Source organism: Lissotriton vulgaris, unplaced genomic scaffold (genome assembly GCF_964263255.1).
Source record: "Lissotriton vulgaris unplaced genomic scaffold, aLisVul1.2 SCAFFOLD_289, whole genome shotgun sequence".
Classification (NCBI taxonomy): Eukaryota; Metazoa; Chordata; class Amphibia; order Caudata; family Salamandridae; genus Lissotriton; species Lissotriton vulgaris.
The window spans coordinates 1,103,414-1,175,502 of NW_028246260.1; positions in this window are offsets into that span (position 1 = coordinate 1,103,414).

Here is a 72,089-nt window from a genome sequence, read left to right on the forward strand (position 1 = left end):
TTTGGATGCATTTAATGTTCAAGCAAAAACGGCTGATTTTCGACAAAAGAGATAACACCCCCCCCCATTACGTCATGCTTCAGAAATGTGGAAAATGGTCCGTTTTCAAATGTTTTATTTTTGAACGTCAGTTCACATTTGTAGGTTGATCATCAGTGTTAGAGCTAAAATTAGCATGTTTAAAGTGATTTTCATGCTTCCAGGGGCTCGGGAAGTGAATTAAATACTATTTGGAGGCATTTAATGTTCAAGCAAAAACGGCTGATTTTTGACAAAAGAGATAACACCCCCCCATTACATCATGCTTCAGAAATGTGGAAAATGGTCCGTTTTCAAATGTTTTATTTTTGAACGTCAGTTCACATTTGTAGGTTGATCATCAGTGTTAGAGCTAAAATTAGCATGTTTAAAGTGAGTTTCATGCTTCCAGTGGCCCTAAACACAAGATTTATGGAATGGTTAAAAGTGCATGGAAATGGCCAATTTACTCACTCTGAGTTCTCAAAAAGGTTTTCTTCACCCCGGGAAGTTAATTAAATACCATTTGGAGGCATTTAATGTTCAAGCAAAAACGGCTGATTTTCGACAAAAGAGATAACACCCCCCCCATTACGTCATGCTTCAGAAATGTGGAAAATTGCCCGTTTTCAAATGTTTTATTTTTGAACGTCAGTTCACATTTGTAGGTTGATCATCAGTGTTAGAGCTAAAATTAGCCTGTTTAAAGTGATTTTCATGCTTCCAGGGGCTCGGGAAGTGAATTAAATACTATTTGGAGGCATTTAATGTTCAAGCAAAAACAGGTGATTGTTGACAAAAGAGATAACACCCCCCCATTATGTCATGCTTCAGAAATGTGGAACATGGTCCGTTTTCAAATGTTTTATTTTTGAACGTCAGTTCACATTTGTAGGTGGATCATCAGTGTTAGAGCTAAAATTAGCATGTTTAAAGTGATTTTCATGCTTCCAGGGGCCCTAGCACACAAGATTTATGGAATGGTTAAAAGTGCATGAAAATGGCCAATTTACTCACTCTGTGTTCTCAAAAAGGGTTTCTTCACCCCGGGAAGTTAATTAAATACCATTTGGATGCATTTAATGTTCAAGCAAAAACGGCTGATTTTCGACAAAAGAGATAACACCCCCCCATTACGTCATGCTTCAGAAATGTGGAAAATGGTCCGTTTTCGAATGTTTTATTTTTGAACGTCAGTTCACATTTGTAGGTGGATCATCAGTGTTAGAGCTAAAATTAGCATGTTTAAAGTGATTTTCATGCTTCCAGGGGCTCGGAAGTGAATTAAATACTATTTGGAGGCATTTAATGTTCAAGCAAAAACAGCTGATTTTCGACAAAAGAGATAACACCCCCCCATTACGTCATGCTTCAGAAATGTGGAAAATGGTCCGTTTTCAAATGTTTTATTTTTGAACGTCAGTTCACATTTGTAGGTTGATCATCAGTGTTAGAGCTAAAATTAGCCTGTTTAAAGTGATTTTCATGCTTCCAGGGGCTCGGGAAGTGAATTAAATACTATTTGGAGGCATTTAATATTCAAGCAAAAACAGGTGATTGTTGACAAAAGAGATAACACCCCCCCATTATGTCATGCTTCAGAAATGTGGAACATGGTCCGTTTTCAAATGTTTTATTTTTGAACGTCAGTTCACATTTGTAGGTGGATCATCAGTGTTAGAGCTAAAATTAGCATGTTTAAAGTGATTTTCATGCTTCCAGGGGCCCTAGCACACAAGATTTATGGAATGGTTAAAAGTGCATGAAAATGGCCAATTTACTCACTCTGTGTTCTCAAAAAGGGTTTCTTCACCCCGGGAAGTTAATTAAATACCATTTGGATGCATTTAATGTTCAAGCAAAAACGGCTGATTTTCGACAAAAGAGATAACACCCCCCCATTACGTCATGCTTCAGAAATGTGGAAAATGGTCCGTTTTCGAATGTTTTATTTTTGAACGTCAGTTCACATTTGTAGGTGGATCATCAGTGTTAGAGCTAAAATTAGCATGTTTAAAGTTATTTTCATGCTTCCAGGGGCTCGGGAAGTGAATTAAATACTATTTGGAGGCATTTAATGTTCGAGCAAAAACAGCTGATTTTCGACAAAAGAGATAACACCCCCCCATTACGTCATGCTTCAGAAATGTGGAAAATGGTCCGTTTTCAAATGTTTTATTTTTGAACGTCAGTTCACATTTGTAGGTTGATCATCAGTGTTAGAGCTAAAATTAGCATGTTTAAAGTGATTTTCATGCTTCCAGGGGCTCGGGAAGTGAATTAAATACTATTTGGAGGCATTTAATGTTCAAGCAAAAATGGCTGATTTTTGACAAAAGAGATAACACCCCCCCATTACATCATGCTTCAGAAATGTGGAAAATGGTCCGTTTTCAAATGTTTTATTTTTGAACGTCAGTTCACATTTGTAGGTTGATCATCAGTGTTAGAGCTAAAATTAGCATGTTTAAAGTGAGTTTCATGCTTCCAGTGGCCCTAAACACAAGATTTATGGAATGGTTAAAAGTGCATGAAAATGGCCAATTTACTCACTCTGAGTTCTCAAAAAGGGTTTCTTCACCCCGGGAAGTTAATTAAATACCATTTGGAGGCATTTAATGTTCAAGCAAAAACGGCTGATTTTCGACAAAAGAGATAACACCCCCCATTACGTCATGCTTCAGAAATGTGGAAAATGGTCTGTTTTCAAATGTTTTATTTTTGAAAGTCAGTTCACATTTGTAGGTGGATCATCAGTGTTAGAGCTAAAATTAGCATGTTTAAAGTGATTTTCATGCTTCCAGGGGCTCGGGAAGTGAATTAAATACTATTTGGAGGCATTTAATGTTCAAGCAAAAACGGCTGATTTTTGACAAAAGAGATAACACCCCCCCATTACGTCATGCTTCAGAAATGTGGAGAATGGTCCGTTTTCAAATGTTTTATTTTTGAACGTCAGTTCACATTTGTAGGTTGATCATCAGTGTTAGAGCTAAAATTAGCTTGTTTAAAGTTATTTGCATGCTTCCAGGGGCTCGGGAAGTGAATTAAATACTATTTGGAGGCATTTCATGTTCAAGCAAAAACGGCTGATTTTTGACAAAAGAGATAACACCCCCCCATTACGTCATGCTTCAGAAATGTGGAAAATGGTCCGTTTTCAAATGTTTTATTTTTGAACGTCAGTTCACATTTGTAGGTTGATCATCAGTGTTAGAGCTAAAATTAGCATGTTTAAAGTGAGTTTCATGCTTCCAGGGGCCCTAAACACAAGATTTATGGAATGGTTAAAAGTGCATGAAAATGGCCAATTTACTCACTCTGAGTTCTCAAAAAGGGTTTCTTCACCCCGGGAAGTTAATTAAATACCATTTGGAGGCATTTAATGTTCAAGCAAAAACGGCTGATTTTCGACAAAAGAGATAACACCCCCCATTACGTCATGCTTCAGAAATGTGGAGAATGGTCCGTTTTCAAATGTTTTATTTTTGAACGTCAGTTCACATTTGTAGGTTGATCATCAGTGTTAGAGCTAAAATTAGCTTGTTTAAAGTTATTTGCATGCTTCCAGGGGCTCGGGAAGTGAATTAAATACTATTTGGAGGCATTTAATGTTCAAGCAAAAACGGCTGATTTTTGACAAAAGAGATAACACCCCCCCATTACGTCATGCTTCAGAAATGTGGAAAATGGTCCGTTTTCAAATGTTTTATTTTTGAAGGTCAGTTCACATTTGTAGGTTGATCATCAGTATTAGAGCTAAAATTAGCATGTTTAAAGTGATTTTCATGCTTCCAGGGGCCCTAAACACAAGATTTATGGAATGGTTAAAAGTGCATGAAAATGGCCAATTTATTCACTCTGAGTTCTCAAAAAGGGTTTCTTCACCCCGGGAAGTTAATTAAATACCATTTGGAGGCATTTAATGTTCAAGCAAAAACGGCAGATTTTCGACAAAAGAGATAACACCCCCCCATTACGTCATGCTTCAGAAATGTGGAAAATGGTCTGTTTTCAAATGTTTTATTTTTGAACGTCAGTTCACATTTGTAGGTGGATCATCAGTGTTAGAGCTAAAATTAGCATGTTTAAAGTGATTTTCATGCTTCCAGGGGCCCTAAACACAAGATTTATGGAATGGTTAAAAGTGCATTAAAATGGCCAATTTACTCACTCTAAGTTCTCAAAAAGGGTTTCTTCACCCCGGGAAGTTAATTAAATACCATTTGGAGGCATTTAACCACATCGCTGCTGCACATTTTCCCCTCCGGTGCTGAAGGTTTCAGATTTACATCATTTCATGACGAGCTCAGCTCGTCATCAGCACAGCTCCACTGTGCCTCATGACGAGCTGAGCTCGTCATGAGCATGGAAAGGGTTAATGTTCAAGCAAAAACGGCTGATTTTCGACAAAAGAGATAACACCCCCCCATTACGTCATGACTCAGAAATGTGGAAAATGGTGAGTTTTAAAATGTTTTATTTTTGAACGTCAGTTCACATTTGTAGGTGGATTATCAGTGTTAGAGCTAAAATTAGCATGTTTAAAGTGATTTTCATGCTTCCAGGGGCTCGGGAAGTGAATTAAATACTATTTGGAGGCATTTAATGTTCAAGCAAAAACGGCTGATTTTTGACAAAAGAGATAACACCCCCCATTACGTCATGCTTCAGAAATGTGGAAAATGGTCCGTTTTCAAATGTTTTATTTTTGAACGTCAGTTCACATTTGTAGGTTGATCATCAGTGTTAGAGCTAAAATTAGCATGTTTAAAGTGATTTTCATGCTTCCAGGGGCCCTAAACACAAGATTTATGGAATGGTTAAAAGTGCATGAAAATGGCCAATTTACTCACTCTGAGTTCTCAAAAAGGGTTTCTTCACCCCGGGAAGTTAATTAAATACCATTTGGAGGCATTTAATGTTCAAGCAAAAACGGCTGATTTTCGACAAAAGAGATAACACCCCCCCCATTACGTCATGCTTCAGAAATGTGGAAAATGGCCCGTTTTCAAATGTTTTATTTTTGAACGTCAGTTCACATTTGTAGGTTGATCATCAGTGTTAGAGCTAAAATTAGCCTGTTTAAAGTGATTTTCATGCTTCCAGGGGCTCGGGAAGTGAATTAAATACTATTTGGAGGCATTTAATGTTCAAGCAAAAACAGGTGATTGTTGGCAAAAGAGATAACACCCCCCCCATTACGTCATGCTTCAGAAATGTGGAACATGGTCCGTTTTCAAATGTTTTATTTTTGAACGTCAGTTCACATTTGTAGGTGCATCATCAGTGTTAGAGCTAAAATTAGCATGTTTAAAGTGATTTTCATGCTTCCAGGGGCCCTAAACACAAGATTTATGGAATGGTTAAAAGTGCATGAAAATGGCCAATTTACTCACTCTGAGTTCTCAAAAAGGGTTTCTTCACCCCGGGAAGTTAATTAAATACCATTTGGAGGCATTTAATGTTCAAGCAAAAACGGCTGATTTTCGACAAAAGAGATAACACCCCCCATTACGTCATGCTTCAGAAATGTGGAGAATGGTCCATTTTCAAATGTTTTATTTTTGAACGTCAGTTCACATTTGTAGGTTGATCATCAGTGTTAGAGCTAAAATTAGCTTGTTTAAAGTTATTTTCATGCTTCCAGGGGCTCGGGAAGTGAATTAAATACTATTTGGAGGCATTTAATGTTCAAGCAAAAACGACAGATTTTTGACAAAAGAGATAACACCCCCCCATTACGTCATGCTTCAGAAATGTGGAAAATTGTCAGTTTTCAAATGTTTTATTTTTGAACGTCAGTTCACATTTGTAGGTTGATCATCAGTGTTAGAGCTAAAATTAGCATGTTTAAAGTGAGTTTCATGCTTCCAGGGGCCCTAAACACAAGATTTATGGAATGGTTAAAAGTGCATGAAAATGGCCAATTTACTCACTCTGAGTTCTCAAAAAGGGTTTCTTCACCCCGGGAAGTTAATTAAATACCATTTCGAGGCATTTAATGTTCAAGCAAAAACGGCTGATTTTCGACAAAAGAGATAACACCACCCCATTACGTCATGCTTCAGAAATGTGGAAAATGATCCGTTTTCAAATGTTTTATTTTTGACCGTCAGTTCACATTTGTAGGTGGATCATCAGTGTTAGAGCTAAAATTAGCATGTTTAAAGTGATTTTCATGCTTCCAGGGGCTCGGGAAGTGAATTAAATACTATTTGGAGGCATTTAATGTTCAAGCAAAAACAGGTGATTGTTGACAAAAGAGATAACACCCCCCCATTATGTCATGCTTCAGAAATGTGGAACATGGTCCGTTTTCAAATGTTTTATTTTTGAACGTCAGTTCACATTTGTAGGTGGATCATCAGTGTTAGAGCTAAAATTAGCATGTTTAAAGTGATTTTCATGCTTCCAGGGGCCCTAGCACACAAGATTTATGGAATGGTTAAAAGTGCATGAAAATGGCCAATTTACTCACTCTGTGTTCTCAAAAAGGGTTTCTTCACCCCGGGAAGTTAATTAAATACCATTTGGATGCATTTAATGTTCAAGCAAAAACGGCTGATTTTCGACAAAAGAGATAACACCCCCCCATTACGTCATGCTTCAGAAATGTGGAAAATGGTCCGTTTTCGAATGTTTTATTTTTGAACGTCAGTTCACATTTGTAGGTGGATCATCAGTGTTAGAGCTAAAATTAGCATGTTTAAAGTGATTTTCATGCTTCCAGGGGCTCGGAAGTGAATTAAATACTATTTGGAGGCATTTAATGTTCAAGCAAAAACAGCTGATTTTCGACAAAAGAGATAACACCCCCCCATTACGTCATGCTTCAGAAATGTGGAAAATGGTCCGTTTTCAAATGTTTTATTTTTGAACGTCAGTTCACATTTGTAGGTTGATCATCAGTGTTAGAGCTAAAATTAGCCTGTTTAAAGTGATTTTCATGCTTCCAGGGGCTCGGGAAGTGAATTAAATACTATTTGGAGGCATTTAATATTCAAGCAAAAACAGGTGATTGTTGACAAAAGAGATAACACCCCCCCATTACGTCATGCTTCAGAAATGTGGAAAATGGTCCGTTTTCAAATGTTTTATTTTTGAACGTCAGTTCACATTTGTAGGTTGATCATCAGTGTTAGAGCTAAAATTAGCCTGTTTAAAGTGATTTTCATGCTTCCAGGGGCTCGGGAAGTGAATTAAATACTATTTGGAGGCATTTAATGTTCAAGCAAAAACGACAGATTTTTGACAAAAGAGATAACACCCCCCCATTACGTCATGCTTCAGAAATGTGGAAAATTGTCAGTTTTCAAATGTTTTATTTTTGAACGTCAGTTCACATTTGTAGGTTGATCATCAGTGTTAGAGCTAAAATTAGCATGTTTAAAGTGAGTTTCATGCTTCCAGGGGCCCTAAACACAAGATTTATGGAATGGTTAAAAGTGCATGAAAATGGCCAATTTACTCACTCTGAGTTCTCAAAAAGGGTTTCTTCACCCCGGGAAGTTAATTAAATACCATTTCGAGGCATTTAATGTTCAAGCAAAAACGGCTGATTTTCGACAAAAGAGATAACACCACCCCATTACGTCATGCTTCAGAAATGTGGAAAATGATCCGTTTTCAAATGTTTTATTTTTGACCGTCAGTTCACATTTGTAGGTGGATCATCAGTGTTAGAGCTAAAATTAGCATGTTTAAAGTGATTTTCATGCTTCCAGGGGCTCGGGAAGTGAATTAAATACTATTTGGAGGCATTTAATGTTCAAGCAAAAACGGCTGATTTTTGACAAAAGAGATAACACCCCCCCATTACGTCATGCTTCAGAAATGTGGAGACTGGTCCGTTTTCAAATGTTTTATTTTTGAACGTCAGTTCACATTTGTAGGTTGATCATCAGTGTTAGAGCTAAAATTAGCATGTTTAAAGTGATTTTCATGCTTCCAGGGGCTCGGGAAGTGAATTAAATACTATTTGGAGGCATTTAATGTTCAAGCAAAAATGGCAGATTTTTGACAAAAGAGATAACACCCCCCCATTACGTCATGCTTCAGAAATGTGGAACATGGTCCGTTTTCAAATGTTTTATTTTTGAATGTCAGTTCACATTTGTAGGTTGATCATCAGTGTTAGAGCTAAAATTAGCATGTTTACAGTGAGTTTCATGCTTCCAGGGGCCCTAAACACAAGATTTATGGAATGGTTAAAAGTGCATGAAAATGGCCAATTTACTCACTCTGAGTTCTCAAAAAGGGTTTCTTCACCCCGGGAAGTTAATTAAATACCATTTGGAGGCATTTAATGTTCAAGCAAAAACGGCTGATTTTCGACAAAAGAGATAACACCCCCCCCATTACGTCATGCTTCAGAAATGTGGAAAATTGCCCGTTTTCAAATGTTTTATTTTTGAACGTCAGTTCACATTTGTAGGTTGATCATCAGTGTTAGAGCTAAAATTAGCCTGTTTAAAGTGATTTTCATGCTTCCAGGGGCTCGGGAAGTGAATTAAATACTATTTGGAGGCATTTAATGTTCAAGCAAAAACAGGTGATTGTTGACAAAAGAGATAACACCCCCCCATTATGTCATGCTTCAGAAATGTGGAACATGGTCCGTTTTCAAATGTTTTATTTTTGAACGTCAGTTCACATTTGTAGGTGGATCATCAGTGTTAGAGCTAAAATTAGCATGTTTAAAGTGATTTTCATGCTTCCAGGGGCCCTAGCACACAAGATTTATGGAATGGTTAAAAGTGCATGAAAATGGCCAATTTACTCACTCTGTGTTCTCAAAAAGGGTTTCTTCACCCCGGGAAGTTAATTAAATACCATTTGGATGCATTTAATGTTCAAGCAAAAACGGCTGATTTTCGACAAAAGAGATAACACCCCCCCATTACGTCATGCTTCAGAAATGTGGAAAATGGTCCGTTTTCGAATGTTTTATTTTTGAACGTCAGTTCACATTTGTAGGTGGATCATCAGTGTTAGAGCTAAAATTAGCATGTTTAAAGTGATTTTCATGCTTCCAGGGGCTCGGAAGTGAATTAAATACTATTTGGAGGCATTTAATGTTCAAGCAAAAACAGCTGATTTTCGACAAAAGAGATAACACCCCCCCATTACGTCATGCTTCAGAAATGTGGAAAATGGTCCGTTTTCAAATGTTTTATTTTTGAACGTCAGTTCACATTTGTAGGTTGATCATCAGTGTTAGAGCTAAAATTAGCCTGTTTAAAGTGATTTTCATGCTTCCAGGGGCTCGGGAAGTGAATTAAATACTATTTGGAGGCATTTAATATTCAAGCAAAAACAGGTGATTGTTGACAAAAGAGATAACACCCCCCCATTATGTCATGCTTCAGAAATGTGGAACATGGTCCGTTTTCAAATGTTTTATTTTTGAACGTCAGTTCACATTTGTAGGTGGATCATCAGTGTTAGAGCTAAAATTAGCATGTTTAAAGTGATTTTCATGCTTCCAGGGGCCCTAGCACACAAGATTTATGGAATGGTTAAAAGTGCATGAAAATGGCCAATTTACTCACTCTGTGTTCTCAAAAAGGGTTTCTTCACCCCGGGAAGTTAATTAAATACCATTTGGATGCATTTAATGTTCAAGCAAAAACGGCTGATTTTCGACAAAAGAGATAACACCCCCCCATTACGTCATGCTTCAGAAATGTGGAAAATGGTCCGTTTTCGAATGTTTTATTTTTGAACGTCAGTTCACATTTGTAGGTGGATCATCAGTGTTAGAGCTAAAATTAGCATGTTTAAAGTTATTTTCATGCTTCCAGGGGCTCGGGAAGTGAATTAAATACTATTTGGAGGCATTTAATGTTCGAGCAAAAACAGCTGATTTTCGACAAAAGAGATAACACCCCCCCATTACGTCATGCTTCAGAAATGTGGAAAATGGTCCGTTTTCAAATGTTTTATTTTTGAACGTCAGTTCACATTTGTAGGTTGATCATCAGTGTTAGAGCTAAAATTAGCATGTTTAAAGTGATTTTCATGCTTCCAGGGGCTCGGGAAGTGAATTAAATACTATTTGGAGGCATTTAATGTTCAAGCAAAAATGGCTGATTTTTGACAAAAGAGATAACACCCCCCCATTACATCATGCTTCAGAAATGTGGAAAATGGTCCGTTTTCAAATGTTTTATTTTTGAACGTCAGTTCACATTTGTAGGTTGATCATCAGTGTTAGAGCTAAAATTAGCATGTTTAAAGTGAGTTTCATGCTTCCAGTGGCCCTAAACACAAGATTTATGGAATGGTTAAAAGTGCATGAAAATGGCCAATTTACTCACTCTGAGTTCTCAAAAAGGGTTTCTTCACCCCGGGAAGTTAATTAAATACCATTTGGAGGCATTTAATGTTCAAGCAAAAACGGCTGATTTTCGACAAAAGAGATAACACCCCCCATTACGTCATGCTTCAGAAATGTGGAAAATGGTCTGTTTTCAAATGTTTTATTTTTGAAAGTCAGTTCACATTTGTAGGTGGATCATCAGTGTTAGAGCTAAAATTAGCATGTTTAAAGTGATTTTCATGCTTCCAGGGGCTCGGGAAGTGAATTAAATACTATTTGGAGGCATTTAATGTTCAAGCAAAAACGGCTGATTTTTGACAAAAGAGATAACACCCCCCCATTACGTCATGCTTCAGAAATGTGGAGAATGGTCCGTTTTCAAATGTTTTATTTTTGAACGTCAGTTCACATTTGTAGGTTGATCATCAGTGTTAGAGCTAAAATTAGCTTGTTTAAAGTTATTTGCATGCTTCCAGGGGCTCGGGAAGTGAATTAAATACTATTTGGAGGCATTTCATGTTCAAGCAAAAACGGCTGATTTTTGACAAAAGAGATAACACCCCCCCATTACGTCATGCTTCAGAAATGTGGAAAATGGTCCGTTTTCAAATGTTTTATTTTTGAACGTCAGTTCACATTTGTAGGTTGATCATCAGTGTTAGAGCTAAAATTAGCATGTTTAAAGTGAGTTTCATGCTTCCAGGGGCCCTAAACACAAGATTTATGGAATGGTTAAAAGTGCATGAAAATGGCCAATTTACTCACTCTGAGTTCTCAAAAAGGGTTTCTTCACCCCGGGAAGTTAATTAAATACCATTTGGAGGCATTTAATGTTCAAGCAAAAACGGCTGATTTTCGACAAAAGAGATAACACCCCCCATTACGTCATGCTTCAGAAATGTGGAGAATGGTCCGTTTTCAAATGTTTTATTTTTGAACGTCAGTTCACATTTGTAGGTTGATCATCAGTGTTAGAGCTAAAATTAGCTTGTTTAAAGTTATTTGCATGCTTCCAGGGGCTCGGGAAGTGAATTAAATACTATTTGGAGGCATTTAATGTTCAAGCAAAAACGGCTGATTTTTGACAAAAGAGATAACACCCCCCCATTACGTCATGCTTCAGAAATGTGGAAAATGGTCCGTTTTCAAATGTTTTATTTTTGAAGGTCAGTTCACATTTGTAGGTTGATCATCAGTATTAGAGCTAAAATTAGCATGTTTAAAGTGATTTTCATGCTTCCAGGGGCCCTAAACACAAGATTTATGGAATGGTTAAAAGTGCATGAAAATGGCCAATTTATTCACTCTGAGTTCTCAAAAAGGGTTTCTTCACCCCGGGAAGTTAATTAAATACCATTTGGAGGCATTTAATGTTCAAGCAAAAACGGCAGATTTTCGACAAAAGAGATAACACCCCCCCATTACGTCATGCTTCAGAAATGTGGAAAATGGTCTGTTTTCAAATGTTTTATTTTTGAACGTCAGTTCACATTTGTAGGTGGATCATCAGTGTTAGAGCTAAAATTAGCATGTTTAAAGTGATTTTCATGCTTCCAGGGGCCCTAAACACAAGATTTATGGAATGGTTAAAAGTGCATTAAAATGGCCAATTTACTCACTCTAAGTTCTCAAAAAGGGTTTCTTCACCCCGGGAAGTTAATTAAATACCATTTGGAGGCATTTAACCACATCGCTGCTGCACATTTTCCCCTCCGGTGCTGAAGGTTTCAGATTTACATCATTTCATGACGAGCTCAGCTCGTCATCAGCACAGCTCCACTGTGCCTCATGACGAGCTGAGCTCGTCATGAGCATGGAAAGGGTTAATGTTCAAGCAAAAACGGCTGATTTTCGACAAAAGAGATAACACCCCCCCATTACGTCATGACTCAGAAATGTGGAAAATGGTGAGTTTTAAAATGTTTTATTTTTGAACGTCAGTTCACATTTGTAGGTGGATTATCAGTGTTAGAGCTAAAATTAGCATGTTTAAAGTGATTTTCATGCTTCCAGGGGCTCGGGAAGTGAATTAAATACTATTTGGAGGCATTTAATGTTCAAGCAAAAACGGCTGATTTTTGACAAAAGAGATAACACCCCCCATTACGTCATGCTTCAGAAATGTGGAAAATGGTCCGTTTTCAAATGTTTTATTTTTGAACGTCAGTTCACATTTGTAGGTTGATCATCAGTGTTAGAGCTAAAATTAGCATGTTTAAAGTGATTTTCATGCTTCCAGGGGCCCTAAACACAAGATTTATGGAATGGTTAAAAGTGCATGAAAATGGCCAATTTACTCACTCTGAGTTCTCAAAAAGGGTTTCTTCACCCCGGGAAGTTAATTAAATACCATTTGGAGGCATTTAATGTTCAAGCAAAAACGGCTGATTTTCGACAAAAGAGATAACACCCCCCCCATTACGTCATGCTTCAGAAATGTGGAAAATGGCCCGTTTTCAAATGTTTTATTTTTGAACGTCAGTTCACATTTGTAGGTTGATCATCAGTGTTAGAGCTAAAATTAGCCTGTTTAAAGTGATTTTCATGCTTCCAGGGGCTCGGGAAGTGAATTAAATACTATTTGGAGGCATTTAATGTTCAAGCAAAAACAGGTGATTGTTGGCAAAAGAGATAACACCCCCCCCATTACGTCATGCTTCAGAAATGTGGAACATGGTCCGTTTTCAAATGTTTTATTTTTGAACGTCAGTTCACATTTGTAGGTGCATCATCAGTGTTAGAGCTAAAATTAGCATGTTTAAAGTGATTTTCATGCTTCCAGGGGCCCTAAACACAAGATTTATGGAATGGTTAAAAGTGCATGAAAATGGCCAATTTACTCACTCTGAGTTCTCAAAAAGGGTTTCTTCACCCCGGGAAGTTAATTAAATACCATTTGGAGGCATTTAATGTTCAAGCAAAAACGGCTGATTTTCGACAAAAGAGATAACACCCCCCATTACGTCATGCTTCAGAAATGTGGAGAATGGTCCATTTTCAAATGTTTTATTTTTGAACGTCAGTTCACATTTGTAGGTTGATCATCAGTGTTAGAGCTAAAATTAGCTTGTTTAAAGTTATTTTCATGCTTCCAGGGGCTCGGGAAGTGAATTAAATACTATTTGGAGGCATTTAATGTTCAAGCAAAAACGACAGATTTTTGACAAAAGAGATAACACCCCCCCATTACGTCATGCTTCAGAAATGTGGAAAATTGTCAGTTTTCAAATGTTTTATTTTTGAACGTCAGTTCACATTTGTAGGTTGATCATCAGTGTTAGAGCTAAAATTAGCATGTTTAAAGTGAGTTTCATGCTTCCAGGGGCCCTAAACACAAGATTTATGGAATGGTTAAAAGTGCATGAAAATGGCCAATTTACTCACTCTGAGTTCTCAAAAAGGGTTTCTTCACCCCGGGAAGTTAATTAAATACCATTTCGAGGCATTTAATGTTCAAGCAAAAACGGCTGATTTTCGACAAAAGAGATAACACCACCCCATTACGTCATGCTTCAGAAATGTGGAAAATGATCCGTTTTCAAATGTTTTATTTTTGACCGTCAGTTCACATTTGTAGGTGGATCATCAGTGTTAGAGCTAAAATTAGCATGTTTAAAGTGATTTTCATGCTTCCAGGGGCTCGGGAAGTGAATTAAATACTATTTGGAGGCATTTAATGTTCAAGCAAAAACAGGTGATTGTTGACAAAAGAGATAACACCCCCCCATTATGTCATGCTTCAGAAATGTGGAACATGGTCCGTTTTCAAATGTTTTATTTTTGAACGTCAGTTCACATTTGTAGGTGGATCATCAGTGTTAGAGCTAAAATTAGCATGTTTAAAGTGATTTTCATGCTTCCAGGGGCCCTAGCACACAAGATTTATGGAATGGTTAAAAGTGCATGAAAATGGCCAATTTACTCACTCTGTGTTCTCAAAAAGGGTTTCTTCACCCCGGGAAGTTAATTAAATACCATTTGGATGCATTTAATGTTCAAGCAAAAACGGCTGATTTTCGACAAAAGAGATAACACCCCCCCATTACGTCATGCTTCAGAAATGTGGAAAATGGTCCGTTTTCGAATGTTTTATTTTTGAACGTCAGTTCACATTTGTAGGTGGATCATCAGTGTTAGAGCTAAAATTAGCATGTTTAAAGTGATTTTCATGCTTCCAGGGGCTCGGAAGTGAATTAAATACTATTTGGAGGCATTTAATGTTCAAGCAAAAACAGCTGATTTTCGACAAAAGAGATAACACCCCCCCATTACGTCATGCTTCAGAAATGTGGAAAATGGTCCGTTTTCAAATGTTTTATTTTTGAACGTCAGTTCACATTTGTAGGTTGATCATCAGTGTTAGAGCTAAAATTAGCCTGTTTAAAGTGATTTTCATGCTTCCAGGGGCTCGGGAAGTGAATTAAATACTATTTGGAGGCATTTAATATTCAAGCAAAAACAGGTGATTGTTGACAAAAGAGATAACACCCCCCCATTACGTCATGCTTCAGAAATGTGGAAAATGGTCCGTTTTCAAATGTTTTATTTTTGAACGTCAGTTCACATTTGTAGGTTGATCATCAGTGTTAGAGCTAAAATTAGCCTGTTTAAAGTGATTTTCATGCTTCCAGGGGCTCGGGAAGTGAATTAAATACTATTTGGAGGCATTTAATGTTCAAGCAAAAACGACAGATTTTTGACAAAAGAGATAACACCCCCCCATTACGTCATGCTTCAGAAATGTGGAAAATTGTCAGTTTTCAAATGTTTTATTTTTGAACGTCAGTTCACATTTGTAGGTTGATCATCAGTGTTAGAGCTAAAATTAGCATGTTTAAAGTGAGTTTCATGCTTCCAGGGGCCCTAAACACAAGATTTATGGAATGGTTAAAAGTGCATGAAAATGGCCAATTTACTCACTCTGAGTTCTCAAAAAGGGTTTCTTCACCCCGGGAAGTTAATTAAATACCATTTCGAGGCATTTAATGTTCAAGCAAAAACGGCTGATTTTCGACAAAAGAGATAACACCACCCCATTACGTCATGCTTCAGAAATGTGGAAAATGATCCGTTTTCAAATGTTTTATTTTTGACCGTCAGTTCACATTTGTAGGTGGATCATCAGTGTTAGAGCTAAAATTAGCATGTTTAAAGTGATTTTCATGCTTCCAGGGGCTCGGGAAGTGAATTAAATACTATTTGGAGGCATTTAATGTTCAAGCAAAAACGGCTGATTTTTGACAAAAGAGATAACACCCCCCCATTACGTCATGCTTCAGAAATGTGGAGACTGGTCCGTTTTCAAATGTTTTATTTTTGAACGTCAGTTCACATTTGTAGGTTGATCATCAGTGTTAGAGCTAAAATTAGCATGTTTAAAGTGATTTTCATGCTTCCAGGGGCTCGGGAAGTGAATTAAATACTATTTGGAGGCATTTAATGTTCAAGCAAAAATGGCAGATTTTTGACAAAAGAGATAACACCCCCCCATTACATCATGCTTCAGAAATGTGGAACATGGTCCGTTTTCAAATGTTTTATTTTTGAATGTCAGTTCACATTTGTAGGTTGATCATCAGTGTTAGAGCTAAAATTAGCATGTTTACAGTGAGTTTCATGCTTCCAGGGGCCCTAAACACAAGATTTATGGAATGGTTAAAAGTGCATGAAAATGGCCAATTTACTCACTCTGAGTTCTCAAAAAGGGTTTCTTCACCCCGGGAAGTTAATTAAATACCATTTGGAGGCATTTAATGTTCAAGCAAAAACGGCTGATTTTCGACAAAAGAGATAACACCCCCCCCATTACGTCATGCTTCAGAAATGTGGAAAATTGCCCGTTTTCAAATGTTTTATTTTTGAACGTCAGTTCACATTTGTAGGTTGATCATCAGTGTTAGAGCTAAAATTAGCCTGTTTAAAGTGATTTTCATGCTTCCAGGGGCTCGGGAAGTGAATTAAATACTATTTGGAGGCATTTAATGTTCAAGCAAAAACAGGTGATTGTTGACAAAAGAGATAACACCCCCCCATTATGTCATGCTTCAGAAATGTGGAACATGGTCCGTTTTCAAATGTTTTATTTTTGAACGTCAGTTCACATTTGTAGGTGGATCATCAGTGTTAGAGCTAAAATTAGCATGTTTAAAGTGATTTTCATGCTTCCAGGGGCCCTAGCACACAAGATTTATGGAATGGTTAAAAGTGCATGAAAATGGCCAATTTACTCACTCTGTGTTCTCAAAAAGGGTTTCTTCACCCCGGGAAGTTAATTAAATACCATTTGGATGCATTTAATGTTCAAGCAAAAACGGCTGATTTTCGACAAAAGAGATAACACCCCCCCATTACGTCATGCTTCAGAAATGTGGAAAATGGTCCGTTTTCGAATGTTTTATTTTTGAACGTCAGTTCACATTTGTAGGTGGATCATCAGTGTTAGAGCTAAAATTAGCATGTTTAAAGTGATTTTCATGCTTCCAGGGGCTCGGAAGTGAATTAAATACTATTTGGAGGCATTTAATGTTCAAGCAAAAACAGCTGATTTTCGACAAAAGAGATAACACCCCCCCATTACGTCATGCTTCAGAAATGTGGAAAATGGTCCGTTTTCAAATGTTTTATTTTTGAACGTCAGTTCACATTTGTAGGTTGATCATCAGTGTTAGAGCTAAAATTAGCCTGTTTAAAGTGATTTTCATGCTTCCAGGGGCTCGGGAAGTGAATTAAATACTATTTGGAGGCATTTAATATTCAAGCAAAAACAGGTGATTGTTGACAAAAGAGATAACACCCCCCCATTATGTCATGCTTCAGAAATGTGGAACATGGTCCGTTTTCAAATGTTTTATTTTTGAACGTCAGTTCACATTTGTAGGTGGATCATCAGTGTTAGAGCTAAAATTAGCATGTTTAAAGTGATTTTCATGCTTCCAGGGGCCCTAGCACACAAGATTTATGGAATGGTTAAAAGTGCATGAAAATGGCCAATTTACTCACTCTGTGTTCTCAAAAAGGGTTTCTTCACCCCGGGAAGTTAATTAAATACCATTTGGATGCATTTAATGTTCAAGCAAAAACGGCTGATTTTCGACAAAAGAGATAACACCCCCCCATTACGTCATGCTTCAGAAATGTGGAAAATGGTCCGTTTTCGAATGTTTTATTTTTGAACGTCAGTTCACATTTGTAGGTGGATCATCAGTGTTAGAGCTAAAATTAGCATGTTTAAAGTTATTTTCATGCTTCCAGGGGCTCGGGAAGTGAATTAAATACTATTTGGAGGCATTTAATGTTCGAGCAAAAACAGCTGATTTTCGACAAAAGAGATAACACCCCCCCATTACGTCATGCTTCAGAAATGTGGAAAATGGTCCGTTTTCAAATGTTTTATTTTTGAACGTCAGTTCACATTTGTAGGTTGATCATCAGTGTTAGAGCTAAAATTAGCATGTTTAAAGTGATTTTCATGCTTCCAGGGGCTCGGGAAGTGAATTAAATACTATTTGGAGGCATTTAATGTTCAAGCAAAAATGGCTGATTTTTGACAAAAGAGATAACACCCCCCCATTACATCATGCTTCAGAAATGTGGAAAATGGTCCGTTTTCAAATGTTTTATTTTTGAACGTCAGTTCACATTTGTAGGTTGATCATCAGTGTTAGAGCTAAAATTAGCATGTTTAAAGTGAGTTTCATGCTTCCAGTGGCCCTAAACACAAGATTTATGGAATGGTTAAAAGTGCATGAAAATGGCCAATTTACTCACTCTGAGTTCTCAAAAAGGGTTTCTTCACCCCGGGAAGTTAATTAAATACCATTTGGAGGCATTTAATGTTCAAGCAAAAACGGCTGATTTTCGACAAAAGAGATAACACCCCCCATTACGTCATGCTTCAGAAATGTGGAAAATGGTCTGTTTTCAAATGTTTTATTTTTGAAAGTCAGTTCACATTTGTAGGTGGATCATCAGTGTTAGAGCTAAAATTAGCATGTTTAAAGTGATTTTCATGCTTCCAGGGGCTCGGGAAGTGAATTAAATACTATTTGGAGGCATTTAATGTTCAAGCAAAAACGGCTGATTTTTGACAAAAGAGATAACACCCCCCCATTACGTCATGCTTCAGAAATGTGGAGAATGGTCCGTTTTCAAATGTTTTATTTTTGAACGTCAGTTCACATTTGTAGGTTGATCATCAGTGTTAGAGCTAAAATTAGCTTGTTTAAAGTTATTTGCATGCTTCCAGGGGCTCGGGAAGTGAATTAAATACTATTTGGAGGCATTTCATGTTCAAGCAAAAACGGCTGATTTTTGACAAAAGAGATAACACCCCCCCATTACGTCATGCTTCAGAAATGTGGAAAATGGTCCGTTTTCAAATGTTTTATTTTTGAACGTCAGTTCACATTTGTAGGTTGATCATCAGTGTTAGAGCTAAAATTAGCATGTTTAAAGTGAGTTTCATGCTTCCAGGGGCCCTAAACACAAGATTTATGGAATGGTTAAAAGTGCATGAAAATGGCCAATTTACTCACTCTGAGTTCTCAAAAAGGGTTTCTTCACCCCGGGAAGTTAATTAAATACCATTTGGAGGCATTTAATGTTCAAGCAAAAACGGCTGATTTTCGACAAAAGAGATAACACCCCCCATTACGTCATGCTTCAGAAATGTGGAGAATGGTCCGTTTTCAAATGTTTTATTTTTGAACGTCAGTTCACATTTGTAGGTTGATCATCAGTGTTAGAGCTAAAATTAGCTTGTTTAAAGTTATTTGCATGCTTCCAGGGGCTCGGGAAGTGAATTAAATACTATTTGGAGGCATTTAATGTTCAAGCAAAAACGGCTGATTTTTGACAAAATAGATAACACCCCCCCATTACGTCATGCTTCAGAAATGTGGAAAATGGTCCGTTTTCAAATGTTTTATTTTTGAAGGTCAGTTCACATTTGTAGGTTGATCATCAGTATTAGAGCTAAAATTAGCATGTTTAAAGTGATTTTCATGCTTCCAGGGGCCCTAAACACAAGATTTATGGAATGGTTAAAAGTGCATGAAAATGGCCAATTTATTCACTCTGAGTTCTCAAAAAGGGTTTCTTCACCCCGGGAAGTTAATTAAATACCATTTGGAGGCATTTAATGTTCAAGCAAAAACGGCAGATTTTCGACAAAAGAGATAACACCCCCCCATTACGTCATGCTTCAGAAATGTGGAAAATGGTCTGTTTTCAAATGTTTTATTTTTGAACGTCAGTTCACATTTGTAGGTGGATCATCAGTGTTAGAGCTAAAATTAGCATGTTTAAAGTGATTTTCATGCTTCCAGGGGCCCTAAACACAAGATTTATGGAATGGTTAAAAGTGCATTAAAATGGCCAATTTACTCACTCTAAGTTCTCAAAAAGGGTTTCTTCACCCCGGGAAGTTAATTAAATACCATTTGGAGGCATTTAACCACATCGCTGCTGCACATTTTCCCCTCCGGTGCTGAAGGTTTCAGATTTACATCATTTCATGACGAGCTCAGCTCGTCATCAGCACAGCTCCACTGTGCCTCATGACGAGCTGAGCTCGTCATGAGCATGGAAAGGGTTAATGTTCAAGCAAAAACGGCTGATTTTCGACAAAAGAGATAACACCCCCCCATTACGTCATGACTCAGAAATGTGGAAAATGGTGAGTTTTAAAATGTTTTATTTTTGAACGTCAGTTCACATTTGTAGGTGGATTATCAGTGTTAGAGCTAAAATTAGCATGTTTAAAGTGATTTTCATGCTTCCAGGGGCTCGGGAAGTGAATTAAATACTATTTGGAGGCATTTAATGTTCAAGCAAAAACGGCTGATTTTTGACAAAAGAGATAACACCCCCCATTACGTCATGCTTCAGAAATGTGGAAAATGGTCCGTTTTCAAATGTTTTATTTTTGAACGTCAGTTCACATTTGTAGGTTGATCATCAGTGTTAGAGCTAAAATTAGCATGTTTAAAGTGATTTTCATGCTTCCAGGGGCCCTAAACACAAGATTTATGGAATGGTTAAAAGTGCATGAAAATGGCCAATTTACTCACTCTGAGTTCTCAAAAAGGGTTTCTTCACCCCGGGAAGTTAATTAAATACCATTTGGAGGCATTTAATGTTCAAGCAAAAACGGCTGATTTTCGACAAAAGAGATAACACCCCCCCCATTACGTCATGCTTCAGAAATGTGGAAAATGGCCCGTTTTCAAATGTTTTATTTTTGAACGTCAGTTCACATTTGTAGGTTGATCATCAGTGTTAGAGCTAAAATTAGCCTGTTTAAAGTGATTTTCATGCTTCCAGGGGCTCGGGAAGTGAATTAAATACTATTTGGAGGCATTTAATGTTCAAGCAAAAACAGGTGATTGTTGGCAAAAGAGATAACACCCCCCCCCATTACGTCATGCTTCAGAAATGTGGAACATGGTCCGTTTTCAAATGTTTTATTTTTGAACGTCAGTTCACATTTGTAGGTGCATCATCAGTGTTAGAGCTAAAATTAGCATGTTTAAAGTGATTTTCATGCTTCCAGGGGCCCTAAACACAAGATTTATGGAATGGTTAAAAGTGCATGAAAATGGCCAATTTACTCACTCTGAGTTCTCAAAAAGGGTTTCTTCACCCCGGGAAGTTAATTAAATACCATTTGGAGGCATTTAATGTTCAAGCAAAAACGGCTGATTGTCGACAAAAGAGATAACACCCCCCATTACGTCATGCTTCAGAAATGTGGAGAATGGTCCATTTTCAAATGTTTTATTTTTGAACGTCAGTTCACATTTGTAGGTTGATCATCAGTGTTAGAGCTAAAATTAGCTTGTTTAAAGTTATTTTCATGCTTCCAGGGGCTCGGGAAGTGAATTAAATACTATTTGGAGGCATTTAATGTTCAAGCAAAAACGACAGATTTTTGACAAAAGAGATAACACCCCCCCATTACGTCATGCTTCAGAAATGTGGAAAATTGTCAGTTTTCAAATGTTTTATTTTTTTGAACGTCAGTTCACATTTGTAGGTTGATCATCAGTGTTAGAGCTAAAATTAGCATGTTTAAAGTGAGTTTCATGCTTCCAGGGGCCCTAAACACAAGATTTATGGAATGGTTAAAAGTGCATGAAAATGGCCAATTTACTCACTCTGAGTTCTCAAAAAGGGTTTCTTCACCCCGGGAAGTTAATTAAATACCATTTCGAGGCATTTAATGTTCAAGCAAAAACGGCTGATTTTCGACAAAAGAGATAACACCACCCCATTACGTCATGCTTCAGAAATATGGAAAATGATCCGTTTTCAAATGTTTTATTTTTGACCGTCAGTTCACATTTGTAGGTGGATCATCAGTGTTAGAGCTAAAATTAGCATGTTTAAAGTGATTTTCATGCTTCCAGGGGCTCGGGAAGTGAATTAAATACTATTTGGAGGCATTTAATGTTCAAGCAAAAACGGCTGATTTTTGACAAAAGAGATAACACCCCCCCCATTACGTCATGCTTCAGAAATGTGGAGACTGGTCCGTTTTCAAATGTTTTATTTTTGAACGTCAGTTCACATTTGTAGGTTGATCATCAGTGTTAGAGCTAAAATTAGCATGTTTAAAGTGATTTTCATGCTTCCAGGGGCTCGGGAAGTGAATTAAATACTATTTGGAGGCATTTAATGTTCAAGCAAAAATGGCAGATTTTTGACAAAAGAGATAACACCCCCCCATTACGTCATGCTTCAGAAATGTGGAACATGGTCCGTTTTCAAATGTTTTATTTTTGAATGTCAGTTCACATTTGTAGGTTGATCATCAGTGTTAGAGCTAAAATTAGCATGTTTACAGTGAGTTTCATGCTTCCAGGGGCCCTAAACACAAGATTTATGGAATGGTTAAAAGTGCATGAAAATGGCCAATTTACTCACTCTGAGTTCTCAAAAAGGGTTTCTTCACCCCGGGAAGTTAATTAAATACCATTTGGAGGCATTTAATGTTCAAGCAAAAACGGCTGATTTTCGACAACAGAGATAACACCCCCCCATTACGTCATGCTTCAGAAATGTGGAAAATTGCCCGTTTTCAAATGTTTTATTTTTGAACGTCAGTTCACATTTGTAGGTTGATCATCAGTGTTAGAGCTAAAATTAGCATGTTTAAAGTGATTTTCATGCTTTCAGGGGCTCGGGAAGTGAATTAATTATTATTTGGAGGCATTTAATGTTCAAGCAAAAACAGCTGATTTTCGACAAAAGAGATAACACCCCCCCATTACGTCATGCTTCAGAAATGTGGAAAATGGTCCGTTTTCAAATGTTTTATTTTTGAACGTCAGTTCACATTTGTAGGTTGATCATCAGTGTTAGAGCTAAAATTAGCATGTTTAAAGTGATTTTCATGCTTCCAGGGGCTCGGGAAGTGAATTAAATACTATTTGGAGGCATTTAATGTTCAAGCAAAAACGGCTGATTTTTGACAAAAGAGATAACACCCCCCCATTACATCATGCTTCAGAAATGTGGAAAATGGTCCGTTTTCAAATGTTTTATTTTTGAACGTCAGTTCACATTTGTAGGTTGATCATCAGTGTTAGAGCTAAAATTAGCATGTTTAAAGTGAGTTTCATGCTTCCAGTGGCCCTAAACACAAGATTTATGGAATGGTTAAAAGTGCATGAAAATGGCCAATTTACTCACTCTGGGTTCTCAAAAAGGGTTTCTTCACCCCGGGAAGTTAATTAAATACCATTTGGAGGCATTTAATGTTCAAGCAAAAACGGCTGATTTTCGACAAAAGAGATAACACCCCCCCCATTACATCATGCTTCAGAAATGTGGAAAATTGCCCGTTTTCAAATGTTTTATTTTTGAACGTCAGTTCACATTTGTAGGTTGATCATCAGTGTTAGAGCTAAAATTAGCATGTTTAAAGTGATTTTCATGCTTCCAGGGGCTCGGGAAGTGAATTAAATATTATTTGGAGGCATTTAATGTTCAAGCAAAAACAGCTGATTTTCGACAAAAGAGATAACACCCCCCCATTACGTCATGCTTCAGAAATGTGGAAAATGGTCCGTTTTCAAATGTTTTATTTTTGAACGTCAGTTCACATTTGTAGGTTGATCATCAGTGTTAGAGCTAAAATTAGCATGTTTAAAGTGATTTTCATGCTTCCAGGGGCTCGGGAAGTGAATTAAATACTATTTGGAGGCATTTAATGTTCAAGCAAAAACGGCTGATTTTTGACAAAAGAGATAACACCCCCCCCATTACATCATGCTTCAGAAATGTGGAAAATGGTCCGTTTTCAAATGTTTTATTTTTGAACGTCAGTTCACATTTGTAGGTTGATCATCAGTGTTAGAGCTAAAATTAGCATGTTTAAAGTGAGTTTCATGCTTCCAGTGGCCCTAAACACAAGATTTATGGAATGGTTAAAAGTGCATGAAAATGGCCAATTTACTCACTCTGAGTTCTCAAAAAGGGTTTCTTCACCCCGGGAAGTTAATTAAATACCATTTGGAGGCATTTAATGTTCAAGCAAAAACGGCTGATTTTTGACAAAAGAGATAACACCCCCCCATTACGTCATGCTTCAGAAATGTGGAGAATGGTCCGTTTTCAAATGTTTTATTTTTGAACGTCAGTTCACATTTGTAGGTTGATCATCAGTGTTAGAGCTAAAATTAGCTTGTTTAAAGTTATTTGCATGCTTCCAGGGGCTCGGGAAGTGAATTAAATACTATTTGGAGGCATTTAATGTTCAAGCAAAAACGGCTGATTTTTGACAAAAGAGATAACACCCCCCATTACGTCATGCTTCAGAAATGTGGAAAATGGTCCGTTTTCAAATGTTTTATTTTTGAACGTCAGTTCACATTTGTAGGTTGATCATCAGTGTTAGAGCTAAAATTAGCAAGTTTAAAGTGAGTTTCATGCTTCCAGGGGCCCTAAACACAAGATTTATGGAATGGTTAAAAGTGCATGAAAATGGCCAATTTACTCACTCTGAGTTCTCAAAAAGGGTTTCTTCACCCCGGGAAGTTAATTAAATACCATTTGGAGGCATTTAATGTTCAAGCAAAAACGGCTGATTTTCGACAAAAGAGATAACACCCCCCCATTACATCATGCTTCAGAAATGTGGAAAATGGTCCGTTTTCAAATGTTTTATTTTTGAACGTCAGTTCACATTTGTAGGTTGATCATCAGTGTTAGAGCTAAAATTAGCATGTTTAAAGTGAGTTTCATGCTTCCAGTGGCCCTAAACACAAGATTTATGGAATGGTTAAAAGTGCATGAAAATGGCCAATTTACTCACTCTGTGTTCTCAAAAAGGGTTTCTTCACCCCGGGAAGTTAATTAAATACCATTTGGATGCATTTAATGTTAAAGCAAAAACGGCTGATTTTCGACAAAAGAGATAACACCCCCCCATTACGTCATGCTTCAGAAATGTGGAAAATGGTCCATTTTCAAATGTTTTATTTTTGAACGTTAGTTCACATTTGTAGGTGGATCATCAGTGTTAGAGCTAAAATTAGCATGTTTAAAGTGATTTTCATGCTTCCAGGGGCTCGGGAAGTGAATTAAATACTATTTGGAGGCATTTAATGTTCAAGCACAAACAGCTGATTTTCGACAAAAGAGATAACACCCCCCCATTACGTCATGCTTCAGAAATGTGGAAAATGGTCCATTTTCAAATGTTTTATTTTTGAACGTTAGTTCACATTTGTAGGTGGATCATCAGTGTTAGAGCTAAAATTAGCATGTTTAAAGTGATTTTCATGCTTCCAGGGGCTCGGGAAGTGAATTAAATACTATTTGGAGGCATTTAATGTTCAAGCAAAAACAGGTGATTGTTGACAAAAGAGATAACACCCCCCCATTACGTCATGCTTCAGAAATGTGGAAAATGGTCTGTTTTCAAATGTTTTATTTTTGAAAGTCAGTTCACATTTGTAGGTGGATCATCAGTGTTAGAGCTAAAATTAGCATGTTTAAAGTGATTTCCATGCTTCCAGGGGCTCGGGAAGTGAATTAAATACTATTTGGAGGCATTTAATGTTCAAGCAAAAACGGCTGATTTTTGACAAAAGAGATAACACCCCCCCATTACGTCATGCTTCAGAAATGTGGAGAATGGTCCGTTTTCAAATGTTTTATTTTTGAACGTCAGTTCACATTTGTAGGTTGATCATCAGTGTTAGAGCTAAAATTAGCTTGTTTAAAGTTATTTGCATGCTTCCAGGGGCTCGAGAAGTGAATTAAATACTATTTGGAGGCATTTAATGTTCAAGCAAAAACTGCTGATTTTTGACAAAAGAGATAACACCCCCCCCATTACGTCATGCTTCAGAAATGTGGAAAATGGTCCGTTTTCAAATGTTTTATTTTTGAACGTCAGTTCACATTTGTAGGTTGATCATCAGTGTTAGAGCTAAAATTAGCATGTTTAAAGTGAGTTTCATGCTTCCAGGGGCCCTAAACACAAGATTTATGGAATGGTTAAAAGTGCATGAAAATGGCCAATTTACTCACTCTGAGTTCTCAAAAAGGGTTTCTTCACCCCGGGAAGTTAATTAAATACCATTTGGATGCATTTAATGTTCAAGCAAAAACGGCTGATTTTCGACAAAAGAGATAACACCCCCCCATTACGTCATGCTTCAGAAATGTGGAAAATGGTCCGTTTTCAAATGTTTTATTTTTGAAAGTCAGTTCACATTTGTAGGTGGATCATCAGTGTTAGAGCTAAAATTAGCATGTTTAAAGTGATTTTCATGCTTCCAGGGGCTCGGGAAGTGAATTAAATACTATTTGGAGGCATTTAATGTTCAAGCTAAAACGGCTGATTTTTGACAAAAGAGATAACACCCCCCCATTACGTCATGCTTCAGAAATGTGGAAAATGGTCCGTTTTCAAATGTTTTATTTTTGAACGTCAGTTCACATTTGTAGGTTGATCATCAGTGTTAGAGCTAAAATTAGCATGTTTAAAGTGATTTTCATGCTTCCAGGGGCCCTAAACACAAGATTTATGGAATGGTTAAAAGTGCATGAAAATGGCCAATTTACTCACTCTGAGTTCTCAAAAAGGGTTTCTTCACCCAAGGAAGTTAATTAAATACCATTTGGAGGCATTTAATGTTCAAGCAAAAACGGCTGATTTTCGACAAAAGAGATAACACCCCCCCCATTACGTCATGCTTCAGAAATGTGGAAAATGATCAGTTTTCAAATGTTTTATTTTTGAACGTCAGTTCACATTTGTAGGTGGATCATCAGTGTTAGAGCTAAAATTAGCATGTTTAAAGTGATTTTCATGCTTCCAGGGGCTCGGGAAGTGAATTAAATACTATTTGGAGGCATTTAATGTTCAAGCAAAAACGGCTGATTTTTGACAAAAGAGATAACACCCCCCCATTACGTCATGCTTCAGAAATGTGGAAAATGGTCCATTTTCAAATGTTTTATTTTTGAACGTCAGTTCACATTTGTAGGTTGATCATCAGTGTTAGAGCTAAAATTAGCATGTTTAAAGTGATTTTCATGCTTCCAGGGGCTCGGGAAGTGAATTAAATACTATTTGGAGGCATTTAATGTTCAAGCAAAAACGGCTGATTTTTGACAAAAGAGATAACACCCCCCCCATTACGTCATGCTTCAGAAATGTGGAAAATGGTCCGTTTTCAAATGTTTTATTTTTGAAGGTCAGTTCACATTTGTAGGTTGATCATCAGTATTAGAGCTAAAATTAGCATGTTTAAAGTGATTTTCATGCTTCCAGGGGCCCTAAACACAAGATTTATGGAATGGTTAAAAGTGCATGAAAATGGCCAATTTATTCACTCTGAGTTCTCAAAAAGGGTTTCTTCACCCCGGGAAGTTAATTAAATACCATTTGGAGGCATTTAATGTTCAAGCAAAAACGGCTGATTTTCGACAAAAGAGATAACACCCCCCATTACGTCATGCTTCAGAAATGTGGAAAATGGTCCGTTTTCAAATGTTTTATTTTTGAACGTCAGTTCACATTTGTAGGTGGATCATCAGTGTTAGAGCTAAAATTAGCATGTTTAAAGTGATTTTCATGCTTCCAGGGGCCCTAAACACAAGATTTATGGAATGGTTAAAAGTGCATGAAAATGGCCAATTTATTCACTCTGAGTTCTCAAAAAGGGTTTCTTCACCCCGGGAAGTTAATTAAATACCATTTGGAGGCATTTAATGTTCAAGCAAAAACGGCTGATTTTCGACAAAAGAGATAACACCCCCCCATTACTTCATGCTTCAGAAATGAGGAAAATGGTCAGTTTTCAAATGTTTTATTTTTGAACGTCAGTTCACATTTGTAGGTGGATCATCAGTGTTAGAGCTAAAATTAGCATGTTTAAAGTGATTTTCATGCTTCCAGGGGCTCGGGAAGTGAATTAAATACTATTTAAAGGCATTTAATGTTCAAGCAAAAACGGCTGATTTTTGACAAAAGAGATAACACCCCCCCATTACGTCATGCTTCAGAAATGTGGAAAATGGTCCGTTTTCAAATGTTTTATTTTTGAAGGTCAGTTCAAATTTGTAGGTTGATCATCAGTATTAGAGCTAAAATTAGCATGTTTAAAGTGATTTTCATACTTCCAGGGGCCCTAAACACAAGATTTATGGAATGGTTAAAAGTACATGAAAATGGCCAATTTATTCACTCTGAGTTCTCAAAAAGGGTTTCTTCACCCCGGGAAGTTAATTAAATACCATTTGGAGGCATTTAATGTTCAAGCAAAAACGGCTGATTTTTGACAAAAGAGATAACACCCCCCCATTACGTCATGCTTCAGAAATGTGCAAAACGGTCCGTTTTCAAATGTTTTATTTTTGAAAGTCAGTTCACATTTGTAGGTGGATCATCAGTGTTAGAGCTAAAATTAGCATGTTTAAAGTGATTTTCATGCTTCCAGGGGCTCGGGAAGTGAATTAAATACTATTTGGAGGCATTTAATGTTCAAGCAAAAACGGCGGATTTTTGACAAAAGAGATAACACCCCCCCATTACGTCATGCTTCAGAAATGTGGAGAATGGTCTGTTTTCAAATGTTTTATTTTTGAACGTCAGTTCACATTTGTAGGTTGATCATCAGTGTTAGAGCTAAAATTAGCTTGTTTAAAGTTATTTGCATGCTTCCAGGGGCTCGGGAAGTGAATTAAATACTATTTGGAGGCATTTAATGTTCAAGCAAAAATGGCTGATTTTTGACAAAAGAGATAACACCCCCCCATTACGTCATGCTTCAGAAATGTGGAAAATGGTCCGTTTTCAAATGTTTTATTTTTGAACGTCAGTTCACATTTGTAGGTTGATCATCAGTGTTAGAGCTAAAATTAGCATGTTTAAAGTGAGTTTCATGCTTCCAGGGGCCCTAAACACAAGATTTATGGAATGGTTAAAAGTGCATGAAAATGGCCAATTTACTCACTCTGAGTTCTCAAAAAGGGTTTCTTCACCCCGGGAAGTTAATTAGATACCATTTGGATGCATTTAATGTTCAAGCAAAAACGGCTGATTTTCGACAAAAGAGATAACACCCCCCCATTACGTCATGCTTCAGAAATGTGGAAAATGGTCCGTTTTCAAATGTTTTATTTTTGAACGTCAGTTCACATTTGTAGGTTGATCATCAGTGTTAGAGCTAAAATTAGCATGTTTAAAGTGATTTTCATGCTTCCAGGGGCTCGGGAAGTGAATTAAATACTATTTGGAGGCATTTAATGTTCAAGCAAAAACGGCTGATTTTTGACAAAAGAGATAACACCCCCCCATTACATCATGCTTCAGAAATGTGGAAAATGGTCCGTTTTCAAATGTTTTATTTTTGAACGTCAGTTCACATTTGTAGGTTGATCATCAGTGTTAGAGCTAAAATTAGCATGTTTAAAGTGATTTTCATGCTTCCAGGGGCTCGGGAAGTGAATTAAATACTATTTGGAGGCATTTAATGTTCAAGCAAAAATGGCTGATTTTTGACAAAAGAGATAACACCCCCCCATTACATCATGCTTCAGAAATGTGGAAAATGGTCCGTTTTCAAATGTTTTATTTTTGAACTTCAGTTCACATTTGTAGGTTGATCATCAGTGTTAGAGCTAAAATTAGCATGTTTAAAGTGAGTTTCATGCTTCCAGTGGCCCTAAACACAAGATTTATGGAATGGTTAAAAGTGCATGAAAATGGCCAATTTACTCACTCTGAGTTCTCAAAAGGGGTTTCTTCACCCCAGGAAGTTAATTAAATACCATTTGGAGGCATTTAATGTTCAAGCAAAAACGGCTGATTTTCGACAAAAGAGATAACACCCCCATTACGTCATGCTTCAGAAATGTGGAAAATGGTCCGTTTTCAAATGTTTTATTTTTGAAAGTCAGTTCACATTTGTAGGTGGATCATCAGTGTTAGAGCTAAAATTAGCATGTTTAAAGTGATTTTCATGCTTCCAGGGGCCCTAAACACAAGATTTATGGAATGGTTAAAAGTGCATGAAAATGGCCAATTTACTCACTCTGAGTTCTCAAAAAGGGTTTCTTCACCCAAGGAAGTTAATTAAATACCATTTGGAGGCATTTAATGTTCAAGCAAAAACGGCTGATTTTCGACAAAAGAGATAACACCCCCCCCCCATTACGTCATGCTTCAGAAATGTGGAAAATGGTCCGTTTTTGAATGTTTTATTTTTGAACGTCAGTTCACATTTGTAGGTGGATCATCAGTGTTAGAGCTAAAATTAGCATGTTTAAAGTGATTTTCATGCTTCCAGGGGCTCGGGAAGTGAATTAAATACTATTTGGAGGCATTTAATGTTCAAGCAAAAACAGCTGATTTTTGACAAAAGAGATAACACCCCCCCATTACGTCATGCTTCAGAAATGTGGAAAATGGTCCGTTTTCAAATGTTTTATTTTTGAACGTCAGTTCACATTTGTAGGTTGATCATCAGTGTTAGAGCTAAAATTAGCATGTTTAAAGTGATTTTCATGCTTCCAGGGGCTCGGGAAGTGAATTAAATACTATTTGGAGGCATTTAATGTTCAAGCAAAAATGGCTGATTTTTGACAAAAGAGATAATTCCCCCCCATTACATCATGCTTCAGAAATGTGGAAAATGGTCCGTTTTCAAATGTTTTATTTTTGAACGTCAGTTCACATTTGTAGGTTGATCATCAGTGTTAGAGCTAAAATTAGCATGTTTAAAGTGAGTTTCATGCTTCCAGTGGCCCTAAACACAAGATTTATGGAATGGTTAAAAGTGCATGAAAATGGCCAATTTACTCACTCTGAGTTCTCAAAAAGGGTTTCTTCACCCGGGAAGTTAATTAAATACCATTTGGAGGCATTTAATGTTCAAGCAAAAACGGCTGATTTTCGACAAAAGAGATAACACCCCCCATTACGTCATGCTTCAGAAATGTGGAAAATGGTCGGTTTTCAAATGTTTTATTTTTGAAAGTCAGTTCACATTTGTAGGTGGATCATCAGTGTTAGAGCTAAAATTAGCATGTTTAAAGTGATTTTCATGCTTCCAGGGGCTCGGGAAGTGAATTAAATACTATTTGGAGGCATTTAATGTTCAAGCAAAAACGGCTGATTTTTGACAAAAGAGATAACACCCCCCCATTACGTCATGTTTCAGAAATGTGGAGAATGGTCCGTTTTCAAATGTTTTATTTTTGAACGTCAGTTCACATTTGTAGGTTGATCATCAGTGTTAGAGCTAAAATTAGCTTGTTTAAAGTTATTTGCATGCTTCCAGGGGCTCGGGAAGTGAATTAAATACTATTTGGAGGCATTTAATGTTCAAGCAAAAACGGCTGATTTTTGACAAAAGAGATAACACCCCCCCATTACGTCATGCTTCAGAAATGTGGAAAATGGTCCGTTTTCAAATGTTTTATTTTTGAACGTCAGTTCACATTTGTAGGTTGATCATCAGTGTTAGAGCTAAAATTAGCATGTTTAAAGTGAGTTTCATGCTTCCAGGGGCCCTAAACACAAGATTTATGGAATGGTTAAAAGTGCATGAAAATGGCCAATTTACTCACTCTGAGTTCTCAAAAAGGGTTTCTTCACCCCGGGAAGTTAATTAAATACCATTTGGAGGCATTTAATGTTCAAGCAAAAACGGCTGATTTTCGACAAAAGAGATAACACCCCCCATTACGTCATGCTTCAGAAATGTGGAGAATGGTCCGTTTTCAAATGTTTTATTTTTGAACGTCAGTTCACATTTGTAGGTAGATCATCAGTGTTAGAGCTAAAATTAGCATGTTTAAAGTGAGTTTCATGCTTCCAGGGGCCCTAAACACAAGATTTATGGAATGGTTAAAAGTGCATGAAAATGGCCAATTTACTCACTCTGAGTTCTCAAAAAGGGTTTCTTCACCCCGGGCAGTTAATTAAATACCATTTGGAGGCATTTAATGTTCAAGCAAAAACGGCTGATTTTCGACAAAAGAGATAAGACCCCCCCCATTACGTCATGCTTCAGAAATGTGGAAAATGGTCCGTTTTCAAATGTTTTATTTTTGAACGTCAGTTCACATTTGTAGGTTGATCATCAGTGTTAGAGCTAAAATTAGCATGTTTAAAGTGATTTTCATGCTTCCAGGGGCTCGGGAAGTGAATTAAATACTATTTGGAGGCATTTAATGTTCAAGCAAAAACAGCTGATTTTCGACAAAAGAGATAACACCCCCATTACGTCATGCTTCAGAAATGTGGAAAATGGTCCGTTTTCAAATGTTTTATTTTTGAACGTCAGTTCACATTTGTAGGTTGATCATCAGTGTTAGAGCTAAAATTAGCATGTGTAAAGTGATTTTCATGCTTCCAGGGGCTCGGGAAGTGAATTAAATACTATTTGGAGGCATTTAATGTTCAAGCAAAAACAGCTGATTTTCGACAAAAGAGATAACACCCCCCATTACGTCATGCTTCAGAAATGTGGAAAATGGTCCGTTTTCAAATGTTTTATTTTTGAACGTCAGTTCACATTTGTAGGTTGATCATCAGTGTTAGAGCTAAAATTAGCATGTTTAAAGTGATTTTCATGCTTCCAGGGGCTCGGGAAGTGAATTAAATACTATTTGGAGGCATTTAATGTTCAAGCAAAAATGGCTGATTTTTGACAAAAGAGATAACACCCCCCCATTACATCATGCTTCAGAAATGTGGAAAATGGTCCGTTTTCAAATGTTTTATTTTTGAACTTCAGTTCACATTTGTAGGTTGATCATCAGTGTTAGAGCTAAAATTAGCATGTTTAAAGTGAGTTTCATGCTTCCAGTGGCCCTAAACACAAGATTTATGGAATGGTTAAAAGTGCATGAAAATGGCCAATTTACTCACTCTGAGTTCTCAAAAGGGGTTTCTTCACCCCGGGCAGTTAATTAAATACCATTTGGAGGCATTTAATGTTCAAGCAAAAACGGCTGATTTTCGACAAAAGAGATAACACCCCCCCATTACGTCATGCTTCAGAAATGTGGAAAATGGTCCGTTTTCAAATGTTTTATTTTTGAAAGTCAGTTCACATTTGTAGGTGGATCATCAGTGTTAGAGCTAAAATTAGCATGTTTAAAGTGATTTTCATGCTTCCAGGGGCCCTAAACACAAGATTTATGGAATGGTTAAAAGTGCATGAAAATGGCCAATTTACTCACTCTGAGTTCTCAAAAAGGGTTTCTTCACCCAAGGAAGTTAATTAAATACCATTTAGAGGCATTTAATGTTCAAGCAAAAACGGCTGATTTTCGACAAAAGAGATAACACACCCCCCCCATTACGTCATGCTTCAGAAATGTGGAAAATGATCAGTTTTCAAATGTTTTATTTTTGAACGTCAGTTCACATTTGTAGGTGGATCATCAGTGTTAGAGCTAAAATTAGCATGTTTAAAGTGATTTTCATGCTTCCAGGGGCTCGGGAAGTGAATTAAATACTATTTGGAGGCATTTAATGTTCAAGCAAAAACGGCTGATTTTTGACAAAAGAGATAACACCCCCCCATTACGTCATGCTTCAGAAATGTGGAAAATGGTCCATTTTCAAATGTTTTATTTTTGAACGTCAGTTCACGTTTGTAGGTTGATCATCAGTGTTAGAGCTAAAATTAGCATGTTTAAAGTGATTTTCATGCTTCCAGGGGCTCGGGAAGTGAATTAAATACTATTTGGAGGCATTTAATGTTCAAGCAAAAACGGCTGATTTTTGACAAAAGAGATAACACCCCCCCCATTACGTCATGCTTCAGAAATGTGGAAAATGGTCCGTTTTCAAATGTTTTATTTTTGAAGGTCAGTTCACATTTGTAGGTTGATCATCAGTATTAGAGCTAAATTTAGCATGTTTAAAGTGATTTTCATGCTTCCAGGGGCCCTAAACACAAGATTTATGGAATGGTTACAAGTGCATGAAAATGGCCAATTTATTCACTCTGAGTTCTCAAAAAGGGTTTCTTCACCCCGGGAAGTTAATTAAATACCATTTGGAGGCATTTAATGTTCAAGCAAAAACGGCTGATTTTCGACAAAAGAGATAACACCCCCCCCATTACGTCATGCTTCAGAAATGTGGAAAATGGTCCGTTTTCAAATGTTTTATTTTTGAACGTCAGTTCACATTTGTAGGTGGATCATCAGTGTTAGAGCTAAAATTAGCATGTTTAAAGTGATTTTCATGCTTCCAGGGGCCCTAAACACAAGATTTATGGAATAGTTAAAAGTGCATTAAAATGGCCAATTTACTCACTCTGAGTACTCAAAAAGGGTTTCTTCACCCCGGGAAGTTAATTAAATACCATTTGGATGCATTTAATGTTCAAGCAAAAACGGCTGATTTTCGACAAAAGAGATAACACCCCCCCATTACGTCATGCTTCAGAAATGTGGAAAATGGTCCGTTTTCAAATGTTTTATTTTTGAAAGTCAGTTCACATTTGTAGGTGGATCATCAGTGTTGGAGCTAAAATTAGCATGTTTAAAGTGATTTTCATGCTTCCAGGGGCTCGGGAAGTGAATTAAATACTATTTGTGGGCATTTAATGTTCAAGCAAAAACAGCTGATTTTTGACAAAAGAGATAACACCCCCCCATTACGTCATGCTTCAGAAATGTGGAAAATGGTCCGTTTTCAAATGTTTTATTTTTGAACGTCAGTTCACATTTGTAGGTTGATCATCAGTGTTAGAGCTAAAATTAGCATGTTTAAAGTGAGTTTCATGCTTCCAGGGGCCCTAAACACAAGATTTATGGAATGGTTAAAAGTGCATGAAAATGGCTAATTTACTCACTCTGTGTTCTCAAAAAGGGTTTCTTCACCCCGGGAAGTTAATTAAATACCATTTGGATGCATTTAATGTTCAAGCAAAAACGGCTGATTTTCGACAAAAGAGATAACACCCCCCCATTACGTCATGCTTCAGAAATGTGGAAAATGGTCCGTTTTTGAATGTTTTATTTTTGAACGTCAGTTCACATTTGTAGGTGGATCATCAGTGTTAGAGCTAAAATTAGCATGTTTAAAGTGATTGTCATGCTTCCAGGGGCTCGGGAAGTGAATTAAATACTATTTGGAGGCATTTAATGTTCAAGCAAAAACAGCTGATTTTCGACAAAAGAGATAACACCCCCCCATTACGTCATGCTTCAGAAATGTGGAAAATGGTCCGTTTTCAAATGTTTTATTTTTGAACGTCAGTTCACATTTGTAGGTTGATCATCAGTGTTAGATCTAAAATTAGCATGTTTAAAGTGATTTTCATGCTTCCAGGGGCTCGGGAAGTGAATTAAATACTATTTGGAGGCATTTAATGTTCAAGCAAAAACGGCTGATTTTTGACAAAAGAGATAACACCCCCCCATTACATCATGCTTCAGAAATGTGGAAAATGGTCCGTTTTCAAATGTTTTATTTTTGAACGTCAGTTCACATTTGTAGGTTGATCATCAGTGTTAGAGCTAAAATTAGCATGTTTAAAGTGAGTTTCATGCTTCCAGTGGCCCTAAACACAAGATTTATGGAATGGTTAAAAGTGCATGAAAATGGCCAATTTACTCACTCTGAGTTCTCAAAAAGGGTTTCTTCACCCCGGGAAGTTAATTAAATACCATTTGGAGGCATTTAATGTTCAAGCAAAAACGGCTGATTTTCGACAAAAGAGATAACCCCCCCATTACGTCATGCTTCAGAAATGTGGAAAATGGTCTGTTTTCAAATGTTTTATTTTTGAAAGTCAGTTCACATTTGTAGGTGGATCATCAGTGTTAGAGCTAAAATTAGCATGTTTAAAGTGATTTTCATGCTTCCAGGGGCTCGGGAAGTGAATTAAATACTATTTGTTGGCATTTAATGTTCAAGCAAAAACGGCTGATTTTTGACAAAAGAGATAACACCCCCCCATTACGTCATGCTTCAGAAATGTGGAAAATGGTCCGTTTTCAAATGTTTTATTTTTGAACGTCAGTTCACATTTGTAGGTTGATCATCAGTGTTAGAGCTAAAATTAGCATGTTTAAAGTGAGTTTCATGCTTCCAGGGGCCCTAAACACAAGATTTATGGAATGGTTAAAAGTGCATGAAAATGGCCAATTTACTCACTCTGTGTTCTCAAAAAGGGTTTCTTCACCCCAGGAAGTTAATTAAATACCATTTGGATGCATTTAATGTTCAAGCAAAAACGGCTGATTTTCGACAAAAGAGATAACACCCCCCCATTACGTCATGCTTCAGAAATGTGGAAAATGGTCCGTTTTCAAATGTTTTATTTTTGAACGTCAGTTCACATTTGTAGGTGGATCATCAGTGTTAGAGCTAAAATTAGCATGTTTAAAGTGATTTTCATGCATCCAGGGGCTCGGGAAGTGAATTAAATACTATTTGGAGGCATTTAATGTTCAAGCAAAAACAGCTGATTTTCGACAAAAGAGATAACACCCCCCCCATTACGTCATGCTTAAGAAATGTGGAAAATGGTCCGTTTTCAAATGTTTTATTTTTGAACGTCAGTTCACATTTGTAGGTTGATCATCAGTGTTAGAGCTAAAATTAGCATGTTTAAAGTGATTTTCATGCTTCCAGGGGCTCGGGAAGTGAATTAAATACTATTTGGAGGCATTTAATGTTCAAGCAAAAACGGCTGATTTTTGACAAAAGAGATAACACCCCCCCATTACATCATGCTTCAGAAATGTGGAAAATGGTCCGTTTTCAAATGTTTTATATTTGAACGTCAGTTCACATTTGTAGGTTGATCATCAGTGTTAGAGCTAAAATTAGCATGTTTAAAGTGAGTTTCATGCTTCCAGTGGCCCTAAACACAAGATTTATGGAATGGTTAAAAGTGCATGAAAATGGCCAATTTACTCACTCTGAGTTCTCAAAAAGGGTTTCTTCACCCCGGGAAGTTAATTAAATACCATTTGGAGGCATTTAATGTTCAAGCAAAAACGGCTGATTTTCGACAAAAGAGATAACACCCCCCCATTACGTCATGCTTCAGAAATGTGGAAAATGGTCTGTTTTCAAATGTTTTATTTTTGAAAGTCAGTTCACATTTGTAGGTGGATCATCAGTGTTAGAGCTAAAATTAGCATGTTTAAAGTGATTTTCATGCTTCCAGGGGCTCGGGAAGTGAATTAAATACTATTTGGAGGCATTTAATGTTCAAGCAAAAACGGCTGATTTTTGACAAAAGAGATAACACCCCCCCATTACGTCATGCTTCAGAAATGTGGAAAATGGTCCGTTTTCAAATGTTTTATTTTTGAACGTCAGTTCACATTTGTAGGTTGATCATCAGTGTTAGAGCTAAAATTAGCATGTTTAATGTGAGTTTCATGCTTCCAGGGGCCCTAAACACAAGATTTATGGAATGGTTAAAAGTGCATGAAAATGGCCAATTTACTCACTCTGAGTTCTCAAAAAGGGTTTCTTCACCACGGGAAGTTAATTAAATACCATTTGGATGCATTTAATGTTCAAGCAAAAACGGCTGATTTTCGACAAAAGAGATAACACCCCCCCATTACGTCATGCTTCAGAAATGTGGAAAATGGTCCGTTTTCAAATGTTTTATTTTTGAAAGTCAGTTCACATTTGTAGGTGGATCATCAGTGTTAGAGCTAAAATTAGCATGTTTAAAGTGATTTTCATGCTTCCAAGGGCTCTGGAAGTGAATTAAATACTATTTGGAGGCATTTAATGTTCAAGCAAAAACGGCTGATTTTTGACAAAAGAGATAACACCCCCCATTACGTCATGCTTCAGAAATGTGGAAAATGGTCCATTTTCAAATGTTTTATTTTTGATCGTCAGTTCACATTTGTAGGTTGATCATCAGTGTTAGAGCTAAAATTAGCATGTTTAAAGTGAGTTTCATGCTTCCAGTGGCCCTAAACACAAGATTTATGGAATGGTTAAAAGTGCATGAAAATGGCCAATTTACTGACTCTGAGTTCTCAAAAAGGGTTTCTTCACCCAAGGAAGTTAATTAAATACCATTTGGAGGCATTTAATGTTCAAGCAAAAACGGCTGATTTTCGACAAAAGAGATAACACCCCCCCATTACGTCATGCTTCAGAAATGTGGAAAATGATCAGTTTTCAAATGTTTTATTTTTGAACGTCAGTTCACATTTGTAGGTGGATCATCAGTGTTAGAGCTAAAATTAGCATGTTTAAAGTGATTTTCATGCTTCCAGGGGCTCGGGAAGTGAATTAAATACTATTTGGAGGCATTTAATGTTCAAGCAAAAACGGCTGATTTTTGACAAAAGAGATAACACCCCCCCATTACGTCATGCTTCAGAAATGTGGAAAATGGTCCGTTTTCAAATGTTTTATTTTTGAACGTCAGTTCACATTTGTAGGTTGATCATCAGTGTTAGATCTAAAATTAGCATGTTTAAAGTGATTTTCATGCTTCCAGGGGCTCGGGAAGTGAATTAAATACTATTTGGAGGCATTTAATGTTCAAGCAAAAACGGCTGATTTGTGACAAAAGAGATAACACCCCCCCATTACGTCATGCTTCAGAAATGTGGAAAATGGTCAGTTTTCAAATGTTTTATTTTTGAAGGTCAGTTCACATTTGTAGGTTGATCATCAGTATTAGAGCTAAAATTAGCATGTTTAAAGTGATTTTCATGCTTCCAGGGGCCCTAAACACAAGATTTATGGAATGGTTAAAAGTGCATGAAAATGGCCAATTTACTCACTCTGAGTTCTCAAAAAGGGTTTCTTCACCCCGGGAAGTTAATTAAATACCATTTGGAGGCATTTAATGTTCAAGCAAAAACGGCTGATTTTCGACAAAAGAGATAACCCCCCCATTATGTCATGCTTCAGAAATGTGGAAAATGGTCTGTTTTCAAATGTTTTATTTTTGAAAGTCAGTTCACATTTGTAGGTGGATCATCAGTGTTAGAGCTAAAATTAGCATGTTTAAAGTGATTTTCATGCTTCCAGGGGCTCGGGAAGTGAATTAAATACTATTTGGAGGCATTTAATGTTCAAGCAAAAACGGCTGATTTTTGACAAAAGAGATAACACCCCCCCATTACGTCATGCTTCAGAAATGTGGAGAATGGTCCGTTTTCAAATGTTTTATTTTTGAACGTCAGTTCACATTTGTAGGTTGATCATCAGTGTTAGAGCTAAAATTAGCTTGTTTAAAGTTATTTGCATGCTTTCAGGGGCTCGGGAAGTGAATTAAATACTATTTGGAGGCATTTAATGTTCAAGCAAAAACGGCTGATTTTTGACAAAAGAGATAACACCCCCCCATTACGTCATGCTTCAGAAATGTGGAAAATGGTCCGTTTTCAAATGTTTTATTTTTGAACGTCAGTTCACATTTGTAGGTTGATCATCAGTGTTAGAGCTAAAATTAGCATGTTTAAAGTGAGTTTCATGCTTCCAGGGGCCCTAAACACAAGATTTATGGAATGGTTAAAAGTGCATGAAAATGGCCAATTTACTCACTCTGAGTTCTCAAAAAGGGTTTCTTCACCCCGGGAAGTTAATTAAATACCATTTGGAGGCATTTAATGTTCAAGCAAAAACGGCAGATTTTCGACAAAAGAGATAACACCCCCCATTACGTCATGCTTCAGAAATGTGGAGAATGGTCCGTTTTCAAATGTTTTATTTTTGAACGTCAGTTCACATTTGTAGGTTGATCATCAGTGTTAGAGCTAAAATTAGCTTGTTTAAAGTTATTTGCATGCTTCCAGGGGCTCGGGAAGTGAATTAAATACTATTTGTTGGCATTTAATGTTCAAGCAAAAACGGCTGATTTTTGACAAAAGAGATAACACCCCCCCCATTACGTCATGCTTCAGAAATGTGGAAAATGGTCCGTTTTCAAATGTTTTATTTTTGAACGACAGTTCACATTTGTAGGTTGATCATCAGTGTTAGAGCTAAAATTAGCATGTTTAAAGTGATTTTCATGCTTCCAGGGGCTCGGGAAGTGAATTAAATACTATTTGGAGGCATTTAATGTTCAAGCAAAAATGGCTGATTTTTGACAAAAGAGATAACACCCCCCCATTACATCATGCTTCAGAAATGTGGAAAATGGTCCGTTTTCAAATGTTTTATTTTTGAACTTCAGTTCACATTTGTAGGTTGATCATCAGTGTTAGAGCTAAAATTAGCATGTTTAAAGTGAGTTTCATGCTTCCAGTGGCCCTAAACACAAGATTTATGGAATGGTTAAAAGTGCATGAAAATGGCCAATTTACTCACTCTGAGTTCTCAAAAGGGGTTTCTTCACCCCAGGAAGTTAATTAAATACCATTTGGAGGCATTTAATGTTCAAGCAAAAACGGCTGATTTTCGACAAAAGAGATAACACCCCCCATTACGTCATGCTTCAGAAATGTGGAAAATGGTCCGTTTTCAAATGTTTTATTTTTGAAAGTCAGTTCACATTTGTAGGTGGATCATCAGTGTTAGAGCTAAAATTAGCATGTTTAAAGTGATTTTCATGCTTCCAGGGGCTCTGGAAGTGAATTAAATACTATTTGGAGGCATTTAATGTTCAAGCAAAAACGGCTGATTTTTGACAAAAGAGATAACACCCCCCCATTACGTCATGCTTCAGAAATGTGGAAAATGGTCCATTTTCAAATGTTTTATTTTTGAACGTCAGTTCACATTTGTAGGTTGATCATCAGTGTTAGAGCTAAAATTAGCATGTTTAAAGTGAGTTTCATGCTTCCAGTGGCCCTAAACACAAGATTTATGGAATGGTTAAAAGTGCATGAAAATGGCCAATTTACTGACTCTGAGTTCTCAAAAAGGGTTTCTTCACCCAAGGAAGTTAATTAAATACCATTTGGAGGCATTTAATGTTCAAGCAAAAACGGCTGATTTTCGACAAAAGAGATAACACCCCCCCATTACGTCATGCTTCAGAAATGTGGAAAATGATCAGTTTTCAAATGTTTTATTTTTGAACGTCAGTTCACATTTGTAGGTGGATCATCAGTGTTAGAGCTAAAATTAGCATGTTTAAAGTGATTTTCATGCTTCCAGGGGCTCGGGAAGTGAATTAAATACTATTTGGAGGCATTTAATGTTCAAGCAAAAACGGCTGATTTTTGACAAAAGAGATAACACCCCCCCATTACGTCATGCTTCAGAAATGTGGAAAATGGTCCATTTTCAAATGTTTTATTTTTGAACGTCAGTTCACATTTGTAGGTTGATCATCAGTGTTAGAGCTAAAATTAGCATGTTTAAAGTGATTTTCATGCTTCCAGGGGCTCGGGAAGTGAATTAAATACTATTTGGAGGCATTTAATGTTCAAGCAAAAACGGCTGATTTTTGACAAAAGAGATAACACCCCCCATTACGTCATGCTTCAGAAATGTGGAAAATGGTCAGTTTTCAAATGTTTTATTTTTGAAGGTCAGTTCACATTTGTAGGTTGATCATCAGTATTAGAGCTAAAATTAGCATGTTTAAAGTGATTTTCATGCTTCCAGGGGCCCTAAACACAAGATTTATGGAATGGTTAAAAGTGCATGAAAATGGCCAATTTATTCACTCTGAGTTCTCAAAAAGGGTTTCTTCACCCCGGGAAGTTAATTAAATACCATTTGGAGGCATTTAATGTTCAAGCAAAAACGGCTGATTTTCGACAAAAGAGATAACACCCCCCCATTACGTCATGCTTCAGAAATGTGGAAAATGGTCAGTTTTCAAATGTTTTATTTTTGAACGTCAGTTCACATTTGTAGGTGGATCATCAGTGTTAGAGCTAAAATTAGCATGTTTAAAGTGATTTTCATGCTTCCAGGGGCCCTAAACACAAGATTTATGGAATGGTTAAAAGTGCATGAAAATGGCCAATTTACTCACTCTGAGTTCTCAAAAAGGGTTTCTTCACCCCGGGAAGTTAATTAAATACCATTTGGAGGCATTTAATGTTCAAGCAAAAACGGCTGATTTTCGACAAAAGAGATAACCCCCCCATTACGTCATGCTTCAGAAATGTGGAAAATGGTCTGTTTTCAAATGTATTATTTTTGAAAGTCAGTTCACATTTGTAGGTGGATCATCAGTGTTAGAGCTAAAATTAGCATGTTTAAAGTGATTTTCATGCTTCCAGGGGCTCGGGAAGTGAATTAAATACTATTTGGAGGCATTTAATGTTCAAGCAAAAACGGCTGATTTTTGACAAAAGAGATAACACCCCCCCATTACGTCATGCTTCAGAAATGTGGAGAATGGTCCGTTTTCAAATGTTTTATTTTTGAACGTCAGTTCACATTTGTAGGTTGATCATCAGTGTTAGAGCTAAAATTAGCTTGTTTAAAGTTATTTGCATGCTTTCAGGGGCTCGGGAAGTGAATTAAATACTATTTGGAGGCATTTAATGTTCAAGCAAAAACGGCTGATTTTTGACAAAAGAGATAACACCCCCCCATTACGTCATGCTTCAGAAATGTGGAAAATGGTCCGTTTTCAAATGTTTTATTTTTGAACGTCAGTTCACATTTGTAGGTTGATCATCAGTGTTAGAGCTAAAATTAGCATGTTTAAAGTGAGTTTCATGCTTCCAGGGGCCCTAAACACAAGATTTATGGAATGGTTAAAAGTGCATGAAAATGGCCAATTTACTCACTCTGAGTTCTCAAAAAGGGTTTCTTCACCCCGGGAAGTTAATTAAATACCATTTGGAGGCATTTAATGTTCAAGCAAAAACGGCAGATTTTCGACAAAAGAGATAACACCCCCCATTACGTCATGCTTCAGAAATGTGGAGAATGGTCCGTTTTCAAATGTTTTATTTTTGAACGTCAGTTCACATTTGTAGGTTGATCATCAGTGTTAGAGCTAAAATTAGCTTGTTTAAAGTTATTTGCATGCTTCCAGGGGCTCGGGAAGTGAATTAAATACTATTTGTTGGCATTTAATGTTCAAGCAAAAACGGCTGATTTTTGACAAAAGAGATAACACCCCCCCATTACGTCATGCTTCAGAAATGTGGAAAATGGTCCGTTTTCAAATGTTTTATTTTTGAACGTCAGTTCACATTTGTAGGTTGATCATCAGTGTTAGAGCTAAAATTAGCATGTTTAAAGTGATTTTCATGCTTCCAGGGGCTCCGGAAGTGAATTAAATACTATTTGGAGGCATTTAATGTTCAAGCAAAAATGGCTGATTTTTGACAAAAGAGATAACACCCCCCCATTACATCATGCTTCAGAAATGTGGAAAATGGTCCGTTTTCAAATGTTTTATTTTTGAACTTCAGTTCACATTTGTAGGTTGATCATCAGTGTTAGAGCTAAAATTAGCATGTTTAAAGTGAGTTTCATGCTTCCAGTGGCCCTAAACACAAGATTTATGGAATGGTTAAAAGTGCATGAAAATGGCCAATTTACTCACTCTGAGTTCTCAAAAGGGGTTTCTTCACCCCAGGAAGTTAATTAAATACCATTTGGAGGCATTTAATGTTCAAGCAAAAACGGCTGATTTTCGACAAAAGAGATAACACCCCCCATTACGTCATGCTTCAGAAATGTGGAAAATGGTCCGTTTTCAAATGTTTTATTTTTGAAAGTCAGTTCACATTTGTAGGTGGATCATCAGTGTTAGAGCTAAAATTAGCATGTTTAAAGTGATTTTCATGCTTCCAGGGGCCCTAAACACAAGATTTATGGAATGGTTAAAAGTGCATGAAAATGGCCAATTTACTCACTCTGAGTTCTCAAAAAGGGTTTCTTCACCCAAGGAAGTTAATTAAATACCATTTGGAGGCATTTAATGTTCAAGCAAAAACGGCTGATTTTCGACAAAAGAGATAACACCCCCCCCCATTACGTCATGCTTCAGAAATGTGGAAAATGATCAGTTTTCAAATGTTTTATTTTTTTACGTCAGTTCACATTTGTAGGTGGATCATCAGTGTTAGAGCTAAAATTAGCATGTTTAAAGTGATTTTCATGCTTCCAGGGGCTCGGGAAGTGAATTAAATACTATTTGGAGGCATTTAATGTTCAAGCAAAAACGGCTGATTTTTGACAAAAGAGATAACACCCCCCCATTACGTCATGCTTCAGAAATGTGGAAAATGGTCCGTTTTCAAATGTTTTATTTTTGAACGTCAGTTCACATTTGTAGGTTGATCATCAGTGTTAGAGCTAAAATTAGCATGTTTAAAGTGAGTTTCATGCTTCCAGGGGCCCTAAACACAAGATTTATGGAATGGTTAAAAGTGCATGAAAATGGCCAATTTACTCACTCTGTGTTCTCAAAAAGGGTTTCTTCACCCCGGGAAGTTAATTAAATACCATTTGGATGCATTTAATGTTCAAGCAAAAACAGCTGATTTTCGACAAAAGAGATAACACCCCCCCATTACGTCATGCTTCAGAAATGTGGAAAATGGTCCGTTTTTGAATGTTTTATTTTTGAACGTCAGTTCACATTTGTAGGTGGATCATCAGTGTTAGAGCTAAAATTAGCATGTTTAAAGTGATTTTCATGCTTCCAGGGGCTCGGGAAGTGAATTAAATACTATTTGGAGGCATTTAATGTTCAAGCAAAAACAGCTGATTTTTGACAAAAGAGATAACACCCCCCCATTACGTCATGCTTCAGAAATGTGGAAAATGGTCCGTTTTCAAATGTTTTATTTTTGAACGTCAGTTCACATTTGTAGGTTGATCATCAGTGTTAGAGCTAAAATTAGCATGTTTAAAGTGATTTTCATGCTTCCAGGGGCTCGGGAAGTGAATTAAATACTATTTGGAGGCATTTAATGTTCAAGCAAAAACGGCTGATTTTTGACAAAAGAGATAATTCCCCCCCATTACATCATGCTTCAGAAATGTGGAAAATGGTCCGTTTTCAAATGTTTTATTTTTGAACGTCAGTTCACATTTGTAGGTTGATCATCAGTGTTAGAGCTAAAATTAGCATGTTTAAAGTGAGTTTCATGCTTCCAGTGGCCCTAAACACAAGATTTATGGAATGGTTAAAAGTGCATGAAAATGGCCAATTTACTCACTCTGAGTTCTCAAAAAGGGTTTCTTCACCCGGGAAGTTAATTAAATACCATTTGGAGGCATTTAATGTTCAAGCAAAAACGGCTGATTTTCGACAAAAGAGATAACACCCCCCATTACGTCATGCTTCAGAAATGTGGAAAATGGTCTGTTTTCAAATGTTTTATTTTTGAAAGTCAGTTCACATTTGTAGGTGGATCATCAGTGTTAGAGCTAAAATTAGCATGTTTAAAGTGATTTTCATGCTTCCAGGGGCTCGGGAAGTGAATTAAATACTATTTGGAGGCATTTAATGTTCAAGCAAAAACGGCTGATTTTTGACAAAAGAGATAACACCCCCCCATTACGTCATGCTTCAGAAATGTGGAGAATGGTCCATTTTCAAATGTTTTATTTTTGAACGTCAGTTCACATTTGTAGGTTGATCATCAGTGTTAGAGCTAAAATTAGCTTGTTTAAAGTTATTTGCATGCTTCCAGGGGCTCGGGAAGTGAATTAAATACTATTTGGAGGCATTTAATGTTCAAGCAAAAACGGCTGATTTTTGACAAAAGAGATAACACCCCCCCATTACGTCATGCTTCAGAAATGTGGAAAATGGTCCGTTTTCAAATGTTTTATTTTTGAACGTCAGTTCACATTTGTAGGTTGATCATCAGTGTTAGAGCTAAAATTAGCATGTTTAAAGTGAGTTTCATGCTTCCAGGGGCCCTAAACACAAGATTTATGGAATGGTTAAAAGTGCATGAAAATGGCCAATTTACTCACTCTGAGTTCTCAAAAAGGGTTTCTTCACCCCGGGAAGTTAATTAAATACCATTTGGAGGCATTTAATGTTCAAGCAAAAACGGCTGATTTTCGACAAAAGAGATAACACCCCCCATTACGTCATGCTTCAGAAATGTGGAGAATGGTCCGTTTTCAAATGTTTTATTTTTGAACGTCAGTTCACATTTGTAGGTAGATCATCAGTGTTAGAGCTAAAATTAGCATGTTTAAAGTGAGTTTCATGCTTCCAGGGGCCCTAAACACAAGATTTATGGAATGGTTAAAAGTGCATGAAAATGGCCAATTTACTCACTCTGAGTTCTCAAAAAGGGTTTCTTCACCCCGGGAAGTTAATTAGATACCATTTGGATGCATTTAAGGTTCAAGCAAAAACGGCTGATTTTCGACAAAAGAGATAACACCCCCCCATTACGTCATGCTTCAGAAATGTGGAAAATGGTCCGTTTTCAAATGTTTTATTTTTGTACGTCAGTTCACATTTGTAGGTGGATCATCAGTGTTAGAGCTAAAATTAGCTTGTTTAAAGTTATTTGCATGCTTCCAGGGGCTCGGGAAGTGAATTAAATACTATTTGGAGGCATTTAATGTTCAAGCAAAAACGGCTGATTTTTGACAAAAGAGATAACACCCCCCCATTACGTCATGCTTCAGAAATGTGGAAAATGGTCCGTTTTCAAATGTTTTATTTTTGAACGTCAGTTCACATTTGTAGGTTGATCATCAGTGTTAGAGCTAAAATTAGCATGTTTAAAGTGAGTTTCATGCTTCCAGTGGCCCTAAACACAAGATTTATGGAATGGTTAAAAGTGCATGAAAATGGCCAATTTACTCACTCTGAGTTCTCAAAAAGGGTTTCTTCACCCCGGGAAGTTAATTAAATACCATTTGGATGCATTTAATGTTCAAGCAAAAACGGCTGATTTTCGACAAAAGAGATAAGACCCCCCCCATTACGTCATGCTTCAGAAATGTGGAAAATGGTCCGTTTTCAAATGTTTTATTTTTGAACGTCAGTTCACATTTGTAGGTTGATCATCAGTGTTAGAGCTAAAATTAGCATGTTTAAAGTGATTTTCATGCTTCCAGGGGCTCGGGAAGTGAATTAAATACTATTTGGAGGCATTTAATGTTCAAGCAAAAACAGCTGATTTTCGACAAAAGAGATAACACCCCCATTACGTCATGCTTCAGAAATGTGGAAAATGGTCCGTTTTCAAATGTTTTATTTTTGAACGTCAGTTCACATTTGTAGGTTGATCATCAGTGTTAGAGCTAAAATTAGCATGTGTAAAGTGATTTTCATGCTTCCAGGGGCTCGGGAAGTGAATTAAATACTATTTGGAGGCATTTAATGTTCAAGCAAAAACAGCTGATTTTCGACAAAAGAGATAACACCCCCCATTACGTCATGCTTCAGAAATGTGGAAAATGGTCCGTTTTCAAATGTTTTATTTTTGAACGTCAGTTCACATTTGTAGGTTGATCATCAGTGTTAGAGCTAAAATTAGCACGTTTAAAGTGATTTTCATGCTTCCAGGGGCTCGGGAAGTGAATTAAATACTATTTGGAGGCATTTAATGTTCAAGCAAAAATGGCTGATTTTAGACAAAAGAGATAACACCCCCCCATTACATCATGCTTCAGAAATGTGGAAAATGGTCCGTTTTCAAATGTTTTTTTTTTGAACCGCAGTTCACATTTGTAGGTTGATCATCAGTGTTAGAGCTAAAATTAGCATGTTTAAAGTGAGTTTCATGCTTCCAGTGGCCCTAAACACAAGATTTATGGAATGGTTAAAAGTGCATGAAAATGGCCAATTTACTCACTCTGAGTTCTCAAAAGGGGTTTCTTCACCCCGGGCAGTTAATTAAATACCATTTGGAGGTATTTAATGTTCAAGCAAAAACGGCTGATTTTCGACAAAAGAGATAAGACCCCCCCCATTACGTCATGCTTCAGAAATGTGGAAAATGGTCCGTTTTCAAATGTTTTATTTTTGAACGTCAGTTCACATTTGTAGGTTGATCATCAGTGTTAGAGCTAAAATTAGCATGTTTAAAGTGATTTTCATGCTTCCAGGGGCTCGGGAAGTGAATTAAATACTATTTGGAGGCATTTAATGTTCAAGCAAAAACAGCTGATTTTCGACAAAAGAGATAACACCCCCATTACGTCATGCTTCAGAAATGTGGAAAATGGTCCGTTTTCAAATGTTTTATTTCTGAACGTCAGTTCACATTTGTAGGTTGATCATCAGTGTTAGAGCTAAAATTAGCATGTGTAAAGTGATTTTCATGCTTCCAGGGGCTCGGGAAGTGAATTAAATACTATTTGGAGGCATTTAATGTTCAAGCAAAAACAGCTGATTTTCGACAAAAGAGATAACACCCCCCATTACGTCATGCTTCAGAAATGTGGAAAATGGTCCGTTTTCAAATGTTTTATTTTTGAACGTCAGTTCACATTTGTAGGTTGATCATCAGTGTTAGAGCTAAAATTAGCATGTTTAAAGTGATTTTCATGCTTCCAGGGGCTCGGGAAGTGAATTAAATACTATTTGGAGGCATTTAATGTTCAAGCAAAAATGGCTGATTTTTGACAAAAGAGATAACACCCCCCCATTACATCATGCTTCAGAAATGTGGAAAATGGTCCGTTTTCAAATGTTTTATTTTTGAACTTCAGTTCACATTTGTAGGTTGATCATCAGTGTTAGAGCTAAAATTAGCATGTTTAAAGTGAGTTTCATGCTTCTAGTGGCCCTAAACACAAGATTTATGGAATGGTTAAAAGTGCATGAAAATGGCCAATTTACTCACTCTGAGTTCTCAAAAGGGGTTTCTTCACCCCGGGCAGTTAATTAAATACCATTTGGAGGCATTTAATGTTCAAGCAAAAACGGCTGATTTTCGACAAAAGAGATAACACCCCCCCCATTACGTCATGCTTCAGAAATGTGGAAAATGGTCCGTTTTCAAATGTTTTATTTTTGAAAGTCAGTTCACATTTGTAGGTGGATCATCAGTGTTAGAGCTAAAATTAGCATGTTTAAAGTGATTTTCATGCTTCCAGGGGCCCTAAACACAAGATTTATGGAATGGTTAAAAGTGCATGAAAATGGCCAATTTACTCACTCTGAGTTCTCAAAAAGGGTTTCTTCACCCAAGGAAGTTAATTAAATACCATTTAGAGGCATTTAATGTTCAAGCAAAAACGGCTGATTTTCGACAAAAGAGATAACACACCCCCCCCCATTACGTCATGCTTCAGAAATGTGGAAAATGATCAGTTTTCAAATGTTTTATTTTTGAACGTCAGTTCACATTTGTAGGTGGATCATCAGTGTTAGAGCTAAAATTAGCATGTTTAAAGTGATTTTCATGCTTCCAGGGGCTCGGGAAGTGAATTAAATACTATTTGGAGGCATTTAATGTTCAAGCAAAAACGGCTGATTTTTGACAAAAGAGATAACACCCCCCCATTACGTCATGCTTCAGAAATGTGGAAAATGGTCCATTTTCAAATGTTTTATTTTTGAACGTCAGTTCACATTTGTAGGTTGATCATCAGTGTTAGAGCTAAAATTAGCATGTTTAAAGTGATTTTCATGCTTCCAGGGGCTCGGGAAGTGAATTAAATACTATTTGGAGGCATTTAATGTTCAAGCAAAAACGGCTGATTTTTGACAAAAGAGATAACACCCCCCCATTACGTCATGCTTCAGAAATGTGGAAAATGGTCCGTTTTCAAATGTTTTATTTTTGAAGGTCAGTTCACATTTGTAGGTTGATCATCAGTATTAGAGCTAAATTTAGCATGTTGAAAGTGATTTTCATGCTTCCAGGGGCCCTAAACACAAGATTTATGGAATGGTTACAAGTGCATGAAAATGGCCAATTTATTCACTCTGAGTTCTCAAAAAGGGTTTCTTCACCCCGGGAAGTTAATTAAATACCATTTGGAGGCATTTAATGTTCAAGCAAAAACGGCTGATTTTCGACAAAAGAGATAACACCCCCCCCCATTACGTCATGCTTCAGAAATGTGGAAAATGGTCCGTTTTCAAATGTTTTATTTTTGAACGTCAGTTCACATTTGTAGGTGGATCATCAGTGTTAGAGCTAAAATTAGCATGTTTAAAGTGATTTTCATGCTTCCAGGGGCCCTAAACACAAGATTTATGGAATAGTTAAAAGTGCATTAAAATGGCCAATTTACTCACTCTGAGTACTCAAAAAGGGTTTCTTCACCCCGGGAAGTTAATTAAATACCATTTGGATGCATTTAATGTTCAAGCAAAAACGGCTGATTTTCGACAAAAGAGATAACACCCCCCCATTACGTCATGCTTCAGAAATGTGGAAAATGGTCCGTTTTCAAATGTTTTATTTTTGAAAGTCAGTTCACATTTGTAGGTGGATCATCAGTGTTGGAGCTAAAATTAGCATGTTTAAAGTGATTTTCATGCTTCCAGGGGCTCGGGAAGTGAATTAAATACTATTTGTGGGCATTTAATGTTCAAGCAAAAACAGCTGATTTTTGACAAAAGAGATAACACCCCCCCATTACGTCATGCTTCAGAAATGTGGAAAATGGTCCGTTTTCAAATGTTTTATTTTTGAACGTCAGTTCACATTTGTAGGTTGATCATCAGTGTTAGAGCTAAAATTAGCATGTTTAAAGTGAGTTTCATGCTTCCAGGGGCCCTAAACACAAGATTTATGGAATGGTTAAAAGTGCATGAAAATGGCCAATTTACTCACTCTGTGTTCTCAAAAAGGGTTTCTTCACCCCGGGAAGTTAATTAAATACCATTTGGATGCATTTAATGTTCAAGCAAAAACGGCTGATTTTCGACAAAAGAGATAACACCCCCCCATTACGTCATGCTTCAGAAATGTGGAAAATGGTCCGTTTTTGAATGTTTTATTTTTGAACGTCAGTTCACATTTGTAGGTGGATCATCAGTGTTAGAGCTAAAATTAGCATGTTTAAAGTGATTTTCATGCTTCCAGGGGCTCGGGAAGTGAATTAAATACTATTTGGAGGCATTTAATGTTCAAGCAAAAACAGCTGATTTTCGACAAAAGAGATAACACCCCCCCATTACGTCATGCTTCAGAAATGTGGAAAATGGTCCGTTTTCAAATGTTTTATTTTTGAACGTCAGTTCACATTTGTAGGTTGATCATCAGTGTTAGATCTAAAATTAGCATGTTTAAAGTGATTTTCATGCTTCCAGGGGCTCGGGAAGTGAATTAAATACTATTTGGAGGCATTTAATGTTCAAGCAAAAACGGCTGATTTTTGACAAAAGAGATAACACCCCCCCATTACATCATGCTTCAGAAATGTGGAAAATGGTCCGTTTTCAAATGTTTTATTTTTGAACGTCAGTTCACATTTGTAGGTTGATCATCAGTGTTAGAGCTAAAATTAGCATGTTTAAAGTGAGTTTCATGCTTCCAGTGGCCCTAAACACAAGATTTATGGAATGGTTAAAAGTGCATGAAAATGGCCAATTTACTCACTCTGAGTTCTCAAAAAGGGTTTCTTCACCCCGGGAAGTTAATTAAATACCATTTGGAGGCATTTAATGTTCAAGCAAAAACGGCTGATTTTCGACAACAGAGATAACCCCCCCATTACGTCATGCTTCAGAAATGTGGAAAATGGTCTGTTTTCAAATGTTTTATTTTTGAAAGTCAGTTCACATTTGTAGGTGGATCATCAGTGTTAGAGCTAAAATTAGCATGTTTAAAGTGATTTTCATGCTTCCAGGGGCTCGGGAAGTGAATTAAATACTATTTGTTGGCATTTAATGTTCAAGCAAAAACGGCTGATTTTTGACAAAAGAGATAACACCCCCCCATTACGTCATGCTTCAGAAATGTGGAAAATGGTCCGTTTTCAAATGTTTTATTTTTGAACGTCAGTTCACATTTGTAGGTTGATCATCAGTGTTAGAGCTAAAATTAGCATGTTTAAAGTGAGTTTCATGCTTCCAGGGGCCCTAAACACAAGATTTATGGAATGGTTAAAAGTGCATGAAAATGGCCGCTTTACTCACTCTGTGTTCTCAAAAAGGGTTTCTTCACCCCGGGAAGTTAATTAAATACCATTTGGATGCATTTAATGTTCAAGCAAAAACGGCTGATTTTCGACAAAAGAGATAACACCCCCCCATTACGTCATGCTTCAGAAATGTGGAAAATGGTCCGTTTTCAAATGTTTTATTTTTGAACGTCAGTTCACATTTGTAGGTGGATCATCAGTGTTAGAGCTAAAATTAGCATGTTTAAAGTGATTTTCATGCATCCAGGGGCTCGGGAAGTGAATTAAATACTATTTGGAGGCATTTAATGTTCAAGCAAAAACAGCTGATTTTCGACAAAAGAGATAACACCCCCCCATTACGTCATGCTTCAGAAATGTGGAAAATGATCAGTTTTCAAATGTTTTATTTTTTTACGTCAGTTCACATTTGTAGGTGGATCATCAGTGTTAGAGCTAAAATTAGCATGTTTAAAGTGATTTTCATGCTTCCAGGGGCTCGGGAAGTGAATTAAATACTATTTGGAGGCATTTAATGTTCAAGCAAAAACGGCTGATTTTTGACAAAAGAGATAACACCCCCCCATTACGTCATGCTTCAGAAATGTGGAAAATGGTCCGTTTTCAAATGTTTTATTTTTGAACGTCAGTTCACATTTGTAGGTTGATCATCAGTGTTAGAGCTAAAATTAGCATGTTTAAAGTGAGTTTCATGCTTCCAGGGGCCCTAAACACAAGATTTATGGAATGGTTAAAAGTGCATGAAAATGGCCAATTTACTCACTCTGTGTTCTCAAAAAGGGTTTCTTCACCCCGGGAAGTTAATTAAATACCATTTGGATGCATTTAATGTTCAAGCAAAAACAGCTGATTTTCGACAAAAGAGATAACACCCCCCCATTACGTCATGCTTCAGAAATGTGGAAAATGGTCCGTTTTTGAATGTTTTATTTTTGAACGTCAGTTCACATTTGTAGGTGGATCATCAGTGTTAGAGCTAAAATTAGCATGTTTAAAGTGATTTTCATGCTTCCAGGGGCTCGGGAAGTGAATTAAATACTATTTGGAGGCATTTAATGTTCAAGCAAAAACAGCTGATTTTTGACAAAAGAGATAACACCCCCCCATTACGTCATGCTTCAGAAATGTGGAAAATGGTCCGTTTTCAAATGTTTTATTTTTGAACGTCAGTTCACATTTGTAGGTTGATCATCAGTGTTAGAGCTAAAATTAGCATGTTTAAAGTGATTTTCATGCTTCCAGGGGCTCGGGAAGTGAATTAAATACTATTTGGAGGCATTTAATGTTCAAGCAAAAACGGCTGATTTTTGACAAAAGAGATAATTCCCCCCCATTACATCATGCTTCAGAAATGTGGAAAATGGTCCGTTTTCAAATGTTTTATTTTTGAACGTCAGTTCACATTTGTAGGTTGATCATCAGTGTTAGAGCTAAAATTAGCATGTTTAAAGTGAGTTTCATGCTTCCAGTGGCCCTAAACACAAGATTTATGGAATGGTTAAAAGTGCATGAAAATGGCCAATTTACTCACTCTGAGTTCTCAAAAAGGGTTTCTTCACCCGGGAAGTTAATTAAATACCATTTGGAGGCATTTAATGTTCAAGCAAAAACGGCTGATTTTCGACAAAAGAGATAACACCCCCCATTACGTCATGCTTCAGAAATGTGGAAAATGGTCTGTTTTCAAATGTTTTATTTTTGAAAGTCAGTTCACATTTGTAGGTGGATCATCAGTGTTAGAGCTAAAATTAGCATGTTTAAAGTGATTTTCATGCTTCCAGGGGCTCGGGAAGTGAATTAAATACTATTTGGAGGCATTTAATGTTCAAGCAAAAACGGCTGATTTTTGACAAAAGAGATAACACCCCCCCATTACGTCATGCTTCAGAAATGTGGAGAATGGTCCATTTTCAAATGTTTTATTTTTGAACGTCAGTTCACATTTGTAGGTTGATCATCAGTGTTAGAGCTAAAATTAGCTTGTTTAAAGTTATTTGCATGCTTCCAGGGGCTCGGGAAGTGAATTAAATACTATTTGGAGGCATTTAATGTTCAAGCAAAAACGGCTGATTTTTGACAAAAGAGATAACACCCCCCCATTACGTCATGCTTCAGAAATGTGGAAAATGGTCCGTTTTCAAATGTTTTATTTTTGAACGTCAGTTCACATTTGTAGGTTGATCATCAGTGTTAGAGCTAAAATTAGCATGTTTAAAGTGAGTTTCATGCTTCCAGGGGCCCTAAACACAAGATTTATGGAATGGTTAAAAGTGCATGAAAATGGCCAATTTACTCACTCTGAGTTCTCAAAAAGGGTTTCTTCACCCCGGGAAGTTAATTAAATACCATTTGGAGGCATTTAATGTTCAAGCAAAAACGGCTGATTTTCGACAAAAGAGATAACACCCCCCATTACGTCATGCTTCAGAAATGTGGAGAATGGTCCGTTTTCAAATGTTTTATTTTTGAACGTCAGTTCACATTTGTAGGTAGATCATCAGTGTTAGAGCTAAAATTAGCATGTTTAAAGTGAGTTTCATGCTTCCAGGGGCCCTAAACACAAGATTTATGGAATGGTTAAAAGTGCATGAAAATGGCCAATTTACTCACTCTGAGTTCTCAAAAAGGGTTTCTTCACCCCGGGAAGTTAATTAGATACCATTTGGATGCATTTAAGGTTCAAGCAAAAACGGCTGATTTTCGACAAAAGAGATAACACCCCCCCATTACGTCATGCTTCAGAAATGTGGAAAATGGTCCGTTTTCAAATGTTTTATTTTTGTACGTCAGTTCACATTTGTAGGTGGATCATCAGTGTTAGAGCTAAAATTAGCTTGTTTAAAGTTATTTGCATGCTTCCAGGGGCTCGGGAAGTGAATTAAATACTATTTGGAGGCATTTAATGTTCAAGCAAAAACGGCTGATTTTTGACAAAAGAGATAACACCCCCCCATTACGTCATGCTTCAGAAATGTGGAAAATGGTCCGTTTTCAAATGTTTTATTTTTGAACGTCAGTTCACATTTGTAGGTTGATCATCAGTGTTAGAGCTAAAATTAGCATGTTTAAAGTGAGTTTCATGCTTCCAGTGGCCCTAAACACAAGATTTATGGAATGGTTAAAAGTGCATGAAAATGGCCAATTTACTCACTCTGAGTTCTCAAAAAGGGTTTCTTCACCCCGGGAAGTTAATTAAATACCATTTGGATGCATTTAATGTTCAAGCAAAAACGGCTGATTTTCGACAAAAGAGATAAGACCCCCCCCATTACGTCATGCTTCAGAAATGTGGAAAATGGTCCGTTTTCAAATGTTTTATTTTTGAACGTCAGTTCACATTTGTAGGTTGATCATCAGTGTTAGAGCTAAAATTAGCATGTTTAAAGTGATTTTCATGCTTCCAGGGGCTCGGGAAGTGAATTAAATACTATTTGGAGGCATTTAATGTTCAAGCAAAAACAGCTGATTTTCGACAAAAGAGATAACACCCCCATTACGTCATGCTTCAGAAATGTGGAAAATGGTCCGTTTTCAAATGTTTTATTTTTGAACGTCAGTTCACATTTGTAGGTTGATCATCAGTGTTAGAGCTAAAATTAGCATGTGTAAAGTGATTTTCATGCTTCCAGGGGCTCGGGAAGTGAATTAAATACTATTTGGAGGCATTTAATGTTCAAGCAAAAACAGCTGATTTTCGACAAAAGAGATAACACCCCCCATTACGTCATGCTTCAGAAATGTGGAAAATGGTCCGTTTTCAAATGTTTTATTTTTGAACGTCAGTTCACATTTGTAGGTTGATCATCAGTGTTAGAGCTAAAATTAGCACGTTTAAAGTGATTTTCATGCTTCCAGGGGCTCGGGAAGTGAATTAAATACTATTTGGAGGCATTTAATGTTCAAGCAAAAATGGCTGATTTTAGACAAAAGAGATAACACCCCCCCATTACATCATGCTTCAGAAATGTGGAAAATGGTCCGTTTTCAAATGTTTTTTTTTTGAACCGCAGTTCACATTTGTAGGTTGATCATCAGTGTTAGAGCTAAAATTAGCATGTTTAAAGTGAGTTTCATGCTTCCAGTGGCCCTAAACACAAGATTTATGGAATGGTTAAAAGTGCATGAAAATGGCCAATTTACTCACTCTGAGTTCTCAAAAGGGGTTTCTTCACCCCGGGCAGTTAATTAAATACCATTTGGAGGTATTTAATGTTCAAGCAAAAACGGCTGATTTTCGACAAAAGAGATAAGACCCCCCCCATTACGTCATGCTTCAGAAATGTGGAAAATGGTCCGTTTTCAAATGTTTTATTTTTGAACGTCAGTTCACATTTGTAGGTTGATCATCAGTGTTAGAGCTAAAATTAGCATGTTTAAAGTGATTTTCATGCTTCCAGGGGCTCGGGAAGTGAATTAAATACTATTTGGAGGCATTTAATGTTCAAGCAAAAACAGCTGATTTTCGACAAAAGAGATAACACCCCCATTACGTCATGCTTCAGAAATGTGGAAAATGGTCCGTTTTCAAATGTTTTATTTCTGAACGTCAGTTCACATTTGTAGGTTGATCATCAGTGTTAGAGCTAAAATTAGCATGTGTAAAGTGATTTTCATGCTTCCAGGGGCTCGGGAAGTGAATTAAATACTATTTGGAGGCATTTAATGTTCAAGCAAAAACAGCTGATTTTCGACAAAAGAGATAACACCCCCCATTACGTCATGCTTCAGAAATGTGGAAAATGGTCCGTTTTCAAATGTTTTATTTTTGAACGTCAGTTCACATTTGTAGGTTGATCATCAGTGTTAGAGCTAAAATTAGCATGTTTAAAGTGATTTTCATGCTTCCAGGGGCTCGGGAAGTGAATTAAATACTATTTGGAGGCATTTAATGTTCAAGCAAAAATGGCTGATTTTTGACAAAAGAGATAACACCCCCCCATTACATCATGCTTCAGAAATGTGGAAAATGGTCCGTTTTCAAATGTTTTATTTTTGAACTTCAGTTCACATTTGTAGGTTGATCATCAGTGTTAGAGCTAAAATTAGCATGTTTAAAGTGAGTTTCATGCTTCTAGTGGCCCTAAACACAAGATTTATGGAATGGTTAAAAGTGCATGAAAATGGCCAATTTACTCACTCTGAGTTCTCAAAAGGGGTTTCTTCACCCCGGGCAGTTAATTAAATACCATTTGGAGGCATTTAATGTTCAAGCAAAAACGGCTGATTTTCGACAAAAGAGATAACACCCCCCCCATTACGTCATGCTTCAGAAATGTGGAAAATGGTCCGTTTTCAAATGTTTTATTTTTGAAAGTCAGTTCACATTTGTAGGTGGATCATCAGTGTTAGAGCTAAAATTAGCATGTTTAAAGTGATTTTCATGCTTCCAGGGGCCCTAAACACAAGATTTATGGAATGGTTAAAAGTGCATGAAAATGGCCAATTTACTCACTCTGAGTTCTCAAAAAGGGTTTCTTCACCCAAGGAAGTTAATTAAATACCATTTAGAGGCATTTAATGTTCAAGCAAAAACGGCTGATTTTCGACAAAAGAGATAACACACCCCCCCCCATTACGTCATGCTTCAGAAATGTGGAAAATGATCAGTTTTCAAATGTTTTATTTTTGAACGTCAGTTCACATTTGTAGGTGGATCATCAGTGTTAGAGCTAAAATTAGCATGTTTAAAGTGATTTTCATGCTTCCAGGGGCTCGGGAAGTGAATTAAATACTATTTGGAGGCATTTAATGTTCAAGCAAAAACGGCTGATTTTTGACAAAAGAGATAACACCCCCCCATTACGTCATGCTTCAGAAATGTGGAAAATGGTCCATTTTCAAATGTTTTATTTTTGAACGTCAGTTCACATTTGTAGGTTGATCATCAGTGTTAGAGCTAAAATTAGCATGTTTAAAGTGATTTTCATGCTTCCAGGGGCTCGGGAAGTGAATTAAATACTATTTGGAGGCATTTAATGTTCAAGCAAAAACGGCTGATTTTTGACAAAAGAGATAACACCCCCCCATTACGTCATGCTTCAGAAATGTGGAAAATGGTCCGTTTTCAAATGTTTTATTTTTGAAGGTCAGTTCACATTTGTAGGTTGATCATCAGTATTAGAGCTAAATTTAGCATGTTGAAAGTGATTTTCATGCTTCCAGGGGCCCTAAACACAAGATTTATGGAATGGTTACAAGTGCATGAAAATGGCCAATTTATTCACTCTGAGTTCTCAAAAAGGGTTTCTTCACCCCGGGAAGTTAATTAAATACCATTTGGAGGCATTTAATGTTCAAGCAAAAACGGCTGATTTTCGACAAAAGAGATAACACCCCCCCCCATTACGTCATGCTTCAGAAATGTGGAAAATGGTCCGTTTTCAAATGTTTTATTTTTGAACGTCAGTTCACATTTGTAGGTGGATCATCAGTGTTAGAGCTAAAATTAGCATGTTTAAAGTGATTTTCATGCTTCCAGGGGCCCTAAACACAAGATTTATGGAATAGTTAAAAGTGCATTAAAATGGCCAATTTACTCACTCTGAGTACTCAAAAAGGGTTTCTTCACCCCGGGAAGTTAATTAAATACCATTTGGATGCATTTAATGTTCAAGCAAAAACGGCTGATTTTCGACAAAAGAGATAACACCCCCCCATTACGTCATGCTTCAGAAATGTGGAAAATGGTCCGTTTTCAAATGTTTTATTTTTGAAAGTCAGTTCACATTTGTAGGTGGATCATCAGTGTTGGAGCTAAAATTAGCATGTTTAAAGTGATTTTCATGCTTCCAGGGGCTCGGGAAGTGAATTAAATACTATTTGTGGGCATTTAATGTTCAAGCAAAAACAGCTGATTTTTGACAAAAGAGATAACACCCCCCCATTACGTCATGCTTCAGAAATGTGGAAAATGGTCCGTTTTCAAATGTTTTATTTTTGAACGTCAGTTCACATTTGTAGGTTGATCATCAGTGTTAGAGCTAAAATTAGCATGTTTAAAGTGAGTTTCATGCTTCCAGGGGCCCTAAACACAAGATTTATGGAATGGTTAAAAGTGCATGAAAATGGCCAATTTACTCACTCTGTGTTCTCAAAAAGGGTTTCTTCACCCCGGGAAGTTAATTAAATACCATTTGGATGCATTTAATGTTCAAGCAAAAACGGCTGATTTTCGACAAAAGAGATAACACCCCCCCATTACGTCATGCTTCAGAAATGTGGAAAATGGTCCGTTTTTGAATGTTTTATTTTTGAACGTCAGTTCACATTTGTAGGTGGATCATCAGTGTTAGAGCTAAAATTAGCATGTTTAAAGTGATTTTCATGCTTCCAGGGGCTCGGGAAGTGAATTAAATACTATTTGGAGGCATTTAATGTTCAAGCAAAAACAGCTGATTTTCGACAAAAGAGATAACACCCCCCCATTACGTCATGCTTCAGAAATGTGGAAAATGGTCCGTTTTCAAATGTTTTATTTTTGAACGTCAGTTCACATTTGTAGGTTGATCATCAGTGTTAGATCTAAAATTAGCATGTTTAAAGTGATTTTCATGCTTCCAGGGGCTCGGGAAGTGAATTAAATACTATTTGGAGGCATTTAATGTTCAAGCAAAAACGGCTGATTTTTGACAAAAGAGATAACACCCCCCCATTACATCATGCTTCAGAAATGTGGAAAATGGTCCGTTTTCAAATGTTTTATTTTTGAACGTCAGTTCACATTTGTAGGTTGATCATCAGTGTTAGAGCTAAAATTAGCATGTTTAAAGTGAGTTTCATGCTTCCAGTGGCCCTAAACACAAGATTTATGGAATGGTTAAAAGTGCATGAAAATGGCCAATTTACTCACTCTGAGTTCTCAAAAAGGGTTTCTTCACCCCGGGAAGTTAATTAAATACCATTTGGAGGCATTTAATGTTCAAGCAAAAACGGCTGATTTTCGACAACAGAGATAACCCCCCCATTACGTCATGCTTCAGAAATGTGGAAAATGGTCTGTTTTCAAATGTTTTATTTTTGAAAGTCAGTTCACATTTGTAGGTGGATCATCAGTGTTAGAGCTAAAATTAGCATGTTTAAAGTGATTTTCATGCTTCCAGGGGCTCGGGAAGTGAATTAAATACTATTTGTTGGCATTTAATGTTCAAGCAAAAACGGCTGATTTTTGACAAAAGAGATAACACCCCCCCATTACGTCATGCTTCAGAAATGTGGAAAATGGTCCGTTTTCAAATGTTTTATTTTTGAACGTCAGTTCACATTTGTAGGTTGATCATCAGTGTTAGAGCTAAAATTAGCATGTTTAAAGTGAGTTTCATGCTTCCAGGGGCCCTAAACACAAGATTTATGGAATGGTTAAAAGTGCATGAAAATGGCCGCTTTACTCACTCTGTGTTCTCAAAAAGGGTTTCTTCACCCCGGGAAGTTAATTAAATACCATTTGGATGCATTTAATGTTCAAGCAAAAACGGCTGATTTTCGACAAAAGAGATAACACCCCCCCATTACGTCATGCTTCAGAAATGTGGAAAATGGTCCGTTTTCAAATGTTTTATTTTTGAACGTCAGTTCACATTTGTAGGTGGATCATCAGTGTTAGAGCTAAAATTAGCATGTTTAAAGTGATTTTCATGCATCCAGGGGCTCGGGAAGTGAATTAAATACTATTTGGAGGCATTTAATGTTCAAGCAAAAACAGCTGATTTTCGACAAAAGAGATAACACCCCCCCATTACGTCATGCTTCAGAAATGTGGAAAATGGTCCGTTTTCAAATGTTTTATTTTTGAACGTCAGTTCACATTTGTAGGTTGATCATCAGTGTTAGAGCTAAAATTAGCATGTTTAAAGTGATTTTCATGCTTCCAGGGGCTCGGGAAGTGAATTAAATACTATTTGGAGGCATTTAATGTTCAAGCAAAAACGGCTGATTTTTGACAAAAGAGATAACACCCCCCCATTACATCATGCTTCAGAAATGTGGAAAATGGTCCGTTTTCAAATGTTTTATATTTGAACGTCAGTTCACATTTGTAGGTTGATCATCAGTGTTAGAGCTAAAATTAGCATGTTTAAAGTGAGTTTCATGCTTCCAGTGGCCCTAAACACAAGATTTATGGAATGGTTAAAAGTGCATGAAAATGGCCAATTTACTCACTCTGAGTTCTCAAAAAGGGTTTCTTCACCCCGGGAAGTTAATTAAATACCATTTGGAGGCATTTAATGTTCAAGCAAAAACGGCTGATTTTCGACAAAAGAGATAACACCCCCCCATTACGTCATGCTTCAGAAATGTGGAAAATGGTCTGTTTTCAAATGTTTTATTTTTGAAAGTCAGTTCACATTTGTAGGTGGATCATCAGTGTTAGAGCTAAAATTAGCATGTTTAAAGTGATTTTCATGCTTCCAGGGGCTCGGGAAGTGAATTAAATACTATTTGGAGGCATTTAATGTTCAAGCAAAAACGGCTGATTTTTGACAAAAGAGATAACACCCCCCCATTACGTCATGCTTCAGAAATGTGGAAAATGGTCCGTTTTCAAATGTTTTATTTTTGAACGTCAGTTCACATTTGTAGGTTGATCATCAGTGTTAGAGCTAAAATTAGCATGTTTAATGTGAGTTTCATGCTTCCAGGGGCCCTAAACACAAGATTTATGGAATGGTTAAAAGTGCATGAAAATGGCCAATTTACTCACTCTGAGTTCTCAAAAAGGGTTTCTTCACCACGGGAAGTTAATTAAATACCATTTGGATGCATTTAATGTTCAAGCAAAAACAGCTGATTTTCGACAAAAGAGATAACACCCCCCCCATTACGTCATGCTTCAGAAATGTGGAAAATGGTCCATTTTCAAATGTTTTATTTTTGAACGTCAGTTCACATTTGTAGGTTGATCATCAGTGTTAGAGCTAAAATTAGCATGTTTAAAGTGAGTTTCATGCTTCCAGTGGCCCTAAACACAAGATTTATGGAATGGTTAAAAGTGCATGAAAATGGCCAATTTACTGACTCTGAGTTCTCAAAAAGGGTTTCTTCACCCAAGGAAGTTAATTAAATACCATTTGGAGGCATTTAATGTTCAAGCAAAAACGGCTGATTTTCGACAAAAGAGATAACACCCCCCCATTACGTCATGCTTCAGAAATGTGGAAAATGATCAGTTTTCAAATGTTTTATTTTTGAACGTCAGTTCACATTTGTAGGTGGATCATCAGTGTTAGAGCTAAAATTAGCATGTTTAAAGTGATTTTCATGCTTCCAGGGGCTCGGGAAGTGAATTAAATACTATTTGGAGGCATTTAATGTTCAAGCAAAAACGGCTGATTTTTGACAAAAGAGATAACACCCCCCCATTACGTCATGCTTCAGAAATGTGGAAAATGGTCCATTTTCAAATGTTTTATTTTTGAACGTCAGTTCACATTTGTAGGTTGATCATCAGTGTTAGAGCTAAAATTAGCATGTTTAAAGTGATTTTCATGCTTCCAGGGGCTCGGGAAGTGAATTAAATACTATTTGGAGGCATTTAATGTTCAAGCAAAAACGGCAGATTTTTGACAAAAGAGATAACACCCCCATTACGTCATGCTTCAGAAATGTGGAAAATGGTCCGTTTTCAAATGTTTTATTTTTGAAGGTCAGTTCACATTTGTAGGTTGATCATCAGTATTAGAGCTAAAATTAGCATGTTTAAAGTGATTTTCATGCTTCCAGGGGCCCTAAACACAAGATTTATGGAATGGTTAAAAGTGCATGAAAATGGCCAATTTATTCACTCTGAGTTCTCAAAAAGGGTTTCTTCACCCCGGGAAGTTAATTAAATACCATTTGGAGGCATTTAATGTTCAAGCAAAAACGGCTGATTTTCGACAAAAGAGATAACACCCCCCCATTACGTCATGCTTCAGAAATGTGGAAAATGGTCCGTTTTCAAATGTTTTATTTTTGAACGTCAGTTCACATTTGTAGGTGGATCATCAGTGTTAGAGCTAAAATTAGCATGTTTAAAGTGATTTTCATGCTTCCAGGGGCCCTAAACACAAGATTTATGGAATGGTTAAAAGTGCATTAAAATGGCCAATTTACTCACTCTGAGTTCTCAAAAAGGGTTTCTTCACCCCGGGAAGTTAATTAAATACCATTTGGAGGCATTTAATGTTCAAGCAAAAACGGCTGATTTTCGACAAAAGAGATAACACCCCCCCATTACGTCATGCTTCAGAAAAGTGGAAAATGGTCAGTTTTCATATGTTTTATTTTTGAACGTCAGTTCACATTTGTAGGTGGATCATCAGTGTTAGAGCTAAAATTAGCATGTTTAAAGTGATTTTCATGCTTCCAGGGGCTCGGGAAGTGAATTAAATACTATTTGGAGGCATTTAATGTTCAAGCAAAAACAGCTGATTTTCGACAAAAGAGATAACACCCCCCCATTACGTCATGCTTCAGAAATGTGGAAAATGGTCCGTTTTCAAATGTTTTATTTTTGAACGTCAGTTCACATTTGTAGGTGGATCATCAGTGTTAGAGCTAAAATTAGCATGTTTAAAGTGATTTTCATGCATCCAGGGGCTCGGGAAGTGAATTAAATACTATTTGGAGGCATTTAATGTTCAAGCAAAAACAGCTGATTTTCGACAAAAGAGATAACACCCCCCCATTACGTCATGCTTCAGAAATGTGGAAAATGGTCCGTTTTCAAATGTTTTATTTTTGAACGTCAGTTCACATTTGTAGGTTGATCATCAGTGTTAGAGCTAAAATTAGCATGTTTAAAGTGATTTTCATGCTTCCAGGGGCTCGGGAAGTGAATTAAATACTATTTGGAGGCATTTAATGTTCAAGCAAAAACGGCTGATTTTTGACAAAAGAGATAACACCCCCCCATTACATCATGCTTCAGAAATGTGGAAAATGGTCAGTTTTCAAATGTTTTATATTTGAACGTCAGTTCACATTTGTAGGTTGATCATCAGTGTTAGAGCTAAAATTAGCATGTTTAAAGTGAGTTTCATGCTTCCAGTGGCCCTAAACACAAGATTTATGGAATGGTTAAAAGTGCATGAAAATGGCCAATTTACTCACTCTGAGTTCTCAAAAAGGGTTTCTTCACCCCGGGAAGTTAATTAAATACCATTTGGAGGCATTTAATGTTCAAGCAAAAACGGCTGATTTTCGACAAAAGAGATAACACCCCCCCATTACGTCATGCTTCAGAAATGTGGAAAATGGTCTGTTTTCAAATGTTTTATTTTTGAAAGTCAGTTCACATTTGTAGGTGGATCATCAGTGTTAGAGCTAAAACTAGCATGTTTAAAGTGATTTTCATGCTTCCAGGGGCTCGGGAAGTGAATTAAATACTATTTGGAGGCATTTAATGTTCAAGCAAAAACGGCTGATTTTTGACAAAAGAGATAACACCCCCCCATTACGTCATGCTTCAGAAATGTGGAAAATGGTCCATTTTCAAATGTTTTATTTTTGAACGTCAGTTCACATTTGTAGGTTGATCATCAGTGTTAGAGCTAAAATTAGCATGTTTAAAGTGAGTTTCATGCTTCCAGTGGCCCTAAACACAAGATTTATGGAATGGTTAAAAGTGCATGAAAATGGCCAATTTACTGACTCTGAGTTCTCAAAAAGGGTTTCTTCACCCAAGGAAGTTAATTAAATACCATTTGGAGGCATTTAATGTTCAAGCAAAAACGGCTGATTTTCGGCAAAAGAGATAACACCCCCCCATTACGTCATGCTTCAGAAATGTGGAAAATGATCAGTTTTCAAATGTTTTATTTTTGAACGTCAGTTCACATTTTTAGGTGGATCATCAGTGTTAGAGCTAAAATTAGCATGTTTAAAGTGATTTTCATGCTTCCAGGGGCTCGGGAAGTGAATTAAATACTATTTGGAGGCATTTAATGTTCAAGCAAAAACGGCTGATTTTTGACAAAAGAGATAACACCCCCCCATTACGTCATGCTTCAGAAATGTGGAAAATGGTCCATTTTCAAATGTTTTATTTTTGAACGTCAGTTCACATTTGTAGGTTGATCATCAGTGTTAGAGCTAAAATTAGCATGTTTAAAGTGATTTTCATGCTTCCAGGGGCTCGGGAAGTGAATTAAATACTATTTGGAGGCATTTAATGTTCAAGCAAAAACGGCTGATTTTTGACAAAAGAGATAACACCCCCCCATTACGTCATGCTTCAGAAATGTGGAAAATGGTCCGTTTTCAAATGTTTTATTTTTTAAGGTCAGTTCACATTTGTAGGTTGATCATCAGTATTAGAGCTAAAATTAGCATGTTTAATGTGATTTTCATGCTTCCAGGGGCCCTAAACACAAGATTTATGGAATGGTTAAAAGTGCATGAAAATGGCCAATTTATTCACTCTGAGTTCTCAAAAAGGGTTTCTTCACCCCGGGAAGTTAATTAAATACCATTTGGAGGCATTTAATGTTCAAGCAAAAACGGCTGATTTTCGACAAAAGAGATAACACCCCCCCATTACGTCATGCTTCAGAAATGTGGAAAATGGTCCGTTTTCGAATGTTTTATTTTTGAACGTCAGTTCACATTTGTAGGTGGATCATCAGTGTTAGAGCTAAAATTAGCATGTTTAAAGTGATTTTCATGCTTCCAGGGGCTCGGAAGTGAATTAAATACTATTTGGAGGCATTTAATGTTCAAGCAAAAACAGCTGATTTTCGACAAAAGAGATAACACCCCCCCATTACGTCATGCTTCAGAAATGTGGAAAATGGTCCATTTTCAAATGTTTTATTTTTGAACGTCAGTTCACATTTGTAGGTGGATCATCAGTGTTAGAGCTAAAATTAGCATGTTTAAAGTGATTTTCATGCTTCCAGGGGCCCTAAACACAAGATTTATGGAATGGTTAAAAGTGCATTAAAATGGCCAATTTACTCACTCTGAGTTCTCAAAAAGGGTTTCTTCACCCCGGGAAGTTAATTAAATACCATTTGGAGGCATTTAATGTTCAAGCAAAAACGGCTGATTTTCGACAAAAGAGATAACACCCCCCCATTACGTCATGCTTCAGAAAAGTGGAAAATGGTCAGTTTTCATATGTTTTATTTTTGAACGTCAGTTCACATTTGTAGGTGGATCATCAGTGTTAGAGCTAAAATTAGCATGTTTAAAGTGATTTTCATGCTTCCAGGGGCTCGGGAAGTGAATTAAATACTATTTAAAGGCATTTAATGTTCAAGCAAAAACGGCTGATTTTTGACAAAAGAGATAACACCCCCCATTACGTCATGCTTCAGAAATGTGGAAAATGGTCCGTTTTCAAATGTTTTATTTTTGAACGTCAGTTCACATTTGTAGGTTGATCATCAGTGTTAGAGCTAAAATTAGCATGTTTAAAGTGAGTTTCATGCTTCCAGGGGCCCTAAACACAAGATTTATGGAATGGTTAAAAGTGCATGAAAATGGCCAATTTACTCACTCTGTGTTCTCAAAAAGGGTTTCTTCACCCCGGGAAGTTAATTAAATACCATTTGGATGCATTTAATGTTCAAGCAAAAACGGCTGATTTTCGACAAAAGAGATAACACCCCCCCCATTACGTCATGCTTCAGAAATGTGGAAAATTGTCCGTTTTCAAATGTTTTATTTTTGAACGTCATTTCACATTTGTAGGTGGATCATCAGTGTTAGAGCTAAAATTAGCATGTTTAAAGTGATTTTCATGCATCCAGGGGCTCGGGAAGTGAATTAAATACTATTTGGAGGCATTTAATGTTCAAGCAAAAACAGCTGATTTTCGACAAAAGAGATAACACCCCCCCATTACGTCATGCTTCAGAAATGTGGAAAATGGTCCGTTTTTAAATGTTTTATTTTTGAACGTCAGTTCACATTTGTAGGTTGATCATCAGTGTTAGAGCTAAAATTAGCATGTTTAAAGTGATTTTCATGCTTCCAGGGGCTCGGGAAGTGAATTAAATACTATTTGGAGGCATTTAATGTTCAAGCAAAAACGGCTGATTTTTGACAAAAGAGATAACACCCCCCCATTACATCATGCTTCAGAAATGTGGAAAATGGTCCGTTTTCAAATGTTTTATTTTTGAACGTCAGTTCACATTTGTAGGTTGATCATCAGTGTTAGAGCTAAAATTAGCATGTTTAAAGTGAGTTTCATGCTTCCAGTGGCCCTAAACACAAGATTTATGGAATGGTTAAAAGTGCATGAAAATGGCCAATTTACTCACTCTGAGTTCTCAAAAAGGGTTTCTTCACCCCGGGAAGTTAATTAAATACCATTTGGAGGCATTTAATGTTCAAGCAAAAACGGCTGATTTTCGACAAAAGAGATAACACCCCCCCATTACGTCATGCTTCAGAAATGTGGAAAATGGTCTGTTTTCAAATGTTTTATTTTTGAAAGTCAGTTCACATTTGTAGGTGGATCATCAGTGTTAGAGCTAAAATTAGCATGTTTAAAGGGATTTTCATGCTTCCAGGGGCTCGGGAAGTGAATTAAATACTATTTGGAGGCATTTAATGTTCAAGCAAAAACGGCTGATTTTTGACAAAAGAGATAACACCCCCCCATTACGTCATGCTTCAGAAATGTGGAAAATGGTCCGTTTTCAAATGTTTTATTTTTGAACGTCAGTTCACATTTGTAGGTTGATCATCAGTGTTAGAGCTAAAATTAGCATGTTTAATGTGAGTTTCATGCTTCCAGGGGCCCTAAACACAAGATTTATGGAATGGTTAAAAGTGCATGAAAATGGCCAATTTACTCACTCTGAGTTCTCAAAAAGGGTTTCTTCACCCCGGGAAGTTAATTAAATACCATTTGGATGCATTTAATGTTCAAGCAAAAACGGCTGATTTTCGACAAAAGAGATAACACCCCCCCATTACGTCATGCTTCAGAAATGTGGAAAATGGTCCGTTTTCAAATGTTTTATTTTTGAAAGTCAGTTCACATTTGTAGGTGGATCATCAGTGTTAGAGCTAAAATTAGCATGTTTAAAGTGATTTTCATGCTTCCAGGGGCTCGGGAAGTGAATTAAATACTATTTGGAAGCATTTAATGTTCAAGCAAAAACGGCTGATTTTTGACAAAAGAGATAACACCCCCCCATTACGTCATGCTTCAGAAATGTGGAAAATGGTCCGTTTTCAAATGTTTTATTTTTGAACGTCAGTTCACATTTGTAGGTTGATCATCAGTGTTAGAGCTAAAATTAGCATGTTTAAAGTGATTTTCATGCTTCCAGGGGCCCTAAACACAAGATTTATGGAATGGTTAAAAGTGCATGAAAATGGCCAATTTACTGACTCTGAGTTCTCAAAAAGGGTTTCTTCACCCAAGGAAGTTAATTAAATACCATTTGGAGGCATTTAATGTTCAAGCAAAAACGGCTGATTTTCGACAAAAGAGATAACACCCCCCCCATTACGTCATGCTTCAGAAATGTGGAAAATGATCAGTTTTCAAATGTTTTATTTTTGAACGTCAGTTCACATTTGTAGGTGGATCATCAGTGTTAGAGCTAAAATTAGCATGTTTAAAGTGATTTTCATGCTTCCAGGGGCTCGGGAAGTGAATTAAATACTATTTGGAGGCATTTAATGTTCAAGCAAAAACGGCTGATTTTTGACAAAAGAGATAACACCCCCCCATTACGTCATGCTTCAGAAATGTGGAAAATGGTCCATTTTCAAATGTTTTATTTTTGAACGTCAGTTCACATTTGTAGGTTGATCATCAGTGTTAGAGCTAAAATTAGCATGTTTAAAGTGATTTTCATGCTTCCAGCGGCTCGGGAAGTAAATTAAATACTATTTGGAGGCATTTAATGTTCAAGCAAAAACGGCTGATTTTTGACAAAAGAGATAACACCCTCCCATTACGTCATGCTTCAGAAATGTGGAAAATGGTCCGTTTTCAAATGTTTTATTTTTGAAGGTCAGTTCACATTTGTAGGTTGATCATCAGTATTAGAGCTAAAATTAGCATGTTTAAAGTGATTTTCATGCTTCCAGGGGCCCTAAACACAAGATTTATGGAATGGTTAAAAGTGCATGAAAATGGCCAATTTATTCACTCTGAGTTCTCAAAAAGGGTTTCTTCACCCCGGGAAGTTAATTAAATACCATTTGGAGGCATTTAATGTTCAAGCAAAAACGGCTGATTTTCGACAAAAGAGATAACACCCCCCCATTACGTCATGCTTCAGAAAAGTGGAAAATGGTCAGTTTTCATATGTTTTATTTTTGAACGTCAGTTCACATTTGTAGGTGGATCATCAGTGTTAGAGCTAAAATTAGCATGTTTAAAGTGATTTTCATGCTTCCAGGGGCTCGGGAAGTGAATTAAATACTATTTGTGGGCATTTAATGTTCAAGCAAAAACAGCTGATTTTTGACAAAAGAGATAACACCCCCCCATTACGTCATGCTTCAGAAATGTGGAAAATGGTCCGTTTTCAAATGTTTTATTTTTGAACGTCAGTTCACATTTGTAGGTTGATCATCAGTGTTAGAGCTAAAATTAGCATGTTTAAAGTGAGTTTCATGCTTCCAGGGGCCCTAAACACAAGATTTATGGAATGGTTAAAAGTGCATGAAAATGGCCAATTTACTCACTCTGTGTTCTCAAAAAGGGTTTCTTCACCCCGGGAAGTTAATTAAATACCATTTGGATGCATTTAATGTTCAAGCAAAAACGGCTGATTTTCGACAAAAGAGATAACACCCCCCATTACGTAATGCTTCAGAAATGTGGAAAATGGTCCGTTTTTGAATGTTTTATTTTTGAACGTCAGTTCACATTTGTAGGTGGATCATCAGTGTTAGAGCTAAAATTAGCATGTTTAAAGTGATTTTCATGCTTCCAGGGGCTCGGGAAGTGAATTAAATACTATTTGGAGGCATTTAATGTTAAAGCAAAAACAGCTGATTTTCGACAAAAGAGATAACACCCCCCCATTACGTCATGCTTCAGAAATGTGGAAAATGGTCCGTTTTCAAATGTTTTATTTTTGAACGTCAGTTCACATTTGTAGGTAGATCATCAGTGTTAGAGCTAAAATTAGCTTGTTTAAAGTTATTTGCATGCTTCCAGGGGCTCGGGAAGTGAATTAAATACTATTTGGAGGCATTTAATGTTCAAGCAAAAACGGCTGATTTTTGACAAAAGAGATAACACCCCCCCATTACGTCATGCTTCAGAAATGTGGAAAATGGTCCGTTTTCAAATGTTTTATTTTTGAACGTCAGTTCACATTTGTAGGTTGATCATCAGTGTTAGAGCTAAAATTAGCATGTTTAAAGTGAGTTTCATGCTTCCAGGGGCCCTAAACACAAGATTTATGGAATGGTTAAAAGTGCATGAAAATGGCCAATTTACTCACTCTGAGTTCTCAAAAAGGGTTTCTTCACCCCGGGAAGTTAATTAAATACCATTTGGAGGCATTTAATGTTCAAGCAAAAACGGCTGATTTTCGACAAAAGAGATAACACCCCCCATTACGTCATGCTTCAGAAATGTGGAGAATGGTCCGTTTTCAAATGTTTTATTTTTGAACGTCAGTTCACATTTGTAGGTTGATCATCAGTGTTAGAGCTAAAATTAGCTTGTTTAAAGTTATTTGCATGCTTCCAGGGGCTCGGGAAGTGAATTAAATACTATTTGTTGGCATTTAATGTTCAAGCAAAAACGGCTGATTTTTGACAAAAGAGATAACACCCCCCCATTACGTCATGCTTCAGAAATGTGGAAAATGGTCCGTTTTCAAATGTTTTATTTTTGAACGTCAGTTCACATTTGTAGGTTGATCATCAGTGTTAGAGCTAAAATTAGCATGTTTAAAGTGAGTTTCATGCTTCCAGGGGCCCTAAACACAAGATTTATGGAATGGTTAAAAGTGCATGAAAATGGCCAATTTACTCACTCTGTGTTCTCAAAAAGGGTTTCTTCACCCCGGCAAGTTAATTAAATACCATTTGGATGCAATTAATGTTCAAGCAAAAACGGCTGATTTTCGACAAAAGAGATAACACCCCCCCATTACGCATGCTTCAGAAATGTGGAAAATGGTCCGTTTTCAAATGTTTTATTTTTGAACGTCAGTTCACATTTGTAGGTGGATCATCAGTGTTAGAGCTAAAATTAGCATGTTTAAAGTGATTTTCATGCATCCAGGGGCTCGGGAAGTGAATTAAATACTATTTGGAGGCATTTAATGTTCAAGCAAAAACGGCTGATTTTTGACAAAAGAGATAACACCCTCCCATTACATCATGCTTCAGAAATGTGGAAAATGGTCCGTTTTCAAATGTTTTATTTTTGAACGTCAGTTCACATTTGTAGGTTGATCATCAGTGTTAGAGCTAAAATTAGCATGTTTAAAGTGATTTTCATGCTTCCAGTGGCCCTAAACACAAGATTTATGGAATGGTTAAAAGTGCATGAAAATGGCCAATTTACTCACTCTGAGTTCTCAAAAAGGGTTTCTTCACCCCGGGAAGTTAATTAAATACCATTTGGAGGCATTTAATGTTCAAGCAAAAACGGCTGATTTTCGACAAAAGAGATAACACCCCCCCATTACGTCATGCTTCAGAAATGTGGAAAATGGTCTGTTTTCAAATGTTTTATTTTTGAAAGTCAGTTCACATTTGTAGGTGGATCATCAGTGTTAGAGCTAAAATTAGCATGTTTAAAGTGATTTTCATGCTTCCAGGGGCTCGGGAAGTGAATTAAATACTATTTGGAGGCATTTAATGTTCAAGCAAAAACAGCTGATTTTCGACAAAAGAGATAACACCCCCCCATTACGTCATGCTTCAGAAATGTGGAAAATGGTCCGTTTTCAAATGTTTTATTTTTGAACGTCAGTTCACATTTGTAGGTTGATCATCAGTGTTAGAGCTAAAATTAGCATGTTTAAAGTGATTTTCATGCTTCCAGGGGCTCGGGAAGTGAATTAAATACTATTTGGAGGCATTTAATGTTCAAGCAAAAACGGCTGATTTTTGACAAAAGAGATAACACCCCCCCATTACATCATGCTTCAGAAATGTGGAAAATGGTCCGTTTTCAAATGTTTTATTTTTGAACGTCAGTTCACATTTGTAGGTTGATCATCAGTGTTAGAGCTAAAATTAGCATGTTTAAAGTGAGTTTCATGCTTCCAGTGGCCCTAAACACAAGATTTATGGAATGGTTAAAAGTGCATGAAAATGGCCAATTTACTCACTCTGAGTTCTCAAAAAGGGTTTCTTCACCCCGGGAAGTTAATTAAATACCATTTGGAG